Here is a 72,089-nt window from a genome sequence, read left to right as displayed (position 1 = left end):
AATTTCGGTAATCCAACATAATCATATCCTAGTGATGTAAAATAAACTTATGAAGCAGGACAATCAACTGGTAAAAAATTAAAACGATAAATAAACAAGTAAAATGCAAAAAGGAAAATCATTATATATGTGTGTGTGTGTGTGTATGCATATATATATATATATATATATATATATATATATATATATATATATATCTATATCACTTTATATATATATATATATATATATATATATATCACTTTATATATATATAAAGTATCTTCATTAGAGATATCAAAAAAATTCTAGACTGTGTCTGCAATGATAGTGTACAGGAATAAATCTCTAACTAAGGCCCAGACAATCTAAGTCTGGCAAGCAGCCGAAATGCTTGACATTGCTGGCAGGAAGGATGTGCATTCCCATCCTAGAAGGGGAGGGACAGTAGTTCCCACCCACTTCTCCCTGATGTTCTGATTACAGGACCTTGGCTGGAGAGTGGAAGCCCACTATCATGCAAAGAGCCTGTAATAGGAAAATGTGGGCATGGCTGCCCAAGTCACTTATAGTAACCCTTTTCAGCACATGTAGGAAAGCCTGCATATACAGACTAGGGGGCACTGGCAGCCTTTACCATGACACAAGTGGTTGTCTCACCACTAGGGGTAGGGTTAAGCCATATAAATAGAAAAGCTCTTGTAGCTATGATGCTGGTGACAGCACAAAGCATTCACATGGCTACTTGGATGATGCCCTGCCCTCAGACTGTGTACGTCTGATTGAGGGGAGTTATAGTGGTTGACAGGCATGGGGTAAAATATAACCCAGAAAAATGCCAGATCATCCAATTGTTTTGGTGTACCTTGAAGGAGGCAAAGTTAGTACCCTGCTTGACATGTAGTGGAAGTTTGTTCCAGGGCTGAGGGATACAGTGGGATATGAATCTATCATATCAATGTGTCTTATTTATCTGCTTATTAAGGCATTTCATTAAAAAAGTGTCCAGTATTAAAGCTTGCACCTTTGCTTTCATCTACTGAAGGTGGATAATCTCATGACTGTACTGAAGTGGTAGAAAAATGTCCATCCCAGGGTCATATAAAATATATGGCTCTCTGCCTGGCATTTAAAAAATAAATGCAGTTTTTTCAGCATTAGTAATAGACGGTTTTGTAAATTATTTCTTTCAACAGGTATTGGAAAAATGTACTAAGTCAAATAAAAATTCCTTACAATTTATGGCATCTTAGATATCATTATTAGTGAAATGTTTGTAAATATTCTTACTAAGGATAATGCTATTTAACCAAAGATGTTGACATTTTAGAAATTGAAGAACAAATTAAAAATGCAAGAACAATAAAGTTACTGCACTAGATGGTCTACTAACAGAAATCTACTATTTCCACATTAGACTCTCTTAATTTTACATGAAATATTTAGTATTATTCAAAAGCAAACAACTCCTTCTTCAGGGAGATATTCAACTGTGTTTCTGACTTTTTTAAAGCAAGATTAACAGCCCAGAAATTGCAGTTAATGTGGACCTATTTTTATTAAATTTAGACTGTGGGCCAGGATCGTCGCATATAAAGTACATAGATGTGAACAAGCATCTTGCGCTCTGTGAGGCCAATTCAGAAAGGTTGATGTGGGGCATCCATTTCATATTCAGAGGCAGCTCTACCACGGTGCTTTAGCATGAAGATGTACTGTTCAGCAGTGGTCTGTCTCTTTACCCATACTAAATGCTAATAAGACTATCCAAGGAATTGGCATTTGCTGAATCGTAAAGCATTTATGTAGCCAAGTATGTCAGAGAATTCCTTGGCTTTGTAAAGAATATGGCTGGCCACAACTGCTTGTGTTAACATGGCCTAAAGCTCATGTGCACCCATCTCAGTAGTGGTAAGTTCCAGAGAGTTTAACAAACAGGCAGTGTTGGGTGTGCATGTGAGTATATATGGGCTTGCATGTGTGAGTGTATGTTTGGCTGCTAGGTCACAGTAGGGGAGTAGATAGGGGATAGGGTAGATTTCTGTGTGTGTATTTGTGTTCGTTTGTGTTTGTGCATACATGAATCTCTGACTATGTATGTGTGTGTGGGTTGGGTAGGCTTTCATAACTCTACATTCCCTTAGACTAATAAGAAAATTCTGCAACATTGGTGGTAGGGCCTAACTGTAGGCATCATGCCTTAATGGCATTTAGGGTTGGGGGAAGACTAAACACCAAATACACATTGGATATCATAACTTAAAGGCATTTAGAAAAAAAGAAAGAAAAAAGACAATATGAGCTGGGGGGAGCACAAGATACCAATGATATTGTCTATAGCATGTTCTAAAGGCAGTAAAACAAATGAAAATCCTGTACCTACCCATCAGTTGTTTGTTAATGGAGTGAATGACTTTGAAATGCATTCATGTGTCCCAGCCATTGAAATATTAAGATTTCAGGTGATTGGAACATTGACTGTGTGCTGGTATGGCTGTGTTTGAGAAATGTTTCAGCATTAGGGGGTAGAAGATTTCGTGTAAGTGTAGCTGGTTAGGGTTAAAGTAAGGTTAAGCGACGGCATAGATGTAGTGTGTGTGCGTGTGTTTGTATTTGTGTGTGTGTGTGTGTGTGTGTGTATTTTTGAATGTGTGTATGTATGTGGGACAGTGAATGAGGAGCGGTGCCTGCACCAACATAATGCATGGGCTACCATTGTTAACTACTGCAGGAAAGTGATGATTTACATTTGCTGTAGTTAAGGGGTGATCCAGAGACATGCAAATTAGCTAATAATGATGTTTTTCCTCATTGTGGCTAATGTGTCACTGATCACAAATTACTGTGTTCTAGTCACAGGCCCTTTTTATCGCAGCTCTTACTACCATTGCTGGTAGTTCTTTCTGAATGCCCAGGTATGTCTTATATACCTGGCCCACTGTCCTGATTCAGAAGTATCCATTGGGATTGTGGATGCCAGTGTGAAATGGTCGCCCCATCTTCCTGAGTGGTGCACAAGAGCACCTAGTACACCATGGCATGGTAGGTATTCATGTGTTTGGGACACAAACTGAGCTGTGTAGCAGGATGGTGCTGCACAGCAACACAATAACAGGCAGGTTAGTAAGGTACTGAGCTGCTCATACTGCTTTGTTGTATAGTGTTGCCTTGTCTAGGAGCGATTCATAAAACATTCACATTCAGAGAACGCAGCAGGCAAAGGGTGATTGCCATATTATGATAATGACAGGATCTACTACTGGTTTACTCCCACCCACAATTACCTCCGTACCATCATGCACCAACTTCAAAACTTTATTAAAAGCTCACCTAAATTACATTGCAAGAATTTGTGTAATAGAAGCAACGGTGCCAGAAAAAAAGAAAAATACAATCATTGACATATAGAAATAATGACAGAGATATTTCAGAGAGATGTTAGTGAATATTTGCATTAGTGCATGGGGTGTATTGAAGTACACAAGAAAGTAATATATCTATAGTGGTTTAGCTATAAGGAGATTAAGTACAGAGTGAATATAGAAGGGGATACAAGTGCGGAGGATGGAGTAGGACTGGTGAAAATGAGAGGGAAGCATTAAGTAGGCAGGGAGGAGGAAATGAAGTGATAGAGGTATACCACAGGGAGGAGAAGTCAGGAGTTGTGGTTGTCTGTCTGAGAACAGGAGCAATAAGATGCCCCAAGTATTGAACCTGTTATTTCTAGAACTGTCATTTGTCTTTGTTAGTATTAAATCCTAACTCTGATTCTGATGAAGTCTTGTGTTAAGACGAAAGTGCTTAATTGGTTTGGTCATAAATAAATATATTCTATTTTATAGAAGAATCCTGGTTGTGGCTTACTAGTTTTTCTAAATCCTAAGTCTGCTAACTTTGTTAAAAGAAAAATAGTATTTTGTTTGCAGTCATTTGGAGGTTTTGAAGCTAAACGTAAATAATCAATAAATTGAATTAGAGTAGAGCCTCAAGGAAATCTAATCTTATCCACCTATTTTTTTCCATTTCTCTAGAGAAAAGAGTGGGTGATTCTACATATCCCTGAGGTAATCTAGTCCAAGTGTACTGTTGCCCTCTGTATGTAAATGCAAACAGATAATGACTATCTTGATGTATAGGAATAGAAAAGAAGGCAGATGAAATGTTTATCACTGATAAAGTGGTGGCATCTGATGGAATAGAACTTATAATTATTGCAAGATTAGGGACCAACGGAAATGTTGATACTATTACTTCATTCACTGCTCATAAATCTTGTACAAATCTATATGTAATTTTCTCCTGTTTTTTAACTGTAAAAAAATAGGAGTTTTACAGGGACTTCAAGATGGGACAATAACACCTTGTTGTAACAAGGCAGAAATAATAGGTTCATTTCCTTTTTCTGCTTCTACCAACAATGAATACTGAGCTATCATAAGCAGGCACTCTCAAGGCTTTGTTATGTGTGCAGGTTCTGCATCTTTAATGAGTCCTACCTCATTTTCAAGGGTAGTCCAGAGATGTGGAGGAATTACTTTTAATTCCTCCCAGCCAGCATTTTCTAAATCTTGTTCTGAAGTTAGAATAGCAAAAAGGACATTTTCTTATGCAGAGATGTTATTGAATATAATCCTGAGGGTTCATTAGGAATATCTAAAAATACACCATCTGGTGTCCAATAAACAGTGCATTGTAATTTACATAACAAATCTCTATTTAACAGATTTAGAGGGGTGGAATTTCCAAGAATAATAACTTGCCATTCTTTTAGTGTATCGATTTGAATGGGAACAGGTTTCATTTCTGGATAGTCTAAAGGGACTCCAGACACTCACACATCTCAAACTTTGTATTGGGAAAGTGGAAGGTGTTCAGCATTTGCTGAGGTAATCATCGACTTGGTAACTCCTGTATCAATGTGAAATGGGATAGATGAATTTTGCACTGTAATATGCACAAAAGGACCATCCTGGTCAATCGGTACCAAGGAAAATGATTGCTTCCTGTTCATGGGTGTCATAATGGTTTTGTTGCCATGCTGGTGTCTGCCAAGCAGTATTTCATGCAGGAGGATTTCTTTTAGCTTGCTGTTGTGTCTGAAACTTTGGTGAAGTTGTTTGTTGTACAGACATCAGACATTCATTTCGCCAATGTCCAGACTGACCACAATTAAAACAGATATTTAAATGTGGTACACCTGGTGGTGTCTGTGGTAATGCAAGGGGATAATAATTTATCTGACATTGTTCTGGGAGTTGTGTTTGGCAGAATCAGAATCTGCCTCTTCCGCTAAGATTTCTTCTCTTCACCTTTCCCCTGTCCCTGTGAGTCAGTATCAAATTACTGGAGCTGAATATCAACTAACCTTTTTCTTTTGTTCTTTTTCTTCCCTAAATAAATTGTCAGCTAAGGTATTGTGCTTGATTCATGATTTCACAAATTTCCTAACTTGACAAGTTGAAACAAACCTTTTTAATTTGCTATTGTATGGGAGGTAATAAACCCTCTACACAAGCTGCTGGTGGCCACACCTTCTGTAAGTTCTGGATGTCCAGAGATGACTTCAAATGCATCTTTCATGCATTGCAGATATGCATTAATAGATTCATTTTCTTTTTGCACAATAGCTTTGATTCTTGCCTGTATAGGAGTTGAGGGGCATGCTGTGGCAATGGCTTTTAACAAGTTATTCCTAACAGTTAAAAATCCATCATCTTTGTGTTTTTGGATATGATCACCAACATTTGCCTTCTCCCATATTTTTCTGAAGATGTCAGGAGGTGTAGACAATTTTAATACAGCTCTCATGTCTTCAGTAGTCAGGTTTTGTAGCTGTGCATATCTTTCTAAGATCTTTGTATATTTAGCTGTATGTGTCCAAATAGGAGAGAGAGAGAGAATTTACAGTGGTTTGAAAATCCACTGCAGTCCAGGGTGCACTACTCTTATGGTGGATTCAGCCTCACTATAACTAGTTGCCACTGGCTTCAATATTTCTCACAGGTATATCAAAATCAGTGTTAGAATTAGAATATGTTTCTTTGTCTGTATTTTGTTTGGTAAATGGTGTCCAGCGATACTCCTCCCCATCTATGGCAATTGGGAACTGGGTAATAATTTGCTTAATCTTTTTCAAAGTGTTAGTTTTTGGTGGAGAACTTTTATTGGTATTTTGGGTGAGGGTTTAGTTTAAATAAATATGGAAATGAGTTTTAATCTATTGGCTCATTTGTGTGGAATCTCCTTCAAAGTGCTTTTCTTTTGAACTTTTATTAGGAATTATTTTTAATTTTCCCACAGGCTTAGCACTAATTCTGTATTTATGTTTGTGATACATTATATATTATGTTTGTGATACATTTGTTTCCCTTTATTAGCTATTCATATTCACCTGATTGGATGGTGTTATGGTAGGTACTGAATGTCATTGTTGATGGAATCTAGTGTAATAAACCAACCCAGTGGAACAATTAGTAGTGCTGGGAATAATCTGGGCTGTATCTGGGTAAGTGGTACTTGTTTCTGACAATATTTACCTCTACCCGCTATCTTGGAGAGGGAGAACTATCAGCTTCATGAGGCATAGGTGGGTCATAGGGTGGAGGGGCGGGCATAAGGCAATGGGGGCCAGTCATCATCTGATGATTATGGCTGTGTAACTGCTAATTTTTCTGTCTTAACGGATACATACCCCAGGAATGGGATTTTTCAGTTGTGCATTTTTGTATTGAGCTTACTTTTGTATTAGTTGCAAGCATCTGTGACTTTAATCTATCTGAGTTCTATTTTAGACTTTTAACTACAGATTTTCTTTACCTACTTTTTAGCTTCTTCTTGCCAGTCATTAAAAGCTGTCCAACAAGAATCTGATATCATAGTACTTTTTTGCCAATGTATTGTTTAGATTTTCTAAAATTTCTTATCAAAAATACCTTTTTCCTGGAAAATGTAAAAGGCTATCATTTTAGTGTGCTCAGACCATTTTACCAAATAGCATAGTTTCATAGTTTAGTACTAGGCTATCTGCCCTGGGGCATTTGCAAGCCTAGCCCTAGAGATGTGGCTTTTGCCACCCCATGTAGTGGTACTAAGGTGTATAAATTTAGAATACTGTGCCTTTGTCTAGTAGTGACACATTAAAGACCCCCTTACTTATTAGTTTACTGTGCCTCTGTTAAGTAGCGACCCAGGGATGACCCCCGGGGTAAACCTACGATCTCCCATCCACTCGTCAAGATTTCTCTTGAAGAGAGTCAGTGAGGGGCTCTGCCTAACATGGACTGGGATTTTGTTCCAGAGTATGGGAAGCCTCTGAGTTATGAATCTGTCCCTCCAGCATGTTCTATTCATGTTTGTACTGAGGTTTAAATCTTTGGCTCTCGTGGTTCTTATGGATTTTGATTTTTTGAGGTGGAGCATGTCCATCAATTCCTGGTTGGACATGGCCTTGTACATCAGGCACAGATCACCTCTGAGCAGGCGGTATGCTACTGAATAGAGCTGGAGTTTCTTTAGCCTGGCAGTATATGACATATGTTGGAGACCCTTGATCCTCTTGGTGAGGTACTTCTGGGGTCTCTCCAGCTGTTGTAAGTGCCGGGTGAGGTACATACCAAATGGGGCATTGTACTCAATCATAGGCCTGATAAGGGAGGAGTACAGGGGCACGATGACCTCCTTTGATCTGGATGTGAACCCCTTCATGATAAGGTGGGCAAGGTAGAAAGTCTTTCTAACCACTTTGGCAACGTGGGTGTCAAATGAGAGGTCACTATCAACTTGGGTCCCCAGGTCTCTGATTACTTTTTCGGTACTCAGTGGGTTACTGTCTATGTGATAATTTGTGAATATTTTGTTTTTCCCAAAGGGGATGACTATACATTTCTTGGCATTCAGTTTAAGGCCGTGATTCCGGCACCAGTTGTCCATTTCGGTGAGGCCTTTCTGTAGGATGTATGTGTCAGCTGGTGTATCGACTATGGCACCTAGTTTGCAGTCATCTGCGAACTTTGTTAGCCACAATCCTCCCATGTTTGCTTTCACATCTGAGAAGTAAATGCCGAACAAGAGGGGTCCCAGGACAGAGCCCTGTGGGACACCACTTGTGACTGGCTTTGAGTCTAACATAGCTCCCGCAATCTTGACTTTATGGGTTCTGTTCTTTAGCCAGTTTGCAACCCATCTTGTGACATATGGATTTACATTTAAGCTGTTTAGCTTATCTATGATCCCAGAGTGGGGAATTGTGTCGAAAGCTTTAGCCAAGTCCAGGTAGGCTGTATGGACTGCCTTGCCCTCATCAATGGCTCTAGTGACTGTTTTGAAAAAGTCAACCAGGTTCAAAAGGCAGGATCTGCCCTTTACAAAGCCGAACTGGCTGGGATCAAGTGTCTGTAGGTCCCCAATGTCATTGTCTATGAGTTCCATAATAATTCTTTCCATAGCTGACCAGGCTGGTCAAGCTTATGGGGCGGTAGTTCCAAAGGTCTGTAGTGGAGCCTCCCTTGTGGAGTGGGACCACTGTTGCTGTATGCCAGTGTTCAGGTACATATCCTGTAGTAAAGCTAAGGTTAAATAACATTTTTATATGCGGGTTTCGCTCCTCTTTGAGTTCATGTATCACGCAGCTGGGGATACCATCAGGTCCCATAGATGCTGTGTTTTTTGCTTTGTTGAGGGCGGTTCTCACCTGGACATCAGAGATGACAGGGAGGTTACATTCAGCTGGGATGAGTATTTCTTCTTTTGGAGGTGAGGGAGGGGAGAAATTTGCACTGAACCTGTCTGCCAGAATGTTGGCAATATCTGTGGGTTCGGTAAATTTTTTGTCGTTGTGTACTAACTCTGAGCATATCTGAGTGTTTCTGCCCAGGTTTCTAACATAACTGAAGAATGCCTTGTGGTTATCTTTAGTGTCCTTGGTGATTTTTCTCTCAAAGTTGGCCTTGGATATTTTTATGAGAGAACGTAGCTTTCTACTAGTGCTGATCAGAGATGTCTTCCCTTTATGGGATTTTGCCATCAGCTGTCTCTTTCATATTCATTAAACATATACCTGCCTGCAATTCCAAACTCCAGCTCTTTTTATAACAATTGTATTGGTACACATTACAAAAGCCCTCTCTTATACCAAAGGGATAGATATGTGACTATAATTGAATTCATTTGCATTCTTTATGAAAGGATTTGCTTTGTTCCTTTTTTATATTTTTGATTAGACCACACTTTCACACCTGACAAGGATACACTGTCCTTGTATTAATTGGATAGACCCTGCTAGCAGACAATGAAATAAACTTTATGCTATTATCATAGTTAATTGCACATGCATACAATTTCATAGACCCTTACAATTTACCCACTCACATATAGTAAAATCTAATGGACAAGTTATTAGTAAAGCTTACTTGATAACAGAGAAAGAAATTATAGATTGGTATGCTAGAAACTTGCCTGACAGAAAACCTGTCACAATGGGGCCAGAGGCAGTTTCTAATGTAACAACACACAGAGGTCTTGGAAACCCGAATATACAGCATCAAAATGCTAAGGTACTAAATAATTTTCATATGGCACACTTTAGCAGTGAATAACAAACTCCTTTATTGTGAAGAAAGGCATGTATACAGGGGGGTAGGAAATCAGGGGTCTGTCTCCTCAAAAAGAAGAATCGTACATTCTTTACACCTTTTCTGATTAAAAGCAACATTATTGTAACAATTTTAGAACAACCACTGACCAATTAGAAATGAACACTACAGCATTAATGCTGCTAACTAAGATTTTCTGTTTATAATGTTCTGTATTAAGCATGAGTTCTAAATTCCATAAAAAACATTGTCTACAGAGGATAGAACTTTCTACACTTTTGCCATGCTAGCATTTTTTTATATATTTGGTAGGAAGTGAATCATCACATACTGAAAAATACTCAGGAATTCATCTTGTAATTAATGAAACCATATAAGAAATGATATATGCACTCTAAAATGTTTCCTTCTCTGTACACCTCACCTTTCATAATACAAATACACAGTTACTCCAGTGTGTGTTTGTGTGTGTGTGTGTGTGTGTGTGTGTGTGTGTATGTACATATAAATGTGTTGTGTGTGTGTGTGTAGTTCTTTAGGTTGGCATGCACTTTTCTTTTTAAGGATTGGTGTTGTTTCATTTCCTCACTGTTAATCGACCTTGTATTTATGGTTTCAGAAGGGTATATGTAGTACGCTCTTTTATTCTAACAGCTTACTGCACTGTGGTCATAACATCAAGCCAGGTTTAACAGCTGCAAAAAAACGTTTGACACCATGTCTGCAAATAATAAGTAGTTGTCTAGAAACCGTTTAACACCTTACTGCAGCATTTCAGGTACCCTGTTTACAGATACCTCTCCTAACCGTGGTTTGACACTTATATTATTGTTCTGCAGCTTGAACAGTCAAGACATCCAAAATGTTAACCAAAACATTCAACTATTTAAGAAAAGTGCATTTAAATTTCAGTTTTTGCATTTTCATTTGTAGCAATATTTTTATACCTGATAGTTTGAAAATTGATTATTTTTTTCTTGTTTCCACTTTTGGTGACATCTGTGACAAACAGAATGAGGAATATTTGAACAATCAGTGCATGAGTCTGTCATTCTTACTTTAGTATGTGAAATTTGTTCATGCGTAATCTGAGCCAAAATAGTAGAAGGCTGCAGGTGATGCCATGTTCTCTGTGCTGGAATTCTAGCAGGTATAATGTTTTCAAATTAATTATCTATCAAGCTTACTTTTCCTATTTTCTGAATATTGCATTTTCTCTCCTCACTCAGTAATATAGGTCAAAATGTTAAGTATTGCTGGCTAAAAATGGTAATCCAGAATAAACTTCACATAGCTAGCATGTCCGTTTGTTTTGCTACATTTAATATTTTTACAGACTCTTACATTATATACATTAACAGTACAGATCTGTAAATAAGTGTTTCACTTCCCCTTTCTCTTTCAAATATTTTTGAAGACATTATTCATGGTTTATTTTCACTAACCCTGGCCTGAGTTAACTAAAGCATAATAGTGGCAGTATAAAATGCATAAAAAGAGAAAAGTACAATTAGTCATTAGGAAGAATATAAAATTGTTTTAAGACAAAAATTAGTTCATTTTGACAAATAAAATAAGCTTTTTCATATAAATGGATTTACAAATACGTACATTTCACTGTATATACATGTTTTAGTTTTGCATCTAGACTGTGTGTGTGTGTGTGTGTGTACACACACACACACACACACACACACACACACACACACACACACGTGGAATATATATATATATATATATATATATATATATATATATATATATATATAGAGAGAGAGAGAGATCTGTGTGTATATATACATTATATATGGTTCCCCTTCACAAGATCGGATTACTGAAAGCTCGAAACTCATAAGATCGAGTTCAAAATCTCGAGTTTCAGTAACTCGAAATTGTGAACTGGAAGATTAAGGGTTTTACTTACCTTTTTGTAGGGGGCTGGGTCCCCCTGTACTGTTCCTTCCTTAATGTGCAGGTTTCATGACCGCACTTCAGCGGAGGAATGGAAGGTGTCCTGTTGTGTGCTTATGCATATAGCGTGTAATAGTACATTTCCATCTCCTTTGCTGTAGTGCGATCTCGGAGTTGGTATATTTAAGTAGGGGGGTGTGGGGGGTGCAGGGGGCACAGTGTTTTTTTCTTTCCTTTTGTGCCCCTTCACAATTTTGAGTATATGAATACTCGAGATTTTGGGCTCGGGCTTCTGCATTTTGAATATTCATATATTCGATCATGTGAAAACCTTATATATATATATATATATATATATATATATATATATATATATATATATATATATATATATATAAAACATTTATATGCTACATGTACCTGTCATACATTTTAGTCTGTGTGTGTGTGTGTGTGTGTGTGTTTGTGTATGTACATTATGGCTTCCACTGTAATTTTGGGGACTGTAATTTTATACAGATATATGTATGTATGTACTTATATCACAAGTATACATTAGTGATTTAGTTTCAGAAAACATTTTTCATTTGCAAAACATTGGCTGCATTTCCTTTAAGTGACACAAAGTTTGGGGTACAAAATCTTGTGTCGTAGGATTAAGCTTGTGGAACTGTATCTGTTTTGTAATGTCTGGTCTTCGGTGATGTTAAAATAGAGTGTGCTAGAAAAATTTGTGAGCAAAACGGGAATATTAATGAAATGAGTGAGAATATTTTCCACTCCCTGTGCAACCAAAAGTAAAACTGAACACCGTTAAGTGCAGTTTCATCTTACATAAATTTATTTCAGACAGATTACCATAAAAGTTCATATTAGCATAGTTAATGCATTAAACACTATGGCTTTTTGTGTCAAAAATCATGTGTGTTGTTAACAGTCAGCTTCAGATGTACAGCTGTGCGGCTGTTCTTAAAATTGTTTTGGCCAACATGGATTTTTTTCAGTTTAGTAAGATAAACAAGTACAGACTATTTGTATGTAAGATAGTCTCTGAAATAACTATCGTCTGTGTGCCAGGAGGCAGACTGCATAGTTGTTTAAAAAGAGTTTAGTTAACAGAGTAGTATCACATTTCTGTATTCCACATCAAGAATGTTTGAATAGTGGCAAGTAGCAGTGTGATAATCTACAGATGTGGACAGTATTTGTGGCCTCTGAGTGAGACAAGGTTGAAAGGGGGAGTCAGAGGAGAAAGGAACTGCTAGCTTACATTTTAGTGCTTTACCTGCTCTGTCTTGTTCTTTCTGAGCAACAGGTTGAGGCAGTTAACTGGTTTGTCCATGGAAATCCACAGAAGTAAGATGCAGTGAAGTCAGTACAGCATCTGAGATGTTATGCTGCAGCACAGAGTAGCACAATCATTTTTAAATGTCTTATGGTGATCAGTATAGCATCAATATATTGCACTGTGTTTTCTTTTTACTTTGAGCCCTTTAGCAACTCTTTTTTTTTTACCAAAATACTTTGGGAGCAGGGAATAATGAGGCAGTAACCTTAAATTTTCCAGCATTGTGTTCAGTTTTATACTTAAATGATGAATTCTAACTCTAAAAGACCTGATACCCCCCATATGAAGTTCATCAACTTGAACAAGCAAAGTTTCAAAAGACAGACAAGCAGATAAGGTGTCCGTATGTCCTATGTTCTGAATGCACTAAGGAAGTCTTCTTGAACCTTGAATTTCATCAAGCATGCAAATAACATCTTAAAGTATTCAAATAACCAGATGGAGAGTGTCCGTCAGTCTTATCACTTTTTTTGTAAATTTTGGAGGGGAAACAATAACCAGGACTGAAATCCCTTTATTTTTGCAAATGTTGGTAATAACCTCTAAGGTTTAGCAGCAAAGTCCTATCATATGTCTGTGAAGGCCTGACAGTAAGTTGGGACAAACATTATGATTATTATAAATCTTAGTTATATCATGTGATAGTTAAATTCTGTTAGCCTAATATGAGTCTTTTTCCACAATGCAATAATGACCTAGAAAGGGGTTTTGGCTGAGAATTTTGCTCCTCCATCAATATTCAGAGATAGCTAAAAATGCTTAAGGAGTTAGTGGGTTTGAGAAAAGCACTAAAGTTTTGGCAATTGATTTTTGACATAGATTAGTGTCTAAGTTTCGCCGGCAGTGGTGGTGCTGCGGTAGCATTGTCGCCTCACAGTAAGACACTGTCCGGTTCGATTCTTAGCTAGAGCGTCTTCTGCCTGGAGACAAGTGTGAATGGGCGTACCTTCGTTGAAGGTTGTGCATCAGGGCTGGTAACTCGGCATGTAAAAATCAACTACCAATCATTAGTGGACCGGAGTTCTGCTGTGGCAACCCCTAACTGGGAAAAGCCGAAAGATACAACCAACATTAGTGTCTAAGTTTCCTGGATGACATGTTTCTAATTTGGTCCTGGTCCTTTGAGTTGTTTAATGAATTTATTTTGATTACATTAACAATGTGGTTGTTTTTTTCCCCTTTTACTTGTTCATAGGTTCATAGGTATATACTAATGACCACCAGGGCCTTTATAAGACTAGCTGGGCAACCCAAACCAGTTGTGCCCCTGGGTATCATAGGTGTTTATTAGGAGGCAGTATGTTAGGACGTTTCTAGAGGTTATTTGGTGGGGTATGTTAGTTTGGGCATCACTGTATGCCTCAGTGTATCAGAGGCATGGGGGCCAGAACAGGAGTTAATTGCTGCTATCCTGACCATTGGTCAAAGTTATGCTTAAATAGGGTTAGGGATGGACTCTGCTTCATATAAACTGGCAGCCTGCTACAGAGCATGGGGATACTCTGAGACACATCTGTCTTGCTAACATGTCTTATTTATGTCACAAGCAAAATGTAAATCCTTGGATTTAGTGGTTCTGGGGCTATTCATTTTGCAGATGTGCAAAAGGTCCATCACAGTTGGATCTGAGTATACCTTGCATGCCAAGCATAGATCGCCTCTCAGTAACCTGTAGGAGACCAAGTATAGATATAGGGCTTTAAGGCAATCTGTATAGGGCAATGTGTTTATACCCTGGATTCTCCTGGTAAGGAACCTTGGCAGGCATTCCAATTGGTGCATATGTCTGGTCAGATACATGCTGTAGAGGGCATTATATTCAAAGATGGGTCTGATAAGGGTCAAATAAAGTAGCACTATAACTTCCTTGGACCTGAATGCCATGCGCTTACTTATAAGTTGGGAAACAGAATTATTTTTTTTTACTACCTTGGCCACATGTTGGTCAATGGCCAGCTCTTGGGGTGTGTTATTGATGGAGTAATTAGTCTGAGTGGCAGTTCCCTCAAAAGTTACTATAATGCATTTCTTAGCACTGAGTTTTATTCCGTGACTTTGGCACTAGTTATTTGTCTCTGTTAGAGACCCTCTTATAAGATGTTTGTGTCATGGGGGAATCTATCATAGCTCCTAATTTGCAGTCATCTGCAAACTTGGTCAGCCAAAGGCCCTTGACATTAGCCTTTACTTCAGAGAAGTAGTTACCAAATAGGAGCTATCCCAGCATGGAAGCCTGAGATTCCCCACTGGTGACCAGTCTCCTAATGGAGCTGGTATCGCCAGTGCTGACTTTCTGGGTCCTGTCTGTGAGCCAGCTGGCAATCCGGTGAGTTATGTAGGGGTTTATGCCAAGTTCAATGAATTTGTCAATTATACCTAAGTGGGGTATTGTACTGAATGCCTTAGCCAGGTCCAGGTAGGTGGTATACACTGTTTTCCCTTCATCCATTGCCTTGGTGATCTTCTCAAAGATGCCCATCAGGTTTAACAGACATGACCTTCCCTTGAAAAAGCAAAACTGGGCTGGGCCCAGTGTCTGACGCTTGCCTATGTCTTTATTTATAATTTCCACCATAATTAGTTCCATTGCTTTGCATATTAGACTAGGCAGAATAATAGGTCTGCAGTTTCTGGGATCAGTTGATGGTTCATCCTTGTGAATTGGGATAACCATTGCAGCCCTCCATTTTCATGGTACAAGCTTGTTTTGAAGATATAGTTGAAAATTGACTCAAGTGGTTCTTATAAGTCATGTTTCATGCTATTTAGGAAGCATCCTGGGATATTGCCAAGGGTCATTGAGGCTGTGTTTTTGGCCTTAGTGAGTGACACCATGAGCTGCTCCTGTTAATAGCTGCGGGGTATGTGAGTAGATATTTCATGGAAGAGGCAGGGGATGGTAATGTTTGAGTTGAATTTTGATAAACTATTACCTAATAAGATGTAGTTTGCTTTGGAATAGTTCTTAACTGTTATAGGGTTTGCTGTTGTTACTGAGTTGATATTTATTTTGAAGAAGACAGCTTTGTCATCTGACCCGACCAGTGAGGATATGACACTGGGGGTTGCAACATTCTTCTATATTGGTGAGTACCAGGTCTGATGGGTGTGTGCACTATCTAGTCAAGGCTATTTGTGTTAATAAAGTCCAGGAATCATTGTTCCTGCTATTATGAGGCAGTGTATGTTTCCCAGTGTATAGAGGGGTTGTTAATGTCTCCCACAAATAGGTTATTTGGTTAATGATGAGTGTCTTCATTCCAGTGTGTCACTGATGAAGGGTTGATCCCAAAAGCTTTGTGATTTTTTTCCTGTTTGGAATAAACACTGTATTTTGCCTTAACATTTCCAGGCTTTGGATTTTTTTATTACTATACATGAAAACTAACCATATTGACATCATTTTAGTTGCAAACATTATACATCACTTATAATCTATCCAATCACTGCCAGTAAAGCATTACACAGCTCATTCAAATCCTGCCTTATTTTAAACTTCATTCCTGCTCTGCATGTATTGTTCTCACAATTCCCATTTTTTCCTATGCAGTTTGCTCCTACCCATTTCTAGAGATCCAATTTACAGTTGTTTTATCACTGTGACAATATTTACTACTTCTAGTACAATTGGTTTAGACTTTGATTTCCCTTTTTTAGTAATTGCGTTTTTTGGTAGCCACCATAATTAGACTCACCAAGGCCTTACTATGTCTAGACAATTTGATTCTGTGTCATAGCTCAAAAATCATTTCCTTCCTTATATCAGTTTGCTCATCCAGCATTTCTGATAGAGTATTATGCAGGGAATTTTTAAAATCTGCTAACTCATTACACTAAACAACCAAACTGGACCAGCATTAAGGTTAACCACTCTTGGAAGAAAAAGCCAAGCCAAAAGTATCATACAAAATGATGAAAACAAACTAATTTCATGTTTCAGTATCCTCCCCTGAGACCCATAGTTGCAGGCAGGGGGTGGTCCACTGAACCCCTATCACTCTTTGTTGAAGCGCAACTTAGACCTTTGGTTGATGACAATTGTTTCATTCTTAGAGACACCAAACAGTTCTTGCTTGACTTGTATCAATATGTCAATTTTTGCTCCGATGTTGAAGATCTGCTCTGGGTGACAATGGATGTTCAGTCCTTGTTTACCGTCATACCCAATGTGGAGGGTAAGGAGATGGTTGGTGCTTACATGAGGAGATCCACGTTACCTCTGGACCATGATGTTGATTTAATCCTTCTGTTACTGGGGATTATCCTTGATTCCAACATATTCTGCTTTCAAGAGAAGACCTTTTTACAGCGAGATGGCGTAGCTATGGGCACTTCATGTGCCAACAGCTACGCCAACTTGGTCATGGCAGAATGGGAGTATCGTCACTTGTTCCAGAATGATTTGTACAGGGAGTTTGTGCCTTTCTACAGGCGTTTTGTAGATTATCTCTTTTTTGTCTGGAGGGGCACACCTACACAACTAGAGAGTTTTTTCACTCAGGTGAATAATTCTATTACGTTCCTTAATTTCACCATGGAATGGTCACACACCACCATTCCCTTCCTGGATGTCTATATAGACAAATTACCTGGTGGGATCATTAACACAGGAGTGTATCGCAAGACCTGTTATAGGAACACACTGTTACACCGCTCCAGTATGCACCCGGGTTTTGTCTACAACAACATTGTGAAAGGACAGTCCATGCGTGTGTCCAGATATACACCTGAAGATTCTCATCTGGAAATGGAACTGGAAGATCTAGGAATGAAATTTACAGAGCGTGGATATAGTAACTTGGACATTATCAGAGGGATGGACAATATTCCCAGCCTCAGGGAGAATAGAGCGAAGCCCTATTTTTCTGAAGGGGCCATGGAAATGTATACAGCTGACATGAGTCACAATCACATTCAGAATGGTTTTCTCACGAACAATAATATTACTTTTCCCATTTATTATACTAGAGACATTGGTGCAGTCAAAGACATCTTTTCTAGGCACTGGCATGTTTTGTCAGTTGATCCCATTATCAAGGGATTAACAGGAGAACGACCCAAGTTCGTTTATCGCAATAAGAAGAACCTCAAGAGTCTACTCTGTTATCCTAGAGTACATCACCCCCAATTAACCACACAAGGACCTTACATGGTACCTTGCAATAGGTGCAATTTTTGCTCATACATACTTTCTGATCCTGTGTTTGTTTACCCCTATGGATCTGGCACACACTACATCCGGACGAGGGGTAGTTGCATGGCCAAAGATGTGGTTTACCTTGCATCCTGTACATCATATCCAGCCTACTACGTAGGCAAGACGAACCGAATATTGAGAGACAGGATACGAGAGCATGTGTACCATACGAGGAAGGGCAACCTACATAATGCATTAGCTAGACACACCAGTGAGAGAGGTGTAGAGCATCAGTTTAAATTCAGGATTTTAGAACAGATTTCCAAAACACACAGGAGAGGAGACACCTGTAACTACACTGAAACTAGAGAAATTCATTGGATTATTAAATTCAGGGCTGATCTATCACCAGGATTAAATGGGAAAGTCCCTTTACGTCCACTACTGAAATCCAGGAGATTAGGGAACAGGAGATGTTAGTATAGTGTCAGTATTGTTTTATATTCATTTTACTTTTCTCTATATCTTTATTTTTATGTGTTTTTTGATTGTATAGCATTATGAAGACTTATATGGTTTTAACACAATATTTTATTTGTATGCATTATGAATATTATTTTAATGGATTCTTAAAATAAGTCTTGTATCTTTAAAGAATTTCTGTGACTTTGGCGCCTTTTTGTATATTTAAATTAACAGCTTTCAATGTTTGTTACAAGGTCTGAAGAAGCTATGTTTGCGAAAGCGCTTACCTGTTTATACTAAAATAAACCTGTTTTTTACTACGTTCTGCTTATTTTTGGATTATCAGTCATTGGGCTTGGAACGTTATTGAGCTTGGAGTTATTAGAACCCTTCATTGCTTTGCTCAGCGGTTACTAATTTTATTTTAATTTCATGTTCTGTCAACATAAGATTAGAGAGATAAATAATAGAAGAGTCAGTTAATTTACTTGTTCCTTGGTGCTGCTGCGAGTCTGAGGTCCTCGGCTGCGCCAGCTCTATTTTTGTCAGCATTAAACCCATTTTGAGAAAGTAGCAAATGCTTTTGAAATTAAATATATAAAATAACTTTTTATGTGATGCTATGTGTAAATGTGCAAAAATATAGAGCTGTATATTTCTTTATATATACAAATATGTATAATGTGCATCTTTTTTACTGCTATAGATTTGTTGCTATTTGAATCCCACTTTTAGCTGATTTTATTAGATAGTTTACCTTAAATGTTTGATTGGCTGTGTCACACGATTTTGTTTTTTAATTACTTAAATGTTGTTACAGATGTTTGAATGTACACACTGAAGAAAGGATTTTTCTTCTGAAAGCTTTGTGGATTTTTTGAATTAAAATTGTATACTCAGCGTATCCATTACCTGGTTTTGTTTAACTCATTACACTCCCAGAAAATATGTTCCTAATTACCTCTTTCTTCCCTATCATGCCTCTTACATTTGCAATCTAAAAATTCTTTGGAGTCTATTTGGGGTATAAAAATATCTATGTAAACACTTCGAAGCACAGATCTTAAATCTTAAACTAGACTTTATTCCATATTTGAGAGACATGCATATATCCCCCTGTTGTTTCTTTGAGAATTGCGTATCCATTCTCTCTTCCCAATCCTTCTAAGCTCCTCTGATTGATTCTTAAATTTTTCATGCAATATTTTATGTGCACTACTAATTGTTCCTTTTTTAACAGCAGTTTCTGTTCTAGATTCCACTAAAAACTCTACCAGTGCTGATCTTTCATTTAGGATCCCCCTATTTCTCTGTCTTTGCCTATAGTCTGACACAGTATCAGTCCTTGATGGGGAAGGCAATCTCTAGCCTGCAGTTCAAATACATTTTTGGCTCTTCCCATTTTATCACCTTTCCCTTTTTAATTATTTGCTCCCAATATCTTGTTTTTTTTTTGCCAGTTTTCTGCAATAAATTACAGACCCCTTTTACCTATTGTTTGTATCCCTAATTGCAGACATCCCTATCGGCAGAATCTCTTTTCTCCATGCCCATGTTGGCTAAGTTCTTAGAATATTTTCTGCTACTTTATGAATATAATATTGTGCATGATTATTGTTATTCTCCTTAAGGATCTGCATCCAAAATTCCAGTATCTCCTTGGTTTTTGAGCTTACCCATGTTTTGTCATCATCCATTTCTACTTTGAATTATAACTTTCTGCTTATGCTATGTATACGAGCCTTAACTGTGTAGCTCTGAAATTACCCCTTCAAATTGGGTAATCCCAAGCCACCTTGTTTTATTGGAAGATTCAGTTTATCCCTCTTGACTCTTGCCATCTTCCCCTGCCAGATAAAATCCTTCATCACTTTATTAATTGCTATCCATAACTTCTCCTCTGGTTGATAAAAATATGACTGACCGACCTGTATATAAAACTAAATGGACTAAAACCACTTTACCTGCTTGCATTTTGATATCCATATTCATAAAACAGAGCTTCCAATTTCTCAGTTTTTGTATTGTCTTTAGTTTAGTCTCTTCCCACATATCATTAGCTGCCACACCAGAATCCTTTTTAATCCATACTCCCAAGTACTTCGTTTTATCATGTCCCCATAAATGTGGATACTGTTGAACCAATTTGTGTATGGATACATAAAAATTGTAAAAATTCTTGTAAATAAAGACAGCAGATTGCTCTAAAATACCTAGTGAAAGTGTAAAGCAAACTAACTCCAGAATATCAACACATAGCCCAAGACAGCAACATTAAAGGTGACTGGCCTTTTTAAGTTAACTGTATCTAGATAAGCTTATTTATGAGTGAAAAAAAACAGTACTGCAGTAACAAAGAAGAAATTCATACAGAATAGAAGTAAAACAAAACTCTTATGAATTTATTTTGTCATTGCTCTCTACATTTATGCTACATATGTTGTTTTATTAATAGGCGATCCCTTATAAACAAAGCAGTGGAAAATGTTATTTCAAAATTCAGCTGAACATTTTCAGGCCGTTTTATGAGTGAGAGTCTTTACTTAAAATATGCATTCATAGTTTGAGTAAATACATCCCTTAACTATTTTCTTCCCAAAAAGATTCCTACTGGAAATAAATGATGCTGCCAGATTTAGTTACCTGTGCTTCATCATGTGGTACAATGCAGAGAGAGAATCAAGTGCTTAACCATTTTCTGATCATCTAAATCAGCTGGGTCTAACAAGTACTGCTAGCAAGTTACACGACAGTAGTTAGTAACACAAATGAACATACATGTGTAAGCGTGAAAGAAGATGTGCTTTAATCTTCCACAAAACTAACTTTTTGATTAAAGAAAATGTTTTGTGTACTACAGTCAGATCCAAATAAAATGCATCAGAGGGATCACTGCTTAATACAGCAATGTTCATAAATTAAACAATCACTCAGAGGGCACTAGAAGCAAATATAGCCTTCAAATGACTTAAAAGTCTTTGTGCAAAACCTGCTCAGGTATTCGCTGATTTCTCTAAACGTTTTACAGTTAATACTGTTTTGTACTGTTTTTGGGAACAAAATGGGTTGTGGATGGATGGATGGATGGATGGATGGATGGATGGATGGACTGTGTTGTTTTATTTTAATAGATAAATAAATAAAATTAATTATTTGCTGACTGGGTTAGTCTCACTAGCCTAGTGGTCTTTTTTCAGGAGAGACCTGAGGTGGTATTTCTACTACTAGAGGAAATTTGGCCAGGGCATCACCGAACTTCCCCTACTGTTTGGAGCTGGTAGATGGTACTGGAGGGATTCCACTAAGTAAGGGGCTTAAGGGAAGCAACAGCATGGAGGAGCAGAGAAAAGTTACAGGGACGTTAGAGGCAGAAAATGAGAATTTGGAGAAGAAAATTGTTTGATGTGGAACATCAAAAGGCAGATAAAAATTCCTGTGTGGTGGATGATACAGATGAGCAGCATTTAACGTGTCAATGGAGAATGAAGTAAGCAAATCTGTTGCAGTAACAGAACTAGTGTTGGGAGGCCTTGTAGATGATGTTTTGTTGAAAGTAATTGAGCAAGATGATTCAGGTGACAGTTCTGTTCTTTCTTGGGGTAAGTTGGCAGAGAACATTTTAGGAAGTGCTGTGGATGTTAACGTGGAGTAGCAGAGAATACATCAGAACCTTTTTGTAGCAGGGACAGAATCTAGAAGAGACAAGCAGCAACAAATTGAGGAGTCTGGATTTGTGGCAGCACAGAATGCATTAATTAAAACATTTGCAGTTGTGACAGCAGAGAAAAAAGGGATGGCAGCAACAAATTGCAGTAAAACTGTTTTTAAAAAGAAAAGACCGCCTGTAAGAATAACAGCAACAACTGAAGCTGTAATAGATAAAAATTATGTATGGTAACTGTTCTGTGTTTTAAAACTCAGGTAATTTGATCTTTTATACATATAGCGACAAATACTTTTTGTGACTTAACATTTGAAATTGATGGACTAATGATAACATTTCTGGAACTGTGTAACAAAAAGGACATTTATCCATGGAACAATTATTTGTTTTATGGTAGGAGTGTAAATGTTTAAAAAATGTTACTTTGCAGTTTAGAATTGATGAACTGGAAAAAGTGGATGTTAAAAAAAGCATGCAGGGTTTGTGTGAAACTGTTAATAACATTGTAAAGATGAGATAAATTTGTGGAATGGATAGTAAAGATTGGAAGCGGTTTTGAAATGTGAAACAACAAAAAAAAAAAAATGGTGAAACACTTGGCTAGTGTTATTTTTGTGGCTGGTCATATGGGGACATTAAGATATGCTGGCCAGCCTAAATTAAGTTTCTTTTCTGGAAACATTTCTTTTTTAATTAATGACTGTGACAAGATACAATGTAACCAATGTGGGGAGAAATGACACACTACAAGAAGATGTGTGCCTGAATATAGTTTGTGCAAAATGGGACAATTTTGAAAGGATTGTCAAGAGCAAACAGTAAATAATGAAAAAAGAATGGGAACGGGAAGAAAACGTATATGAGGAAAGACAAGTCAAGGCTGGGGGAGGGGATGAACTAGGTGAAAAAGAAATTGTAGAATAAGAAAATAATATGAGCGGGAAAAGGAGAGAGACTGCATGCAGGAAGAGAGGTCAGGGGACTGGATTGACACTAATAATTTTTTTGACTTCCTCGCCAGTGAAACATCTGATTCTGAAGATGAAGGATTATTTTTAACAGTCTGTATCTGCTTTAACTACCGTATTTAAACCTATATTAGTATTTCCAGTACATAGTTGCACTGCATTTTGCTGTTGGATTTAAACCTTAATTTCATTCTTATGTATGTCAGGCTAGTTCAGGGCTTGTCTTTGTATTAAAGCAGGTCCAGAGCAGTCAGCTAGGAGACTGAGACACCACCATTTGCCCCATTGCATCTGCAACAATTAGTAGAGGTGTACTCTGGAATTTGTTATATCCATTGTGGATATTTAAACCATATTTTAGTATTTGAATAGATATCAGTATTCACCAAGCACCGAAATACTTCTACATCATTGCATTGTTTGGCTACTGACAGCAGAGCCACGGTCTTTTTTAAATATTATCTATTTTTCATTTATTTTTGTCTTGGAAGCATTTGGGGGCAGTTAGTGGAGCACAGCAAGGCTTTCTTCAACAGCATGACCTGTTGTAAGTATCTGACAGAACTAAAAAAAAAGTGTCAATATAGTTACAGATTATATAAAAACTGAGACAATGGAAAATGGTGAAGACTGTAATCTGAAATCATATGTGGACATTTTGATGATTTTACTGGACAGATGAATACAGACACTTAATGGAAAAAGCTCAGACTAATAACATTTTGGCAGGAAAAGTATTAAACTGCAAATTTAACTCATTCTTACTAGAAAGTAAAGTCCAAGAGCAAGCTGTTCTGTTATAAATTATTCCACAAAGTATGAGCTGGCTGATGTTTTGGGTTATGTAGCCCAAGATGTGGGTTTCAGGAGCATGTGAAATACTACTGCACAGGACACAGCAGAAGATGTAGTCTGAATAATGTGTTCATTTATAGAGACCTTATGGCAGGGCATTATAGTTATGGATCAAGCAGGGAATGAAGAAGCTAGTAAAAGACATGGAGATATTGTTAGAGGAGTGTCTGAAAAACTGTCTTTGATTTAATTTATTAAATCAAAAGCTAATGGTTCCACTGAGACATGTGCAGTTACTACTGCTACATAGTGTTGTACAGTGTTTTTATCACACAGTAAACTCTTACAGTTAGCAAGTTGATAGAAGTGGTCATCCTTCAGCATCTTAGATTTGTTTCAGGTATAAGTCGTTACCATTACTGGTGCTCAGTATCTAATACATTTGCTCTATTTTCCTATTACTTTGAGAAAATATGTAAGTATGCAGAACATGTGTAGGTAATCTCACCTACATGTTAGAAGGCTTAGTCCTTTGTCACTTAAATGTAAGTACTGCTTCAATACCACTTAGGGATTTATTTACCTTTAACTTGGGTTATGGCTGAAAATGGTAAGAAGAATCAGCCAACTCATTATTAAATAAACATTAGGTCTTGCTCTGTAGTGCAGCATTTTCCTTGCCTGATTCCTGTTGGTGGATTTAAATGTGTGGGCCATAAGCCGACAGTAAGGCACAAGGGATACACGTAGCACAGATTTACCTCACACCCATGGGTGTTATGAGCAATGAGCCTGAAGGCAGAATGACTTACAAATCCCAGACATGTAATAACATCTGCACCATGCATACTCCCTAGTTTGTTATTGGATGTATAAAGTGGGCATTGGGATTTATAGTTTGAATTTTTCATTTAATGATTTGTGTATGACATATGTGTTTTGTATTGTATTAGCACATTGGTTCCTTCACTGATTTTAATGCTATGCACAGACATAACTTTTTAACTGTGTGGAATTCTCGGATTCCTAATTGTGCTTTCTGCTCTATGTAGTGAGACTTGTTCTGTAATGAAAGGAAGAAAAACACTTTGCTCAAGACTGTTGCTAGTGTTTTGAAGATTTTGTCCTGTTCCCCAGTTTTTTTTTTTGTGACCATGGAGTTGGAACATATATGTTTGGAAGGTAAAGGTGTTCGATCTCCATGTGAGAGGTACAGGGAGATTTGTATCCCTGAAAAGAAATTGTTTCAAAGTGTTCCATTGACTGAAATGTTACATGTAGCTTTTCAACATGTGCAACTGAACATTTATGGTCTGGCATTTCTTTTTATAAGATTTAATGGCAGAATCAGAATTCTGGTATGAAATTTCCATGTGGGTGTTATTATGGACTCTTCTGTCAAACTGGTGTGTACCATTGTACATTTCCATTTATAATTGCCACTTTTAGCCATTTTTGTAAATTACATTTTGGATATGATTTGCCTAAATTCAGTGTCATAGTTTATGTGGTGGTTTATAAAAGATACTTTGAAAATGTGGGCTCAAAATATTATATTTTGGCAGAGTTATGGTCATTACTCATTTGTTGAAATCATATTAAAAATATGCTGCTCTTTTAACATTTGTTTACCAGGAAAGTCTGACTAGATAAACCCCCCTTTTTAATGGGGGCCTGGGGAGAAAAGTTCCAAATGAAATCAATTCTACAGACAGATAAAGAAATTATAATATATATATATAAATATCTATATATCTATATATATATATATATATATATATATATATATATATATATATATATATATTATATATATATAAACTGTAAATATACATTCCTGCTGCTCCTTCAGTGTTGCTGTAGGTCTCTTGGCAGCCTCCCTGACCAGTTTTCATCTTGTCTTTTCATCAATTTTGGAGGGACGTCCAGTTCTTTGCAACATCACTGTTGTCTCATATTTTCTCCACTTTTTGATTACTGTCTTCACTGTGTTCCATGGCATATCCAGTGCTGTGGAAATTTTTTTGTGCCCTTCTCCTGACTGATACCTTTCAACAATGAGATCCCTTTGATGGTTTGTAAGCTCTCTGCGAACCATGGCTTTTACTGTAGCAGGCAACTGAGTAAATGTCAGGAAAATCCTACTAGGACAGCTGAACTTTATTTGGGGTTAATCAGAATCTCTTTAATTGATGGCAGGTGTGTACCCAAGAAGAATGAATGCTGTAATTAAATCAAAAGGTGCGTCAACAAAGTATTAGGTTAAGGGTGTGCACACCTATGCAACCAGCTTATTGTGTGTTATTTTTATTTTTTATATTTTTCCCCTAACAGACTTGTTTTTCAATTGAATTGTACAGGTTAGAGGTCACATTAAAGGTGAGAAAAGTTTTGAAATGATTTATTGTGGTCTAATTTCTGTATATCACAAAAACCTGGCATTTTAACAGGGGTATGTGCACTTTTTATATCCACTGTGTGTGTGTGTGTGTGTGTGTGTGTGTGTGTGTGTGTGTGTGTGTGTGTGTGTGTGTATATATATATATATATATATATATACATATACATATATTAAGAACATGACATTTACAATGGTTATATACATACTGTGTACATAAGATATGAGTACAATAAATTAAAATGCTACATATTCTGTAGGTGGGTTAGAACAGACCCCATATATTGGAAGAGAAATGGAATAATTAATAATCTTTCAAGTATAATTTTTATTAAATTTTCTAATATGCAATACAGGAATCACATACAGTCAAACGCAGGAATTTTTGAATTTTGAAAACCTCAAGGCGTAAGTATTACAGGACATTTATATCACATAGAGCTAGTCATATGATCATGTAAAGTAGAGCTTGAAATTACACCATAAAGGAACCTAGTTCTTAGGTTTATAAATTCAGAGTTGGTCATAAAACCACTGCTCATATGATATTGCTAGGATACCAATACACAAAGTTGAGTTATAACACACAAGGGATTAAAAAAAAAACATGAGGCTATTCCTTTTAATACAACTATATGCACTATATATATACTCGATTGTCACTTATAGGAGATAACATAAAGAAGGATGCATGACTTTTACTATAGAGGAAAAATCAGAAATTATACTCATAAGTAACTTGTATATCTCTTAGAGGCTTGGTTAGATCTTTATAATCCTCATCTGATAGAGTTAAGACAATACTTTTAAAATATTGAGTAGGAGATTTTAAAATTAAGATAGAAAGCTAAGAAAGATAGATAAGGGCCTAACCAATTGCTTCTATGAGGCTTTTCCAATATTTCTGGAAATATTTTATTTTTTACTTACTTATTGTACTTAATTTGCTTGCCAGAACATATTTAGTAGCTATAATTTTAAACTCTGACCAAGAGGTTTTAGATCTGTCCAGCCACTTGAGTGCTATATAGGATTTGAGCATGGTACACAATGACACAATGATATGTTTGGACTCAAAGTTGTAGGAGTTGGAAAATATATTTACAATTGCCATTTCCACAAAAGTGTGAATTTCATGTAGCCCATTTTCTCGAGTTGTGCTCTCAGGGAGCACCACAATTTGTAGATGTTTTTGCAAGACCAGAATATATGTAAAATATCGGCTACTGAGTTAGAGTATGTGGGACAAAGAGGTGAAATATTGGGATTCATTTTACTCAAAAAGAAGGGTGTACAGTAGGCATTATTATTTATCATGAATTGAGTATAGATCATTTTTTAAAAGGAGTTAGTTTTAGGGATATGTCAATTGCTGCAAGTATTTGGTCAACAGTTATCTCCTTGTTTTGGGACTCCCGGTACTTGGAGTACAGAATTAAGTCTTGGTGTTTTATTTTTGTTATTAATTTATAAGTATTTGATAGCATTTTAGTCCTTAACACAAGTGAAGCTGAGGTTTGTTGATAGTTGGAAATCTTGTGGTGTTATTTTGACCTCTGCAGTAAAATATAGTATTTGTATAATAATTATACGATATTTTTTATTGGCTGCTAATAATAGTATAATAGATTCAATTGGAAGGTCTTTGATTTTATAAAAATCCCAGACTATGCAGTTCTTGATGAGTGGGAATTTGTCTAGGTTTAACATATTGTTGTTTAATTTGAAATTTGGTTTTAAGTGAATTGGTTGAGCCATAGTTAGAGTTCTTTAAATTTAGAGATATTATAAGAGTTTGAAAAGATAAAGTATTTTTCACTAATAATGCCATGGTGGTACGGCGGTAGTATTGTTACCTCACAGCAAGAGGTTCTCCCGTTCAATTCTCGGCTGGGCTTGGGAGTGCCTTCTGTGTGGAGTCTGCATGTCCTCCCCGCGGTTGGGTAGCATTTGAAAGACATGCGTGCATAAATGGGCGTGCCTTTGTTGAAGGTTGGGTGTCGAGCTGGCACCTCTGCATTTCATAAAAACTACTGCCAATCATTAGCGGACCAGAGTTCTGCTGTGGCGACACCTTACCAGGAAAAGCCAAAAAACAAACAACAACAACAGCAGGATGAATCTTAAATTCTTTAAGAGTTTTAGAATTAAGGAAAGGGATGGCTTTTGGGTTTAGATTGGATGCAATGAGGTGATAATACATTTTTACCCAAAGATGTGCCAGGATTTATTAGCAGGTTCATAGTTGATTATGCGTATGATACGACTGGCATTAATTACATTATAATATGTTTGAAAATCAGGAAGATTTAGGCCACCTTTCTCTTTGGGGAGGGTTAATCTGGAATAACTGATTCTAGTGTTCTTGGGGTGCCAAATGAAATTGCCAAGTGTAGTTTCCATTTTCAAGAAGAAATTGTTAGGTATATTCTGGTTGATGGCATAGAAATGAAAAAATAATTTTAGGCAGGATATTCATTTTTATAATTGCTGTCTTGGAGAGAAGGGAGAGTTTGATTTTTCCATCTAGTAAGATCTTCCATGACTTTGGACCAGGTTTTATAAAGGTTATTTTTAATTATTTCCTGTTGGGGGTGTAAAAAAGTAATACCTAGATATTTGAACAAATAATTTACTTTAATCTTTGTTTTTAGTATAGAAAATTCTTTGTGACTTATGGGATTTAATGGATAAATTATTGATTTGGTAGGATTTATGGCATAATTAAAGATTTTTGAAAATTTATCAATGGAGCTTAAAATCTTTTCCAAGTCCGTAGAGGGAAATTCAAAGTAAATATTTAAATCATCAGCAAAAGCTGTATATTTCACTAGAACTTTAGAAATGAAGACAGAATGATGGAATGTTTTTTGACTCAGTTTCAGGAGAAGGACTTCTAAATACAGATTGAACAAATACGGTGAAAGCGGACATCCCTGTCTAGTGCCATTGATTATGTGAATTGGATTTGATTTCTTTTTATTTATGTTTATTGTGGTAAAAGCCTTGTTGTAAAGAGTTTTGACCATAACTATATATTCATCAGGAGGTGCAAAGCGTTTCATAATCTTGAAAAGGAAGTTTAAGTTGACTCTATCGAAAGCTTTTTGAGTGTCTACAGAGAGAGCATATCTGGGGGATTTGTCTTTCGCTATCATGTTGGTTATAGCTTCTATAGTCAACGTGTTATCCCATACATTTCTATTATTCATGAACCCTAATTGTTCATGAGATATGATGTGAGGAAGTACTTTATTTAGTCTATATGCAAGTATTGATGATAGAATTTTTATGTTTAGATTAATTGCAGCAATTGGTCAATAATCATTGGGGCTAAAGTTATTGGCAGTGGGTTTTTGTATAAGGATAGTTTTAGAATTATTTATGTATAGATCAGAGATGCCAAATTTTATTATATAATTATAAACTTTAAGTAAAAGTGGGGCTAATTGTTGCTTAAAGGATTTGTAAAATTCCGCTACATATCTGTTTGGGCCAGGTGCTTTTCCTGATTTTAGTTTATTTATGGCTAAAAGGATTTCTTCTTTAGTTAGTGGTGTCTTAAGGGAATTTCTTTGAGTGTCATTTAATATTGGGAATTGTAGGTCATCTAAGAAATTATTAGTGGACAAATTACCAGCATATTCTTGGGGACTGTAAACTTCTTGATAAACCTCTTCAAAGACCTGTATAATTTCCTTATCGGAGAAAAAGGATTTATTATTATAGTTGATTTGTTTTATCCTAGTGGGTGGAGGTTTGATATTAATTATCCTGGCCAGCACTTTAGAGGGGGTTTGGGCCCATTCTGCATATCTGTGGAAGAGCCTGAGTTCCAAAAAGTGAGTATTGTTTTAGGTGGATTGCATGTAATTCTTTTTGTAGGGAGGTCATCTGTTTTTCTAACTCTATGGAATACTTAGTTTGCAGTTCTAACTCCAGTCTTTTTATTTTAAATTCTAATGTAAAAAATTGCAACTTGACTTGTTTTTTGATTAGGGAAGCTTTCTGAATTAAGATTCCTCGAAGTGTTGCTTTAGCTGCGGCCCATTGGATGTCATAAGGAATGATTGACACTACTAAGGTATCATTTGTATGGATAAGAAACTCCCAAACCTCCTGTGAAAGATTCTTATTATTAAGAAGGTTTGGATTAAGGGTCCAGTTAGATAGGGATTGGTCAAATGAGTTAGACCTAGTTGTGCTTATTCTCAGATTAATTTTTGCATGATCAAATATGGTTCTAGGGTCACTGCTATAACTTGTTTCATAGTTTAAAAAGAATGCTGAGATTAGGAAAAAGTCTATCCTAGACCACGACTTATGGTTGGCTGAGAAGAATGTAAATTTACTAATTGAGGGATCATCTATGACGGATTCAAAAGGATCACATAGATTAAAATCATCTATTAATTTGTTTATAAGCATAGTAAGGCTTGTAGATTGTATGTTTTCCTTGCAAGTCCTATCTAATTCAGGTCTCTGGTCTCCACCCAATATCAATAGACAATTTGGAAAATTTTCAAGAAGTGTATAAATTTCATATAAGAATATAGATTGATACATGCAGGGACTGTATATATTTAGAATTAAAATATCTTTATTGTAGTAGGGGATGGAGCACTTTAGGAAGCACCATCTGCCATTAGAATCATAATCACTTGCAATTACTTTACCTTTAAAAGAGCTTTTAACAATTATAGCTACCCCTTTTGAAGCCATGGAGTCCCCAGCAGCTATTATTTATTTTATCCATTTCTTTTCTGAATCCTTTTCCCATTGATCTTTTGTCATATGAGTCTCTTGAATATGAATTATCTCAGCTTTAGATTTGTATGTTAAATGTAACACTAGGTTTTTTTTTCTTATTGTTTTGTAGGCCCTTAACATTCCACGATTCCAATGATACCATTAAGAAATGATTTTTTTAATTTAATAACTGTTAAGAGGGTTAATGAGATGAATAAAGAAGACATTTTCAGATCATGGAGGATTATAATGACATAACTAACAACTTTTATGAAGGTTCTTAGAAAACCAAATACAGAGAAATATTGAAAATAAGTGACAATCCACCCTTTCAGACCCCCCTGTGTAGGCCCATGACTTACTACTATCTGAAAGAGGTATTATAATAATATTTACAGTTTTAACTGTTTTACAAAACACTTTTATTGTTTTAAGATCCATCAAGCAACAAGCACATGTAGAACTTCCCGCTCTATGTTAACCTTAAGATAATTATGTAAGAACATAAACATTTCCTTATATATCTAGATAAATTGGGTAGTATAAACCTAATAGTGCTGGAAGAAATGACAACTACAAGTGAAAAGTAGATCTGTGTTGTAAATTAATGGAAGACTGCTTATACAGTTGTACACATTTTTCTATCTCTTATAGAGTAATTATTAGACAATTGTACGATTATTAGTACTGTCCGAGCTTTCAGGCTTATAGAAACATGTTCATTTTAAAGCTATTAAATAAACTCTGACATCCACTGACCAAAAGTGAAGAGGATGCAATCAACACATTTGGAAGAACTAGCCAAGTATAGTAAATCTAAACAAAGTTGTTGTTGTTTGTCTTTCGGCTTTTCCCAGCGGAACTCCGGTCCGCTAATGATTGGCAGTAGATTTTCAAGAATGCTGACGTGCCAGCTCGACGTCCAACCTTCAACGAATGCATGCCCATTTATGTATGTCTTTCGAACACCCAGCCAACCACGGGGAGGACATGCAGACTCCACACAGAAGGCACTCCCCACACTCCAGCCGAGAAATGAACGGGAGAACCTTTTGCTGTGAGGCAACAATGCTACCGCTGCACCACCGTGGATAGTAAATCTAAACAAAGTACTGTACACATATTCAACTGATATAAGTAACTCCATTTGCATAATGCAGTTTTGTTTAGGATGTATCTAAATTGTCTTGCATATATCAGAAATAACTCAGTATTTTGAAATCAGAAAGTGTACATCGGAACAAATCCAATAAAATGGACATTCTGCAAAAATAAGGATGGCTGAGAGGTATATAACCTCCAGCCCCAGTCAGTTTCTGAGAGAGATTCAGAAAATAGTTTCAGACTTCATTCCCCTCAGAAAGTTCATGTCAATGAGAACCTGCCAATTCCATTAACTTTCCAAGTCTGCAAGTGCATCATTCAAAAATGTACCCTGTTTTTGTGCTTTTGTCCCAACCTCATTTATGGCTTTGTTCAGATTTTCTGCTGTAAGAGGCTGAGAGGTATGGCGAGGAACAATTGAGATGTGTGCAGAAATGTAGTTATAAACACGTTAAATTGCACTATAATGATATTTTATTGCTTAATTATGTACCAACGAAAGTTAATTTCTGGATGTCATAGTAACTATCATAAACATGAAGGACAGCTGAAAAGAATAATCAATTTACTTTTGTCCTGTAGAAAGAGCGTAAGACCTATATTCAACAAAGCCATTATTCCTTCATAGCAGTGAAATAAAAGACAAAATGAGTCAAGTGTGAAATCCTGAATGCGGTCAATGGCAAACATCAATCCACACCTTCCAGATACCTCCCGCAAAAAGAACACTTTTTTTTTTTTTTTTTTACAGTTACCTTGGTTCAAAAGCTGCTGACAGTATAATTTGCAATCTTCTACAATAGAATCATCGGCTACACTTCTTCTCATATTCCTTCTCCTTTATTTCCCTTTCTTCCTTCCCTTGTCTTTACATATTCTTCCCGTTGCCAAGCCGATTGAGCTGACATTGTTTTGACGTATGGCGCATGATGCTTCTATGAACTTTGCCCTTTTCAACCTTTCTCTTCCTAATTTTAGACTGGAATTTAACTGTAAGGTCGAGGGGCACTAGGCAACCGCATGGCATTACAACTCTGCCTATAAATAGAACGCTGAGATGGAGATGAGGAAGAAGTGAGTTTACCTGAGGTATTTAACTTAAAGTTGAGTTTTAGGTTTCAGTACATGCAATAATGGGTTTGGCTTCAGTTTTGGCTTTGAAAACATTGCTGAAAAGTAGGGTACAAGTCTGCTTATAAACCAGGTTGCTTGGGAGTTCTCCAAACGCTTTTACGAAGGAAAATTTAGCTTCATGAAGATTCTTGACAGAATAACTGATGCTGTTTTGTTGAAAGGAGAGAGTCGCCGGATATTTCATTTGGAATTTAATGTTTTTATTTAGTAGGTAGTTGCAGAAAGGTGAGCGGACTTGTCTGGCTTGTTTTGTGGGAAATGGTAGATCTTGAGCAATTGTAATTTTATTACCTTTCCAAGTGATGAACTTCTTTTTTTTTGCAAACATCATAATAGATTGAGCATGTGAAGCATTTAAAATTCTGGCATAGACTTGCCTAGGAGTATCGGAAGATTGTGACTTCCTTAGGGCTCGATGTATTCTCTCGATTGTGTTCGACTGAGAAAGTTCTTTGTTTTCAATGACGTGCTCAAATATTTCTTTTGCAATATTAGTGAGTTGTGGCTGCTCATACTTCTCTGGTATACCTCTTATTAAGACATTGTTGCTTCAAGATCTGTTATTTTCTGTTGCAAGTCCTTGATGGTAGATTTTTGCAGGGGTGGCTTTTTGTAGCTCCTGTATTTTTATTTCATTGTTAATAATTTTTGCTTTGTTTTGATCCATTCTCACTATGATTTGATCCAGTTTGTTAACAAATGAAGTTAGCTTTGTAGAGAATGTTTGTATTTCAGACTGGAGTGGGAATAGGGCAGCTTTAAGCTCCTCCATGGAAAAGGGTTGATCTGATTTAGTTTTCTGAGGTTGTTTCGTAGTTTCTGTCAGTGCTTCAGATGTTTTTTGTCTTTTCGTAGAGATTTCTTTCTCTGGAGATAAAATTAAAGAAAGTCTGGTTTTCGAAGATTGCAAGTCCATTTGTTCCATTTTTGTGAGATATTTTGTTTATTTTCTTTTGTAGAATTTAGTTTTTACACTGCTGGTAGGCTTGAGCACATGTGGCTGGATTCACCACTGTACCACTGCAAGAGAGAAGGAAAATCTAACCTTTCGTTGCTTCAGATCCAAGAAATAAAGAGGAGGTAGGTGATAATCATTTTATCTTAGCTTTGAGTTCGTCTTTTAGTATGATTTGGTGCAGTGGTATCAAGTGATTTGACTGGATTAGCAGATGAATTTTAGAGTTTACTGAAGTATGTGCTTTCTAGCTTGCGGCCATCTTGAACTCTTAATAATCTTTTAAGTGTGAAATTTTTGGTATGATATATTTGGGACCGTCCAGTATGATGATGTGGAATTCCATTTGTAAATATTGCATTTTAGGGTCTGTGTTGTATAAGCTCAGTATTATAACTCTGATGGTGGTGGTCCATAAAATATTATATTTTAGAAGAGTTATATTATTTGTTGAAAATAACAGTTTAAAGTATTTTTTATGTCTTATCAGCTCTCTAGTGAAGCTTTTGAGTTTATTTTTTTCACTAAAGGTGTATGTAGAAGCTGACTGTGCAGTTTTCCATTATGGATCAAAATTGCTAGTGAGAGAAGTAATAACAGCCAGTGAGATTTTTTTCGGCTGTGAACGAGAAGGTCTCATTGCTTAAAATGTGAGGTCCAGGTGTCCTGTACTAACTTGCATGGAACATACCTGATCAACAGATGATTAGCAATCAGATTATTTAATTTTCTTTGCTTATTTTATATGTCAACTTTTCAAGCATACCAACATAGTAGTACAGAAGACATAATGTATTAGGGTAACCATTCAGTTACCTGGGATCAAGGATTATGTAACACAAGGGAGCTTTCCTCTTCAGACAAGGAAGGGCATCTATATGGCAGGTTTTATATTATTTTCAAAGATAATTTCCTAATCCCACAGTGAGTGAACCATGTAACTGCCTGACTCATCCAAGGGTACAACTAGTAGAATTGAGGCCAGCAGGTTATTACATTATTAAAATAAACAAAATCTGCATGGCAAAAACAGCTATATTTGGGAGAAAAGTGCAAACTCCAGAGAAAGAGAAGGTATTTTATTAAAATAAAGTTATGAGCAAGGGAGCTTACAGTAAAAAAAGATGGCTTACAACTATAAGGAGTCATAGAAGCATGCCAAAGAACTATACTGGTTAAACAAGAAGGAGACTTGGCTAGTAGTTAAAATACCAAAGACACAAACTGATAGCATGATCTTAACTTTTAAGGTGTGTCTGTGATGTACTTCATCAATGCATAAAAAATTCTAGAAAAGACTAAATGAAATTTAGGTCAAGTGGGTGTCGGTCAAGTGGGTGTCAGTCAAATGAGTTTTAGGTCAAGTGAAGTAGACCCGATGGAAGACATAGCAGAAACTGGCAGATTACATTAAAAGAAGCATCTGTAAATGCCAAATATTGTCTTGCACTGGAGTTGTACTGCATTAATAATAAAGATGCATAGTCAATAAAATCCAAATGTATGAGACAGCTGGAAAGTAGAAATTAAGGTAGTAAACCTTTAGCATATTCAAAATGTTATGCTACATAAAGTCTGTTGGTAATATCATTTTCTTATCTTGCTCAAGTTGTTCACAGGTAGAAGGGAAGATAGTGGAACAGGTGAAATAGAGATAAAAGGGAAGATAGTGGAACAGGTAAACAGCTTCAAGTATCTGGGAGAGGTGGTTGAGAAGAAGGGAAGTCTGAATGAAGAGGTCAAAGGTAGAATCAGAGGGGCTGCAGCCAACTGGCATAGAGGGTCAGGTATAGTGTATGACAGAAGAATGCCAAAGAAGCTGAAAAGTAAGGTGTACAAGACAGTGGTGTGACCAGTACTACTGTATGGTAGATAAACCTGGGCAGTAAAGGCAGAACAGTTGAAGAAGCTACAGGTGATGGAAATGAAGTGCTTGAGAAGGGTGGTAGAATGCACACTGTGGGACAGACAAAGAAATGAAGACCTAAGAGCAGAAGCCAAAGTTCTCCTATTGCAGAAAAGATCAAAGAGAATGGATTGAGGTGGTTTGAACACGTGCAGAAAAGCAAAAGACAACCTGGTGAGGAAGATTTGGGACAGGAAGCGGGGACGTCTAGCAAAGAGGTGGATCAACCATGTGAAAGAAGATCTGTGACAGTCAGGCATGAGTCTTGAAGAAGGCAGGAGTGTGGCACTGAATCAAGAGAGTTGGTGACAGTTCAGGAACGGCCTTAGGTCAACTGGTGCCCTAGGCAAAAAGGCTCCATGGTGCCCTCATCCTGGTCTACCTACACCAAATAAATACTGGAAAAGCACCCCCGCTAGAGCGGAGCCCTAGGCGGCCACCTAGTTGGCCTATGCCTAAGGCCGGCTATGTGACAATTAACACAATACCCCAACACCATGCAGAAAAAATGGGGAAAGGGGGCTGATGATGTTTACACTTTTCTGTATTTGTTAATTTTAGTTGTGCTGCTTAGTAAAGCTAGACCTTGAGCAGTTTATAATAAAGGTTGCTACTGCTCCATTAACATGTTACCATGAAAAAAAATGACCGCAATAGGCATAACAAAATCTTCAAGAGCAGTTAATTTACTGACTGGTGAGCATGGCTACAGTCTACCCATTTTTTTCATGGCTATGGTGTTATCATTATTGATATTAGAAAGTTGAACTTGAAAGAAAACCATGAATGTTAGATGACAGTGACATAATGAATATGCTGCTACAGAAGAAAGAAATTATTTAAGGATTTAAACCCTCAAATGTCTAGGATGCCCTTCACAAGTGCCTAAAGGTACATGTTTCAACACATGAAATAGGAGCTTTTTAAAATGTATTCTGCCATGTCCATTGGTATAGAGAGACAAAGCCTTGACTAACACCTAGGTGACTTAATTTTTTGGCTAGGGTGCTGGTGTGGCAGAGAACAGGAGTGACATGGCTTTGTTGGATTGTCTCTTGTAAAAGGGAGAAGGTGTGCATGTTGCCATGGTTGAATACTCAGTGGAGACAAGTGACCCCAGAGAGTATTGGTTTCAAGAAGGGTGAAGCTGTGCTGAATGGTTATATTACCCCAAAAATAAATGATGCACTCTTGCTGATTCCTATTGCATGCTAAATCCTAGGCATGTTACTATTTGTGTTTAGTAGGGCTAGGGCTGCAAAAAAAAAAATAAAAAATCCAGGTTGTCTGCCTGAATGATGACTCCTCTCAATGGGGCATTGTGCTAATGTATGGGTAATGAGTAGACCAGGTGACTGAGGGAGGATCTGATGGTCTGCACTCACTGGGGACAAAAGTATAAACAAAATTCATACAGTTAACAATGTGTGTATGCAATACATTAACATTTTCTTTCTAATGGCATACATATGTTCTGGAAGTTCTTATATAAAATAAACCACTCGGTATATAAACAGTATTATAGTAGTATAGTTATCATAACCTGTAGAACCAGAAGGCCTGCTCAGCATAAACTGAAATAATGTTGCAATGTCTTATAAATCTGTATTGCATACAAAAATAATATATAGGGCTATGTATCCAATTGTTTTTTGTTTATTGTTCACACAGAGGGCCAGAATCAGGCTCAAATTCTGAAAGTTTTTCAAGTTGATATTCCTCTTATTAGTGAGCATAGACAAGTCCAACACAGCCTGATCAAACTTACCATTAATATGCATCAGTTATTGAAGATTATCTGTTTAATAGCTTCTGAATCAACACTACAATTTAGGATCATCATCTTCACCAGGCTTCTACTGGCATCTTCGCTATCTGGGTGATTATGACTTGAAGCATGTGACTTCTCTAGCATGAGAGGGGGTATAGATCTTCTCTGTGTTCACAGGCTTCCTGATTAAAATCATCCATCATACCTGTGATGTATCTACTGTTAGTAGACTTGGATTACAGAATACCTGTTTTTGTTAGACAGTCTTGTTGGTTAGTAGTTATTCTTGGATTTTTAATAGTCCTTGCCTATTATTTTTATGTCTCTTAGATATATACTGGAATAGTGCAGAAAACTGTTGTTGCAGGTATCCTTATGGACAATTTTGTTACTCAGTCTCTTATTATCCAAGTCCTAAAAGGAATATATTTCAAGAAACTTAATAGAGTAGACCTGTTGGTAGCAAGACATCATAAGGAAAGCTTAAGAAAATTTGTAGTAGCACTCAAAACAGAAAGTCCCAAAACTTGTCAAACCATGATATATTATAAAAATGCAGTCCATAAAGTGTGTGTATAATTTAACATTATTCCAACACTGAAAAGATGTACAGTTTCCTTTTTCCATTTAGCTAAAACTAAACTGGCAGTGATGGAAGTCACTCTAGTCATCATAGCTGTTGTACTGCATACAATGAATGAGTGAATGTTTACTGTGACTAATATAGCCCATTCTTCTGTCTTTTCAAATAAAACCTGCTGAGTCAAGAATGAAGGCAGATAGACGCATGGGTACGTATTAGGCTAGCTGCCCTTGCTGGCCATTTTAAAACAAGCCATTTTCTTTTTCCCTTGCAAAGGTGTGAATCAAACTCTGTACCTTGTGTTTGGGAGGTAAACACTTTAACAATTATGCTAATCCCCAACAATGAGTTTGTAACGATGCTTTTTAGCTTGTGCCCTGCAAGAATGACCAGTGGCTCAGTTTACGACTCATTGGCATCTACAAATTGTCTTAATCATGGATAGTCCTTGTGTATCTTTTAGAATTATGAAAATGGATCCCATTTTTTGATTTGACACTTTTATTCACTTAAAACCAGTTATGTAACTATTATTAACCATGCCATCAATGTTAATGGCAACATTTTTGATATAAAGTGTGTTCATAGTTATTTACTAGGCCATTGAACTGCAAGGATCTTAAGAATCCTAGCCTTACATTCCTATGGTAGTTTTTAGCCCTTATATTATGCATACTAACCCGGAAATAGGCAAGGATAAGCTGGGTTTCTCCTATCTATAAAGGACAGAGTGGCTAAACTTGAGGTGCTGAATCTGTGGTTACCCATCCATTTGCTCAATTTGTTTTATGTGTTTGGAAGATGGTTCCGTAGAAGCAGTATTCTCTGTGATTCAAACCTATCCCTCCAATATGTTCTATTTATTTTGTAAAATAAATTGAAATCCCTTGAGTGGGTGTTTGAAACCATTGGACTTGCAAATGTGTAATAGGTCTGACAGAATAGGGTCTACTGAAGCTTTAAATGTAAGCAGATGTTGCCTCTCAGTAAGCTGTATGATACTGAGAAGAGGGGCAAGGCTTTGAGACAGTTTGCACAGTTTTTATGATTTAGGCCCTTGATTTGTTTTTTAGTAAGAAAGCACTGTGGCCATTCCAGTTGTGACAGGTGTTTGGACAGTTACATACCAAAAGGGGCATAATACTCAATGATCAGCCTAATGAGTGCTAAGAACAGTGGGATAATTACATCCTTGGACATGACTGCAGTTCTTTTAAATACAAGTTGTACGATGAAGAAAGACTCCTTACAATAATAGATGAAAGGTGATCAAATGATAGTTCATTGTCAACACTGGCTCCCAGATCTTTAACTAAAGTAACAGTTTTCAGGGGTATGTTGTTAGTGAGTTATATAGGGATTAACATTTCACTGGGAGAGGTGATGTACAATACTGGGGTGTTAGATTGTGTTCGTCACCTTTACAAAGTCTAGATATAAGGGGTTCATTGTTTTTAAGCTTGGTGGGTAACCAGTATTTTGACAAACTGTTGCAGTTTATACACAAAAGCATTTATCATAAGGCATAATTTCCAAATTGGTTTTGTTGTCAGTATAGCTCATAATTGCCATTGCTCACCACCCTTGTTGGTCTTCATAATTGTAATGTTTTTATTATTCTGTAATTTCAAAGACACAGCACATTCTTTCCTACCTAAATTTTACAAACAGTTCTGTTGGAGTTGTTTTAACAATTTCCAAATTTCAGACTCCAATATGATTTCAAGCACTGTAATGGTAGGATGAGATATGGGTCTAGAAGAACTCTACTTTTTAAATACAACAAAACTGTCATTCAAATCCAGCTCACATGTTGGAGCTAGCAGTTTTATGCTTTACTTTCTTTTGTAACTTTTGAGAGAGGGGATTGTAGGCATAACACCAGGCCACCGTGCAGGCGCACACAGACTTTTTTTTAGATCATTTGACTCTATATTCAACAAGCCACATTATATATATTAAATACTGTATTACATGTTACCTTGGGTAGTCCTTGCCCACTCAGTTTATCTCTAGTTGTGTGGGTGCTGTTCAGAGCTTGTTGCCTGTTGTGTGTCTGGGAAGTGCTCTTAGAAGTCAGCAGGGAACACCAGCAATCACGATTGTCTACTCTGCTTGCAAAAAAGTAAGGTTACTCATTCATGTCTCCTTTGTTCAAATTAGCTACCACATTTCAACAAATGTATACAACGCAAGCACAAGAACATCTTTAAATGTCTGGCAACTTACATGTATCTCCAGGAGACATCATAATTTTTTTACGAGTGAGCTATGGTAGCAACTAACTCTGTGGGGCATGCATTCATGTAGCCCAGCATTTAAACATTGCTTGTTTTTAAATGAGTAGCAATTCTTTCAGAAAATATTGCTATCATATTTTATTTTTACAGTCAGGTCTCTAAATGCTCCATATGATTTGAGGGGTCTATATTACAAGACCGAAAGAGCAGAACCGCGAACACCTAAAGAGCGAAAAAAAACAGAACCTCAAAGTGTTGTTTGTCAGATTACGGTACAGTGAAGATTGGAATATTTGCCCTTTCCTCACTGTAGTGCGATATCGGAGTTGGGATATATATTTAGCGGGGGTGGGGGGGCACAGCCCCACACAATAGCAAGTTCGAGGTTCCGTTTCTTTCGCTCTTTAGGTCTTCGTGGTTTTGATTTTTCGGTCTTTTAATATAGACCTGATTTAAGTCATCTACCCTGTAAATAAATAATAAACAAAAATAAATGGTTTGGTATGGCCATCCATTTGTAATGGATTGTACTGAGTTATAACCCAGTAACTACTACAAAAATCAGGTTATAATAACATGAGGGTCTTTCAACCTGAAACTGAATTTCTTAACTTCAGATGTATTCATACTTGATTTTATTTTACTAGACTTATGGCTGATTCAAAGTTCCTCGCTCCATTGTAGAGATACTCAGGTTAGTCATTACAGAGTGTGTCATGACAATTAGGCCCGCACATAAGAGGTTAGCACACCTTCTCTTTGTCAGTGAGAGAAGCTATTTTACTTTCCTATAAAGGTTTAGCTTCCAGCATCACCCATATACAATAGTTTTCAGCATATTTGTTGAACAACTTGCTGTGGCAGAACCATATGCACAAACTATGGTGAAGAATGAGATATGAGTGCAATCAGACAGCACAGACCTGTTCTTATCTCTACTGCCTCCCAATGAATTTACAATAATGAATAAGTCCTCATCCAGAATTGGATGCATACCCACTCATTTATATTTACTTGATGGTTGGCTGTGTTGCTGAAGTGATGGATATGCCGTCACTATCTGGTATCCATATACCATAGATGTCTTTGCTTTTCATACAAAATGAACTCTTGAAGTAGATGGCCAAATTGTTATGTTTAACTTTTCATGGAGGTACCTATATTGCTCTGATTAAACTGATTAGACTATCAGGGTCAGAACATTAAATTAAGTTTTTCCTTTGCTTGTCTACTGCTCTATAACGTTCTTTCTTTTTCTGATATGCTTCATACCCTGTTTACTTTTGTCATCATTCTTTATTAATTATATCATGGAAGACTCCCCCCCCCCCACATGTTCATATCACTCTGTTGAGCCACTGATCTCTAATTTCTCCTACCAGTGCCTTTGCTATTGTAATATGTCACCACAGTGACAGTAAAATCATCTATTGAAGACTGTAATTTTCTTATGAATTAGATGCAGGTAACTACCAGTGTGTAGAACCTTATATTCTCAGAGTTGTCCTTAGCTTGTAGAACAAGCAAGCATTCACTCTGTATTATTTCTTTAACCATCAGCTTGTCTGGCATATGGCTTTTCCTGCTGTCCTCATTTAAGGCCTGTCAGAATCTCAGCACAAAATGTTGAATGGTCCTCACTTATTTTGGGAGCCCATCACTACCCGGAGTGTTGTTCTTTTCCTGTTTCATCAGAGTATCTCTGTCTGTTCTTTATACATTTCCTTCATTAGACTGTCTCATACATCCTTTTCTACCCTAGAGAGATCAATATTTTCCTGGGAATTCTCTATTTTCAATTATTTCATTCTTCCTGTTCACTAGTGTACAATTTTTGATAGTACTTTTTGAAAGATTGAAAAATGTAATCATCCCCTGCCACTATTTCCAATCTTCTGTCTTTCTTTATTCTAATCATCACCCTTTCTACACCAAATAAAAGTGTGGTTAATAAGGAAAAAGAAGTTGGTGGGAATATGGAAAAAGTTGCTTAATGAGATTTGGAGGGATTGGGCCATGCCTGGGTTGCTGGAAGCTTGGAATAATAGTAGTTATAAAGAAAGAAGGAAATAATTCACTTGAAACAGCATTATACAGACCCATCACAATATTAAATCATGACTACAAAATATTTGTGGCCATAATATGGCTAATAGACTAGCAGAGATTATGACCTAACTGACAAACCCAGACTGATGTGGATTTGTGTAGGGTAGGCATACACAAGACAACATTATCTGGACACTAATGTTGATATATGATGCTCAAACAAAAGGAGTAAAGTTGGCCGTGTTATCACTCTGATGTAGAGGAAGCCTTTGATGGGGCTGAATGTCATTTCTATTCTCTATATTGCAGATATTTGTATTCCCAGACCAGTGAAAGGACTGAGAAAGATATATGGTGGAGGAGGCTACAGCACAGGTTAAAATTTCAGAATGGCAGTCAGAAGACCTAAGTATATCAGTGGGGAAAAGACATGGCTTTCCACTGTCCCCTCTGTTATCTGCTATTTGTCATGTGTCATTAGCTGCCAAGACCAGACAACTGAGGACTATATGAAGAGAGACATCATGGGGCTCTTGGAATATGTGTATTTGGCTGGTATGAGCCTAGCAGTCGGCAGCATTTTACATTCTCTAAGGATGATGCCACAACATGAACAAAAGATGACTGACTTTAATTATGTGCTTAGTTTTTGGTGTCATTCTAAGGGAGTGCAATATTATGATCATGGAAGGAGATGGTCTACACCTCTCCCTCTAGGCTTTTTTAGGCAATGCCAAACTGAAAGTACTTGTGACATAGCAAATAAAAAAACAAGAAAACCTAAAGGTGTTACTGCTCATTGCTATTAGTCTAAATAAAAAAAAAATCCATTCCCTAGAAGTTCTATTCACCATAGATAATTCTGATGTCTGTGCAGTCATTGAGACATGGTTTAAAGCCATGGAGAGCTCAATAGCAGTGTAAGGTATAATGCCTTCCACACATTTAGACCAGCTATTAAACAGAGAGGGACTAAATGTGGAGGTGTCTTGATTTACATCAGAAATACATGTACCTCAGGGCTGGTCAAACAGGACAATGCACTTGAGCTTCTCCACATTCAGATCACCATAGACAAAATCTCATACAACTTTCTTGCAATCTACAAGTCTCCATCTATGACTCAGGAAACCCATAACGTGTTTAAATTTAATGGAAACACATCATCCAACCCAGTACCATGTTCATGGGCAACTTTAATTACCCCACTATTAACTGGGAATAATAGATTATGCCAGATGTATAGGCACAGTGATTCCTGGATTTTGGAAACACAAACTCCATGGACAAAATTATCAATGCACCAACCAGGGGTGCAACCATACTGGATTTGGTCATCACTAATATGGGAGAGTGCCACACACCCCCAATTGCAATGTCTTCTCTGGTAAGGTCAGACTACAAAATGCTCCCCTTTGAAGTAAAAGTAAAACTTGCAACTGCAGCCAACCATGGAATATTTAGGAACTACTCTAAGGCTAACTTCCTACTATTAAGTGATAACCTGGAAACATTTCAAGTCCTCATAAACCCTGAAAACACTGCTGCCTACATGCAACTGTTCACAGGAATCCTATACAAGTATGTTAATAGCTGCATAGAGTCAACTATACCCACCAGGAAGAAATACAGAACTAACTCAAAAAGCAAGCCACCCTGGTGGAATCACAGCATCAACAGGCTGTATAACGGAAGGAAGAAAATCATGGCAAAAATTGGGAGGTGCAGATTCCAGCAGGATAAATGCACTCTCAGCAAACTAAACAAATGACTCAGAGAACAAATAAAGTCTACCAGAGCCTAATGTGAAGTAAATTTGGCCTTCCAAGCTAAGGACAACTGCAAGGCAACCTCAAAGGCAATATAAAATTGTATGCAGATCTCATTGTTAATGGAACCACCTATACTGAGCCAGAAGATATACCAAACCTATTGGCTGACAAACTCAGTTCCATTTACCCCTCTCTCCCCCTCAACCTTCCCTCAGGAAATACCATCAAATATAACACCCCTGCTGTCATTGGGGAACAGGTCCTTAATGCTCTCTCTAAGGCCAAGAACACTGCATCAATGGGCCTAGACAATTTCTCAGGTTGCCTTCTAAATAGCATGAAACATGACCTATCAAGGCGTCTGGAATTGCATTTTTAACTGTAGCCTCTAAACAAGCTTCATACCTCATGAATGGAGAACAGCAACGGTCTTCCCTCAGTACAAAGGTGGGCCATCTACAGACCCTGGAAACTACAGACCCATAAGTCTCATTGGTCTCCTATGCAAAGCCATGGAAATAATCAATAATGACATAGGAAATCTCCAAACACTGGACCCAATCCAATTTCATGTCATCAAGGGCAGGTCATGCCTACTCAACCTTGTGGACCTCTTTGAAAAGGTTATCAAAGCAATAGATGAGAACAAAATGGTTCATAATGCCTACTTTGATCTGGCCAAGGCATTTGACACAATACTCCACTCCAGCATTTATGACAGTCTCAAGAGGTTAGGTATAAACCTTTATGCCACCTGGTAGATAGCCATCTGGCTGACAGACAGGACCCAGGAAGTTAAAATTTGGCAGTTCACCTCTAGAAAGAGGCCAGTCACAAGCAAAGTCTCTCAGGGTTTGGTCCTAGGACCACTCTTTTTTGGAATTTACCTCTATGAAGTCAAGGCCAACGTGAATGGCCTCTGGGTGACTAAATTTGCAGATGATTGCAAATTAGGAGCTGCCATTGAATCCCCTACCAACACAAATGTTCTCCAGGAAGGGCTGACACAAACAAATAACTGGTGTCAGAGCCATGAATTAAAACTAAATGTTACGAAATACATAATAGTGTTCTTTAAGTTATCCATCCCTGGTAACTATCATATTGACAACACACTACTAAAAGATGACCCAGTAGTCAGGGACTTGGGGACACACATAGACAGTAATCTAGCCTTTAACCATCATGTGTCTACAGTAGTGGGGAAATCATTCTATGTTGTGCAACTTATAAACAAAGATATGGCATCCAGGTCCAAGGAAGTCCACTGCATTCAGCATTCATCAGACCTATCATTGAGTACACTGTCCCCTTGATATGCACCTAACCAGGCATATTCAATAACTGGAACATCCGCAGAGGTTCCTCATTAAAAGAATACAGACCATAAGGAACATGTCCTGTGCAGACTACCTCAAGGCCCTATCCCTGTATTTTGTCTTCTACAGGCTGAAGAGGGAAGATCTATGCCTGAAATGTGAGGCATTTACAGAACACAGCTTGATGGACCTCCTGTATATCGACAAAACAGCACCGGAATTACCCATTCTAAAGACTTAAAACTTGCCTGTGATATAAATAGGACCTGATGGAGAGACATGTATGTATCCCTGAAACTACCACTTCTCTGGAACAGGCTCCCCATCCATGTGAAGCAGCGTTTGTCCCTAACCAAGTTCAAGTGTAACAATTGGATGGGGAACAGGAAGTTCATCCCTGGTTTGGCACCAATGTCTTTAATGGACACAGGCAGCTTGTAAATGGTTCATCTCCCGGGCCCCTGCTTGGAAATGTTTCACCACCCAAGCCCCTGCTTACGCTTATCAAGGGTATGAGAACTTGTCAGAGATTTGGGATGCATGTCTAGGCTTAAAAAAGGCACTTGTGGTCATAAGCCTAGTAAACACGTATGAACCTATATATGGGGAAGTATGTGCTGAAAAGAGTACCCAGTATGTATGATGCGATAGGTATCACTGAATAACCTAGAGGAGAACATGGGAAAAATGTCTAACAGTCTAGAAAAGATGAGTATGTTTCAGGATGTACTATAAAAGAGAATAAAACTCAAATGATGAATGGACCACCTGTCACTGTTCTGCACCTGACTAGGTGCTAACTGAACTGTTACAGCTCATTGTATAACAAGAAGTGGTACATGACTGCTTTTCTTCTTATATTTCATTCTTACTTTGCCTTTCTCTGGAAATATTGCTGGGTTTTGTTTTCTTCTTCATAATTATGTCTCCAGCCAGAAACGGATTCCTTCTTCTGTAGCCTCTCTCTCATTTATTAAGCTCTCCACTTTGAAGGTCCCACACTGCCCCTTTATTTATCACTTTTGGAAAACATTTTGAGACAGTTATGGGTCCTCATCCTTAGAGTATAGCAGGAGTTCTCTTGAGAGGAAGTTGTCAATGTTGCCTGCTGTGAATGTGTATCTATCCCTTCACTTCTATCCATCAAGTGCCTAACTTGGTTTTATTGCTGACCATTACTGAGGTCTATGTTATAGAAAGGAGTCTTTGTAGCTTGAAAATTAAATGACAGGTTTACTCAAATGAAAACAGACTTAACCTGGAATCTACTAGTACATTTCTTTAGCCAGGGAGACATAACCAGATAGGAGTGTGCCTTTAATACATATCAGAACAATACTGCTCATGGCCAGAACGTTCTGTTTGTTACTCAGAGGTAATTTTGTCAGCTTTAGTATGCATTCTTCTTTTTATAAGATTCCCTTTTCCCACACTACCAAGACAGGGAGTGGCTACTGTTTTCATTGTTCATTGCACTAAGCCTTCTATCATTTACAGTTGTTAGATGTGTATGGTAGTGAGCTCTGTGGAGCTTCCCCCTCCATCTGCAAGCCTTTCCCAATGGTTCCTCTACCTCCCCCAATCATCCCATACATTCCCCTGCTGAGGGTGAGACAGATGCATTTATTCCCCAGACAGAGTAAAAGCCCTAGAGGCCCTTTGTTCCCTGTTGGGGTGATAGCCTCATCAGATTAACCCATCAGAGTGAAGGAGTATAAGGAGAAGGACACACTGTAGTTGTGCAGATGAACCTAACACCCTCCCATCCTAGTGCAAAGATTTTGGCTAGGTGCTTGCCAAAAATGAGTAGAGCAGAATTTATTTCCACCAAGGTACATCTGGAAAGTGGAACTGATCCCTAGTAAGGGGCAGTCATCCAGTTTACCAGTAATAACCTGCATTGATCCATTCACCAGAAAGGAATCCCCTGCATTTTCCATGCCACATCCTACAGACACTTGAACTGCTAACTGAACCTTGTTCACCTGGTTAACAGTTAGGGCTTTGGTTCACCTGGATAGCAGTCAGTGCTTTGTCCCTCTTTAACAGTGGTGCTGGCCACTCTGCAAAGCTTATTATCCATCTCACTCTTCTGCCAACATCTGCTGATGCCTGGATTGCATGGTGTGATTCTTTTAATTCATTTTCATTGTCTTAATGACATCTGCGTTGATTGTAACATTAATTTCCCAATGTACAAAATAATTCTATGGCACTGTTACAAAATGTGCTATTTTTTTGCATTCTGCCCACATTATCAGCCAGCTAGTCATCAAGCAAACAACTCCACCTATCAGCACCCTATCATCTATTAAATAAAATGTAAGAAAAAACTAGAGGGTATAGGTGTTGCTGATGTCATGCAGTAGGATTTTCTTTTCATTTTAAAATGACCAATAGTTATTCATCTTTCTATTCATGAGTGATGAATCAAGAGTTTAGATGAACCTATGCATATGTGTTGCCACATGTCAGGGCAAGTATGGACAGGCATGTTCCTGTTGTGCAATATACTGAATTGTATAGTCATCACATGCACCTTCAGAGGGCATCAAAGGGTTAGAAAGGTGTGCTATTTAACAGACACTCACCCCTTTCCCCCAGCCAGATCTCAGATAACAAAACCATTACTCAGACCAGTATCATCTGTGATATGGGCAGGGGCTTGTCTTCATGCCAATGGATCGCCTTCAGTTATCGAATCTCAACTTGCTTTGGTAATACTGAAACACAAAATTATTTTTTAAAATTGACCAAAAACTTGCTTATGAATTATTCCCTTCTTTCTACAAATGCTTCACATCTACTATTCATCATGGTAAAATCAGTTTTTGCTGCCCTATAATATTGAAATGTTAAAAAAAGCAGCAGCTACTTGCGTAAAGGAAGACGGATGTCCTTAGAAGATTCATTTATTATTTCATTCTCCAGTTATTTGCCTAATCATTTCTGGATTTTGGGGCACCAGGGCCTTTACTGGCACTCACTCAGCACAATACAGTGAAGCAAATTCTGAAACTGGTACCAACCAGCCCATTACATACATTATAAGAATGACAACTTAAATAAATTAAATAAATAAATAAGAAACGTTTACTACATAGTGCAGAAAACATCAACAAAATGTAAGCAAACTGATCTGTTAGAATTCTTCATGATAATGGCAATTATTTTGGTAACATAGCACAGAAATTTGATGAGATGAAGTGCTATTGAACCTCTTTCTGCTGCCCTGGGTTCATTTCCCTCATTCTCCAGTTTCATAGGGAACAGGCCTAGCATCCTACTCCTGGATCATCCATGAAAATAAATGATTGTGCTTAGTGGGTTTTGCCAGGTTAAAAAAAAAATAAAACGTAATTTATTTAGGCTACTTTTTTACCAAAAGTACTCTGTTGAGACATGTCTTGCTAAAGTTTTATTACTCAGGATGTACTATGTAAACCATCCAAAATATAGTAAGAAATGTTTGTGAACATTGCATTTGTATTTATTTTCATGTAGACCCTGCTTTAAAAATCATTTTAATGGGAAACAGATAAATACTACATCCAAAATATAGTTTTCAAATGACATTGACATATTATTTTATCTTTTTTATTTTTTTTTTTTGCCAGCTTGTTTATTTTAAGTATAATCTCTTGTATCCTATGTATTCTTGTACCAGATATCTCAAATTGTACATTTTCATAAGTCTTCCTTTAAACTCAGCATATTGTGACATCTTACATCAGACAGAAAACATGATAACATATTTTTAGTAACTTATAACCCACACAATTAAGAATGCATATGTGTAAATGCATATGTGGGCGATAAACATTTTCTCCTAGCGATAAAATATTTATAGTTATGGTATGTTTTTAAACCTCTTTAGAAACTGCTTTATGCAAGTACAATCACATTTACAATCTACAAAGCATTTGAGTTTGAAATCTTGCAGTGTACTGGGCCCCTTTTCTATTTAAAGTGTAGCAGACAGAACATGTCAATTGTGTAGGCACAAAATATGTATGAATTAAAAAAAAATATGTTTACCTTACAGTTATTTTTAAAAGCCATACCCATACAATGATAAACTTTATAACTGTAGGTTACCTGACTTGCAATGACAGTCTGAGTGAAGACTGCTTGCGGCCACTCAAACCATATGATACTTTAAAACATAGAACAGGGTAAAACAGACTAAGCTGTGGCCAGCTATGTGCAGTAAGACAGATTTACTGACAAAGTAGAAGGTATTTCTGTGGAACAGTGAAACAGTTTAATAGGTTTTGGTGTTGGTGTTGGAACCATGTTTTCTGCAATTATCTTGGAAGTATAGTAACAAAGCTTGTCTGACAAGGACATGCCTAAACAGATTAATGTGTTCAGTCTAATCTTTTATAATGTGTCTAAGTAAATCTATGTAATATAACCAAGATCTACCTAATCTATTAGAAATCTGTCTTATATAGATAACTAAAATCTATGTAACTGGCCAAAAATCTAGCTTATCTATTAGAAATTGTCTGTCTCTTCATAGAAGGCAAGTAAATCGTGTATCTTTTCAGACACTATAAAGTGTGGCAACATCCACTCCTACTGTTGTCCTTCTGTTACTAATGCTGTCTTATCAGGTGCTAAAGACTTTAGTGGGATATTGAACATGCCTTAAAATTGGGCATGCAAATTCTCAGTCTTTGCAAAAAGTTTACTTTGCTCTAGGTCTGGTACAGCAGTGGACCATGTTATTCTGTTTACCCAAACAAAATGCAGCTGCACTCACACAGATCTCTTACATGAACATGCAACTTTCTCACAACCTTTTATCCATATTTCAACCTTTCTCATTTTATCATCTCCTCACTTACTGCCTCTCATTTATCCTACCTCCCTCTTCTCTTTGGTTCTCTCAAACTTCTCTCCTTTTTAGTCCTCTTCCCTATGCATGCCTCTCTTTCCATTTCTCTGTCTTCTACTTGTGGTATTCTTTCCTGTGACTATTCTCACTTGTTCCTTCTAATGTCTTCACACTTCTCTGTATATATGCTGCTATCTCTGTAGCATAAGCCAGCTTAGTCATTATGGCTACATCATATCCAAAAACTTTTGCTAAGTATAATTCAGTTTTCCATCCATATTTTGACTTTATAAACTGCTTCTTGATCTAAATGCTGTAGCTTATTTCTGCATCTGTAAATATGTATGTTTTATAGCATATCACTGTATCTGTAAATATATTTTTTAATTAAGCTGCTTCCTATTTAGCAGGCTATGACTGCAAATGGTCCATTGCTATTGATGCACTACCCCAGTAATCAAATATAAATAAATAAATAAGCAAATGAACAAATAAATAAAGTTTCCAAAACGTCATCATTCCCATATCAAAATTTCAGAAATACTTCTCCAGGACTACAACATACATCAACATTACAACTGTCTGTGTAGAGTCTTTCACTAGTAGCTTCTACTGTACATACCTCTTTCATTCCAGACAGTTTTCAGTATTAACATAAATCCATGACCATTCCTTGCCTGCATATTCCTCCTGTTTCTTCTCAAGGCATAGCAGATACAACATTATCCTTGCTTACTACAAACAAATAGGACAAACTACTGGATTTAGATGGTTTAATCCTTGGCTGGAGTATAAACTTTGGGCTATATTTACATTCCTTTAACTCAGCTAACATTTTCCCACTAGAATTGACAAATGTCTAAGATGATGTTGGTCCAAGATGACTTCTCCTTTTACTTCAATACCATATTATAAAAATAGCATCAACAAATCTTTTTCAAAAAAGAACATGATGCAGGAATTAATTATTAGTGGTTGTGTGGTGGATGTGACAGAACCATTGGCTATATTTTTTCTTCTGAGTTTCAAAATACAGAAGACAAAGATGGTCACATGAAGAATGCAGTATACAAAGGTAATATTGAACCATAGTAACAATAATATTATCCACCGAAGACTATTCCTATGAAACTTTTTCAGTGCTGTTAAGACATTTCCTTTTAAGGTTTACCAAAGTAATTCACTTAGTATAATTACACATTTAAAAGTCCTGATTAAAAAGTACTTGCTTTATTTTTTTAGTTAAGACATGTTCATAAATAATGATTATTGCTACAAAGTTTTGGTTTATAGTTTACCATTATGGTTAAATGTTACTATTGTAAATTGAGGAGAAAATATTTTGTAGTTTGAGAATCATTTTCCTGCTGTGAGAGGTCTCTTTAGCTCATGCAACTGTTTATACCATTGGTGTTTAGATTTAATATCAATGGTTTGCAAAGCTATCTTACAGGGGAAAAATTTGAAAGGAAATGGATGGGCTCTAACAGAAAAATATCTTCTTTATTAAACAAATATTTTGTAAAATGAAGAACAGAGTGTGTTGTTCTGTTACAGTCGCACAGGCCTATTAATTTGCAGAGTTGGAGGGAGTAGACAGTTTGGTATATGATCAAAATAAACCTGACTGGTATTGATTTTAGATTGCAGGGTCTTTCTTGGCTTCAGTGATTTTGCATTACTTGTTTTTATATGGCTGCTCATGCTGTGTTCTGAGAAATGCTTTGATGACTCCTGTGCCTTGAGCCCTTCTTAGACTTTGGTGCTGTGGGTGTCTTGGATATTTAATAGCCAACAGCATCAGTTTCCTGGTTATAGATTCCATCCCACATACGAAACAACAAAAACTAAAGTAAAGAACCAGGTCCAGAATCAACACAGCTGCAAAATATACGTCCAGTACTTGATACAACTAATATAGTGTTGAGAGATACCGAGTCTTTTTTGCATGAGTTGCATAATAATGCAGTGGTGTCTGGACATAGTGCTTATTATCATTTTATAGCTATGGACATCAAATCTCTCTTTACTGTGATCCCCAATATATGGGGCATATAAAATATTAGAGAATTCTTGGTGAAAGGAAGTTTTTTTTTGTATTTTCAGAAGATTAATTTGATATGTACATTATTAGACATTATTTTAGAGAATAATGTTTTTGTTTTTACAGAAGGATGGCGTGGCTCTGGGTTCTGCATGTGCCAATAGCTACACCAACATTGCATTGATACAATGGGAGGAAAGTGTTGTGATGCATGGTAATGTATTTAGTAGCTATCTGCTCTGGTACACTCGTTTTGTGGATGATATATTCTTTTTGTGGGGTGGTTCCAATGAATTACTATGTTAGTTTGTAGATTGCTTACATGCCACAATAACATTTCTGAAATTTACTTACAAGTGCTCCAAAGAAGAAAGAGATTTTCTTGATGTTACAGTGAAGAAGACTGAATTGGGAAGCTTGAATACAGGTTGTATAGGAAACCTAGTAGTAAAAATTCATTACTACATAAAAGTAGTATGCATCCTAGGCATATTTCTAGGAATGCTTTGAAGGAACAGTTCCTCAGGGTTTTGAGGTTGTACAATGATGATACACAACTGAAAACAGCTGTAGTGAACCTGAAGAAGAATTTTTTAAATAGAGGCTATTTGGAAAAAGAAGTAGAAGAGTGTATTCATCAATTGTCTACAGAGAGAGGGACAAGAGGTTAACTCTATTTTTCTGAACATCCTCCGGAGAGTAGGAGAGAACAGGTTCAAGTCCATGATAGACAAGTAATTGTTCCATTGACTTTCACCTGTGACATTAATGTTTTCTGTGACATTATCACAAGAAATTGGAACATTCAGAAAGCCTCAGAAAAACTTGGATATTGTTAGTGAGAAACCCTTCTTATCATTTAAAAATAATTTGTCTCTTAACAAATGTTATAGATCACAAGGCGAGAGATCTGTAGTAATGTCACAATGACAGGGGATGTACCCCTGTAGGAATTGTACTGCTTGTTGCTATATTCATACAGGATTGAGTTTTACTCACTCACAACTAGGGTATACTATAGAGCGTAAGTTTTATGCTGACTGTAGGTCTAGGAATGTAGTTTATTATAGTTATTGGATGGCATGTAGTGCATTCTATATTGGCATAACTAATTGCTCCCTTAGATAGCGTATTTTAGAATGTTTTAGGGATATTAGGAATGTTAGAGAGAGCAATAGGCTAGCACATGTTAAGTCCAGTGGGCCACAACATAAATGTAGATTTTTTGTGCTAGAAGTTGTAAAAGAGAATATTAGAGGTGGTGATTTAAAAAACAGAACTGAGTTAGCAGAGCAGAGATGGATATTGTTTTTTAACGCAGGAAAACCACCAGGTATTAATGACGCTGTGTCTTTAAAACCAGTCCAGCATGCACACACACACACTCCCCCATTGATATAACAGTGTTAATAGTGTTATCTCATAAGTGTAAATGCATTGATATGAATGTTTTTATAACAAATCCCTATGCTATAGATATTTCTAATGTTGGTTAAGAGATATTTGTTTTTTTGTACATGGGATTTGCATAATTAATTGGATGTGATTTTAATTTAATTTGTTGTTTCTTATTTAAATAGTGTGTTGGTTTTAGTATGGCAGTCTGATGAAGCAACTGTTAAGTCGTGAAAGTGCTTACTCGGTTTAATGTGCTGTTATATTTTGCATATTATTTGTATATTTTGCAGCTGTGTTGATTCTGGACCTGGTTCTTTACTTTAGTCTTGGATATTTGGCATCTTGTGTTTCACTGTTTTTTGTGCTGGGAGTTATCTTCTGTGGAATTTCAGGGAATGATTTTCATGAAGTGGATGATAACCTTTTTTGAGCGTTTTTGTTGTTTGGGGATTCCCATCAGCACATTGCCCTGCTTATGCTACATGATCGGTAGTCACCAACTTAGTTTGTGTTGAAGTGAACAGATTCAGATTTCTTAGTATTTATGTCAATGCACAGATATTTTATTTTGCAGCAGTGAGAAATTCATGCCTTGATCAATGTAAAAACTGGTACAGGGGACACATACTTTTGTTACTTATTAGAGTGACAGTGTGACCGCTTCATGTAATTATAAATGGTAGTTTTTATACTCTCTGTGTAAAAAATTTTTGGTTATGAATGATTATGTTATCATTTATTTTTGGGACTTCTTGAGATTTATTGGCATTTTGGTCTGTGAACTTTGTTGTAATAATAGGTATTTGGGTTTTCTGGTATTGCACATTGGTAAGATATGCATAATCTATAAAACATTGTGTTGCATGACTACATTTTGTGTGCAATGCGGATTGTAGCTTTTTTACCTTGTTTGTAGGAATTAATCTAAAAGACTAGTATGTGGCCATGTATATTATTGGCTATGGATGTGGTTCAACTTTTTTTTTTTTTTGCATATCTATGGAGACTATATTCTGGATGCCTTTCTATTAATTGTGTTCATGAGAAAACATTTGGGACTGTTTTTTGTTGATTTTGTGATGTAGCTGTTGCTGATGAAATGGTGTTATAGTAGCACAATGAAATGTAGAAGGGTTGTATGAACATACTTATATGTTAGTCCAAAATAACATTTTTGAAAGCAATCCATACATCCACAACCCCCTTTTCCCACTTTTACACATGGGGTCGGGGTGTCACTTCACCAGTGACAGTCTAGAGCCAATATTCACACAGCTTATATAAATTAAACAGGAAATAAGAGAGGCCCACTGACAGTAAACATTTAATTTGCTATTTATCTTGCTGATTTGAAAAAAAAATGAAATACTTAATATTTGCAAATCATTAAAATGGCTATTAATTAACAAAGTTACATGGCTAGGGTTAGATATTAATATCTGATGATTGTTATTAGGAGCACCAATAAGTTGATATATTTTAGTTGTTTATTTGTAACAGTTTTCAGATTTACGAAGAGTTAACGCTCAGCAACACAGGACCCAGAAGCAAAATCAAAGCTAGGCAATTCACCTCTTAAAAACACATAAACTGCTCGGTCTTGTTTAAGACTTTTATTGTAGCAGTGAAAACAAAAAAACAAACAATTTCTCCAAGCGCTTTCACTCGGATAAGTCCGAACTTTATCAAGGAAATAATGAATCAGTGGTTTAAACCCTTAAATACCATTCTCTTGTAAATCACATGACTCCTTTAAGTAATTGTTCTTTCATTACTTAACATAGGAGGAGGTGTGAACACAATTTACTTTATAAATATGTATAAAAATAAATAAAAATAAAAATAAAAAATATATTTATAAACTCTTGTTCAACTTCTTTCAAATGTGTGCAAAAACTAATGTGCCATCCTTATATAAAAAAGTAGTAACTTCTTCAAAAAACCTATAAGGTTTTTTGAAGAAGTTACTACTTTTTTATATATACACATACTTTTTGATTCCACATTTCATAGATTGAAAATTATGTTTGCATAATTACACATTATTACATTGAGTTGACTGTTACATAAAATAAAATCCATGATAAATAGTAACACAGATATTTCCGAATTATTACATCTGAGAACTTTTTGCTTTAATGATTAGTTTACCTTACAATGAATGTATTATGTATTTTATAATTATAACAATAATATAGCAGTAAAATAGATGGGATATAACTTATATAAATGTTGAAAGTAGTATGATTGTTAATTTAGATAAAATGTTTTTGAATATTTGATAAAAATTTGTTTAATTGAATGTCATAAACAGAACAGGTAAACTGAACAGGAGAGGAAAAGGAAAGGAAAGAATGGAATTGAGATCTAAAAATGAACAATGTGTAGCAATAGAAAGACAGAAAGAATCCACAGAATGAAAAGAAAAAAAAATGATTACTTTTAAGTTAAAATAGAATAAAAAAATCTACAAGTTTGAAAACTGTCCCCTTCATCATCTTTTTCCCTCACAGTTTATGCTGCATTCCTAATTCCCTTTATCTTAGTTACAGCAGTACTCTATGTTCCATTTATCTTAACTTAATAGACTATTCTCATGATTCGGAAAGATTATTGTTGCCCTCTCTTATATCATAGTCATACTGCTCAGTAGTGTAAGAGTGATGCTCTGTGATTCAGAGACACGATAAAAACCACACTGAGCAATGTCGTCTTAGTAGCTCATTACCACATCTCTGAACTGAACATTTGCACTTAGTCATAACCGCAGTGCTACCCCTACCAGCCTATGCAATATGGTGGCTCAGGCACCTTCTTCTCAACTTTCCAGATTTATCCAGAATGTCTAAATTTTTGTCTCATGTTTTTGATCTGTTCTTCATAAAATGTGTGGATTTCTGGCAACTCATTGAGATATGAAGTCAATAAATAACGACATATGTTTGAGTTTCAAACTTCCTGTGCTTTAGAACATGCATATTAATGTAAAGCTAGTTATTTATCAACTTTTAAATTTTTAAATCTATCTTTGATTTTGAGCCTTGACGCTCCTCCACCATTATTTTGGCTTTGTCCAGATTTCTTGCACTAGGGGTTCAAGAGATATGCAGTTAGGCACTTTCTAACACACTCACAGATATATACACATGCGCACACACTGAGCCCCCATACACATTCTCACATGCCAATAGACAGCTTTGCAGTATTTACCCACAGTCACACTAAAAACCAAATCCTTCCACTGAACTAAATGGCCATATACAGTTAAAGAACAGACACACTTTCTGGTTTGGGCCCCAAGTATCATGGTAAGCTTTTCTCTGTATTGCTCTACTATGCTGTTCAGCTGCTGGTAATATTTTCATGGGAGGGCAGATACTAATTACCAATAGTCATGCTCCTGGACTGCTACTTTTGTATGCAGTTTCACCAGCAGGACTGCGGTCTGTGCTAAAGGCACTGCTGCTGCAGTGCAAAAACTTAGAGTGCAGGTTTTCACAGTTCATTATGCCTTTATAAATTCCAGGATATGTCTTTATATGTTTAAAGTATGATTAATATATTGCAAACAATACGTCTGATGTCACAGAGTTTTATGATGGCATTTGTAAACAATAATCCTTTATGGACATTAGACACAGTTCATACAAGAAGTATATAAGAGGCAGTAAACTACTTAAATTATACTATGATCCTTATTTTATGGTCATAGCATTTTACTGTGCTATGACAGTGGCATTCCATGAGGGAATAATATACTGATTAATATTGGATACATTACTGTACAATACTGAGAAAGAAAGAGAATAAAAATATTAGCATTAGTTTTACTCCAGTTTTAATGACTTTGGTTTCTACCCTCTCCTTTTAAGAATGCCTTATTTAATTACAGCTATAAATATTTGATTTAGAGAAGTAGAGATTATTTAAAATTTCAAAATGATTGATCCAACTTGTTTCTTTCCTGTAGAAACATCTAGGGTTAGTGGGAGGTTAGGTGGTAGTTTAAGTGTACCTAACCAGTGTGGGATGTTACTGTTTCCCTAGTAGAGACAATGTATTTTTTTTCACATGTAGAACTATATATTTTTATTAATGTTTGGTGTCTTTATTAGTCTGTGAAACTAATTTCTTAATATAGGTTTATGACTGTAAAATCTGTCACATTTATCCCATAGCTGGATAAATTATTAATGTACAAATGCTAAACTCAGTGCTATATTTAAGCATTAATTGTCTAAATAGTTATTGTAAAGGTTAGGGCTAACTGAAAAGTGTATGTGTAATAAATCGGAGACAGTGCTTTAGAGAGACCAACCATATCCAGAAATTTGTATTTAAAGATAATGTAATCATGTAAATGCTTCTTCTAAGGGAAAAAAGGGTTCCGCTCTTGTATGGAAAAATAAATAAGCCTTCCAGCTTATCAGTGGGAGTGGTAAGCACTAGGTAGCCTATCTACCACAAGAGGAGTGGTTCCTGGCTCTGAAATTGTAGTTTATTGGCTGTTTGGGCTGTTTTTCTATCCCTTTCAACTTGCTGGTTTAAAAGCCCATATTTGTGTGGGTTTGTGCTTGTTTAAGCTCCGCAGATTCTGGCATCTTACAGACTACAAGAGCAACAGAAAAGAGAAAGAGAGACTTTAAGTGCCTCCATTTTGATTTTTTCTGATTATACTGCTTTCTGCACTTGATTTAAGAAATTTTTTTCATTTAACTGCATTTATTTAACTGTATTTGCTTTAATATTCTTGCACTGCATTTAAAGTATATTACAGGTGCCAGAAAGTCTGCTCTTCAATTTTTTCTGTTAGATCTTGCTAGATCTCTTCTGTCTTGCACTTTAATTAGCTTATTTACCTAGCACTTCATCAGGCTTTTTGTAGCAATTATTGCAACACACATAACTGCTATCAGCACTAGATGTCCTATAAGGAAACAGCTCCAGTACTTAGTAATGATGACCATCCCTCCTGGCATATCTAAAGGTATGTTTCCTGTGCTTTCTCTTATTAACCTGGTGAACTTGGGCATTCTGAGGCAGTGTAGCAACTGCCTCATATAGACAGACGACCCTCTGCTCTTACCTCCCAACACTCAGACTTGTGAAAGATGTGCTTATATCTCCAAATTGGAAGCCATGCACTCTCCAGCCAAGACCGGAATAGCTGGTCAAGAGGAGAAGGTCAACATCTACACCACACCACATGGAACACATAGCCCTCCAGAACACCCACCATCACAGCCCTCACATAAAAAAAAAACAAACCACACACCCACCTTCGCAGAGGCTGTCAATAAAAATCTACCCAAACAGCAGAGACCTCTAAGGCAGAAATGCACTCGACCACCACAACACAACACAAACCACAAGACACATAGCTCACCTACACAGTGTACCCCTCAACCTAAGCCCCAAGGCAAAACAGCTTGCCCAATACAATAATCATAGATGACTCAATAGTGAGGCACACCAATGTCCCACTCACTAGGATGAATAAGGAGAAGGTAACAGTCAGCTATCAGGTGCCAGAATCCGACGCACAACACAGGCACTCAGGTCTCTCCACAACAAGTACAAGTATGACTCTGTCATTGTCCATGTGGGTGTGAATGACCTGGGTTGCACTTCCCTGGAATACATGAAAAGAGACATGGAGGAGCTCTCTGATTATGTGACCCAGGCAAGTATGACCCTAGCCCTGAGAAGAATCCTACCATCGCCCAGAATGATCCTGCAGTACCCAGGCAGGTATGACCTTAGCCCTGAGAAGCATCCTACTGTCGCCCAAAATGATCCTGCAGTACAAACAGAAGATGATTGACTTCAACAATTGGCTAAGTTTCTGGTGTCATTCTAAGGGGATCCAGTATCTGTCTGCTTGGGACGACATGATTGACAGACCTCGATGCTTAGCCAGAGATGGTCTGCATCTGTCATTCCTGGGTTTCCGGGTACTGACTAAGGCTCTTGCCACCCCTATAGTGCCTTTTTAGGCAGTGTTGCAAAGACTAAATTACCACCATAACAGCTACAAATAAATGCAATCTGAAGGTCATGCTGTTCAACATTAAAAGTCTAAATCTCAAGATGCACTCGCTCGAAGCACTCCTCCAAATGGAGAACATCGACATTTGTGCTGTAACAGAGACCTGGTTTAAAGTAGCAGAAAGCACCCCTGTGCTACCAGGCTATAACTCATTCCACACATTTGGTCCCAGAACATGGACCAAAGCTCCAAAGGTGGTGGTGTCTCCATATTCGTAAAGGATATGCACACCTCCAGACTAGTAGTCCAGCATAACACATCTGAGATACTTCAGGTGTAACTAACATTGGGTAAGACAGTGATTCAGGTCATAGCCTGCTCTAGGTCCCCAACTATGTCCCAAGACTCACTCCACATTTCTAAGCACCCTGGAAACTATTAAGATCCAACCCAATACTCTTATACAAGTCACTTCAGCTACCTCTCCATCAACTGGGAAAACTACTCATGCACCAATGCACTGTCCCAATGCTTTCTGGAATTCCTCATTTCCAATGTCATGGACAATCTCATTCTTACCCCCACTAGGGGAAACAACATCCTTGACCCGGTTATTACTAACATGGGCAACTGTTTCTCTACACCAATAGTCATCTCCTCCTTGGTTAGATCCAACCACAAACTAATTACCATGGAAATCCACACCTCATCTACACCCTTTGCAAAGGTATCCACAATGAAAAACTTCTCCAAAGCTGACTTTGGACTCCTAAAAACAGAGGTGGCTAACTTCATGTCATCCATGCCAATGGAAACATGCCAATGGAAAATAGTTGTATGACTGCCAAATCATACACCAATGCACTGTACAAACACGTATATAAATCCATGGAACTAGCCTTACCCAACAGAACCAAGATGCTCTCCTCCAAAAAAAGGAAGCCAATCTAGTGGTCCTCTGCCATTAATAAAGTCTACAACAGAAGGAAAAAACTGTTGCAGAAAAAGGTAAAGTCCCAAGACTGGAAAAATTCTCTTATCAGCCTCAACAAAAAGTTGAGATCCCTCAACAGAACCTCCCTAAGCCAGCTATGAAGGCAGAATTGTGACAGACACTAAAAACAACCACAAAACCTTCTATAGTTATATCAAGAATCTCCACAGCAATGCCCAGATTTGCTCTGAGTTACTGCACAATGGTACCTTCTATACTGAGTCAACAGCTATTGCCAACATACTGGCTGACAGATTCAGTGCCAATTTTACCCATCTCTCCCTCCCTCCCTAAAGGACCAATTTCAATACTGGAAGAATGCCAGGCACCCAGCATTAATGCAGCACAGGTTAAATCTGCATTGTCCAAGGCCAAGAATACAGCTTCCATGGGGCGCGACAATATCCCTGACTGTGTTCTACATGAATTACAAAGTGAACTGGAACCACATCTGTCTGCTCTGTCCACTCACAATCTCACCTCAGGCTTTGTCCCTACTGAATGGTGCACTGCTACAGTCATCCCTCTCCATAAAGGAGGAGTGACTACAGACCCTGGAAATTATCGCCCCATTAGCCTGACGAGTCTGATATGTAAGGCTATGGAGCACATCATCATGGACCTAATTAACAAGGATATAGGGAATCTCCAAAATCTAGATCCCACACAATTTGGTTTTGTGAAAGGTAGATCATGCCTGCTCAACCTGGTTGACTTCTTTGAGTCCGTCATCAGAGCTGTGGATGAAGGTAAGGCAGTTCATACAGCCTACCTCGATCTGGCCAAGGCCTTCTTATACCATTCCTCACTCAAGAATTATTGATAAACTCACCAAACTAGGCATCAACCTCTATATCATTAGGTGGGTTGCAAAATGTCCCAAAGATAGAATCCACAGTGTGAAAGTAGAAGACTCCAAGTCAGACTGCCGACCAATCACTAGTGGAGTCCCACAGGGATCGGTCCTGGGTCCTCTCCTGTTTGGCATCTACTTCTCAGAAGTCAAGGCCAACAAGGAGGGACTCTGGCTGACCAAGTTCACAGAAGACTGCAAGCTGGGAGCCATTATAAACTCCCCAAGTGATGCAGACATCCTACAGAAAGCCCTCACTAAGACCAATGACTGATGTCGAAACTGTGGCCTTAAGTTTAATGCCAAAAAATGCTTCATCATCCCCTTTGGGAAAAACTCAATTCTCACTAATTACCACATTGATGAGAGCCCCCTGAACATGGAAGGCGTTATAAGAGAGCTGGGGACAAAGGTTGACAGCAACCTTTCCTTTGACCACCACATTGACACTGTGGTCCGAAAGTCCTTCTATGTGGTACATCTCATTACCAAGGGTTTTGCATCCAGGAAGAAAGAGGTCATCATTTCTCTCTACTCTTCCCTTGTTAGACCAATCATAGAGTATAATGCCCCATTTGGCATTATACACCTGCAACAGCTGTAGAGGACACAAAAGTACCTCACGAAGAGGATCCTAGGCCTTAAACACATGTCCTATATGGACAGACTCAAAAGACTCCAGCCATTCTCTGTCTCATATCATCTACTAAGAGGCTATCTCTGTTTGACTTACAAAGCTATGTGTGACCCAGTTCTGTTAGAAATGCTACATCTAAGGAAATCCCAATTCCTCCACACCACATGCTCCAGAGACAGAACATGCTGAAGGGACAGGTTCATAACCCAGAGATTGCACATGCTCTGGAATAGACTTCCCATACATGTCAAGCAGAGCACCTCACTGGGCACTCTTCAAGAGAATTCTTGATGAGTTGATGGGGAATAGAAAATTCACCCCAGGGATCCCTCCAGTGCCTCTACTTGATAGAGGCACTGGGAACTAACGTTCCGCGGAGCAATGCCACAACACTTCTGTGGGCTAGGCTTGTAAAGGCTCCAGGGCTGTTAGCCTAGTACACACCTATGAACCTATGTGTAGAATTGTTGTCTCATCTGTTTATACCAAATGACTGTTTACAATGGTAATAGCTGAATTATAAAATAGACTCATAACATTTTCAAACATATTCCTATTACTGGTAACTAAATCTGAATTTGTAAGTAAATATTTAGATGTACTGTTAGATAATCTAAAAGACATTTTTGTGAGGCGATTTTAATTGCATTTTAAGCAATGTTTTTGCTAAAATATTGTATCAGAAATACTGGATTTGTGCTTACAAATATGCGAGAATGCTGCACAGCCCATTGTCTCATCCTTCCTGGTAAGGGCTGACCAAAAGCTGCCTCCTTCAAAATCAGTATCAACTTCATAATCCTATTAAAACTAGTAACAGCTAGGAACTATTCCAATGCAAATTACCTTTTATTAAGTGATGGACTATTAAAATTCTCAGTGCCCCTCCAAGCCCAGGGAACTCAGCAGCCTATGCTGAATCGCTCTCAGAAACTTGTATAACCATGTCAATGGCTTCGCTGAGTCTGCTGTGCCTACTGGAAGTAAGCCCAGGACTAGCCTTAGAAACAAACTGCCCTGGTGGCATCCCAAATTAAACAGGATATACAACAAAAGGAAAAAAGTATGGCAAAAATCAGGAATGGTAATTCCTGTAAAGATAGAAACTCTCTCATCATAGTAAATAGGCAACTAAGAGGCCTAATTAGGTTAAGAAAGCCTTCCAGGTGAAAGATAACTATAAGGCCTTCCACAGCTATGTCAGAAACCTCAAGGGCAGCTGGTGGTTAATGATGCCACTTTCACTGAGCCTTTCAATATAGCAAACCTATTAACAGACAAATTCAGTTTGAACTTTACCCCCCACTCCCAACTGTCCCTCAGAAATACCCGAGACATAACTCTTCCAACTATAACAAGGCAACATGTACTGAATGTACTCACTAAAGCCAAGAACATGGCCTCAGTGGGCCAGGATAACAGCCCAGGATGCTTCCTGAATAGTGTAAAATATGACTTATCAGAACCCCTGGAGTCATTATTTAACTATAGTCTTAAAACAGGCTTTGTATCAGATGAACGGAAGAATGCAGTGGTCACTCCCCTTCATATGCAAGGACCTTCAACAGATCCTGGAAACTAAAGACCCATTAGTCTGACTACTCTTATTTGCAAAGCCATGGAAAGAATTATAATGGAGAGAAAAATAGCTAAAGACTCAAAAGACAATCATAAGGCCTTCTTTAGCTATGTTAGAAACCTGGGAGGAAACTCCCAGATATGCTCAGAACTAGTTCAAAATGATGTGAAGATTACTGATCCTACAGACATTGCCAACATACTGGCTGACAGGTTCAGTGCAAACTCCCCCCCCTCCCCCCAAAAGGAGAGATATCTATACCAAACGATTGCAGCCCCCCAAATATCTCTAACGCCCAAGTGAGAACTGCTCTCCCCAAAGCAAAAAACACAGCATCCATGGGACCTGATGGTGTCCCCGGCTGTGTGCTCCACGAACTCAACGAGGAATTAAACCCACAGCTAGGACAGCTGTTTAATCATAGTCTCACCTCTGGATACGTACCCAGGGAGTGGCGCACTGCAACTGTGGTCCCACTTCACAAAGGCGGTGCCTCCACCGACCCTGGAAATTACCGGCCCATTAGCTTGACAAGCCTTATCTGCAAAGCTATGGAGAGGATCATAATGGACCTCATAAATAAAGACATAGGGAATTTGCAGACTTTGGATCCAACCCAGTTTGGCTTTGTCAAAGGCAGATTATGCCTTTTAAACTTGGTTGACTTTTTCGAAACAGTCACCAAAGCCATTGATGAGGGAAAGGCAGTCCATACAGCCTACCTCGATCTGGCGAAGGCCTTCAATACAATACCCCACTCGGGTATCATTGAAAAACTCATCAGCTTAAATGTAAACCCATACATCACAAGATGGGTTGCAAACTGGCTGAGTGACAGAACCCACAGGGTCAGAGTTGCTGGCGCCATGTCAGACTCAAAGCCTGTCACAAGTGGTGTCCCACAGGGCTCAGTCCTGGGCCCACTCTTGTTTGGCATCTACTTTTCCGAAGTACAAGCAAACACAGGAGGGTTATGGCTGACAAAGTTTGCAGATGACTGCAAACTGGGCGCCATAGTCGAAAACACATCTGACACAGATATCCTTCAGAAGGGTCTCACTGAAACGGATAACTGGTGCCAGAGCCATGGCCTAAAGTTAAATGCCAAAAAATGCATAGTCATACCCTTCGGGAAAAACAAGGTTACCCCTAGCTACCATATAGGTGGCAATCCACTGAGCACAGAAGAAGTTATCAGGGACCTGGGGACCCAGGTTGACAGTAGCCTGTCATTCGACACCCATGTAGCTAAAGTAGTTAGGAAGACCTTCTACATTGCCCACCTTATCATGAAGGGATTCACATCTAGATCAAGGAGGTCATAGTCTCCCTATACTCATCACTCATCAGACCAATGATTGAGTACAATGCCCCATTCGAATGTATCTGACCCGACACTTGCAGCAGCTGGAGAGGCCACAAAAGTTCCTCACCAAAAGGATAAAGGGTCTCAAAATCTGTCCTATGCTGCCCGACTGAAAGAACTCCAGCTCTATTCAGTCGCCACCGCTTGCTCAGAGGTGACGTTTGCCTGACATACAAGGCCATGTCAAACCCAGATTTGATGAATATGCTTCACCTCAAAAATCTAGATCCGTCAGAGCCACAAGGGCGGAGACTTAAACCTCGACACGGCTATTAATAGGACGTGCTGGAGGGATAGATTCATCACCCAAAGACTCCCTATGCTGTGGAACAAAATCCCGGTATATGTGAGGCAGAGCACCTCGCTGGCCTTGTTCAAGAGAAATCTTGACCAATGGATGGGAGATCGCAGATATACCCCAGGGATTACATCAGTGTCACTGCTCGACAGAGGCACAGCAAAATAATGGGTATAGTTCCCCATACTAAAGGGGTGGCGTAAGCCACAAAACTATGGGCTAGGCTTGTAAATGCCCTCGGGCAGATAGCCTAGTATGAACCTATGAACCTATGAGACTTTTAACACTGGATCTATCCCAGTTTGGCTTTGTCAAAGGAAGATTGTACTTACTGAATTTACTGGACTTCTTTGAAAAGTTCACTAAGCCAATGAATAAGGAGAGGGCGGTGTATACTGCCTACCTAGATTTGGCTGAAGCATTTGATGCAATAATCCATTTAGGAATTGTCAACAAACTTATGGAACCAAGTATAAACCCCTTTATAACATGATGGGTGGCTAGCTAGCTCACTGATAGGACTTCGGAGGTTAGAATCTGTGAGTCCACCTCCAGAAAGAAGATGGTCTTCAGTGGAGTCCTGCAGGGCTCTGTGCTGGGACCACTCCTCTTTGGCATTTACTTCTCAGATGCAAATGTGTTTGGCTGACCAAGTTCACAGATGACTGCAAATTAGGAGCAGTCATTAAATCCCCCAAGATGAGAATGCCCTACAGGTTCATAGGTGTGTGCTGGGCTAATGGCCCTGGAGCCTTTACAAGCTTAGCTCATAGAAGTGCCCTGGCATCATGCCACCCAACATTAGTTCCCAATGCCTCTATCAAGTAGAGCCAATGGAGTGATCCCTGGGGTGAACTTTCTATTTCCCATCCACTCATCAGGAGGTACGTCTAATACAGACAAATACTTTGTGCCAAAGCCATGGCTTAAAACTCTGTACCAGGAAATGCAGTATAGTACCTTTTGGGAAGTCTACCACCCTGGATAACTATGTCATCAATAGAACACCCCTGAAAGTTGATTCACTAGTCAGAGATCTTGGATCTCATGTTCATAGGTTGGTACTAGGCTATCAGCCCTAGGGCCTATACAAGCCTAGCCATAACAATTCCCTGGCTATTTCTTCCCACAGTATTTACTTCCCTGGACCCCTGTCTAGCAGGGCAACTGAAGTGATCCCCGGGATGAAGTTCCTATCTCCCATCCAACCATCAAGGTTCCTTTTGAAGAGGGCCAAAGAGGCACTCTGCTTGACATGTATGGGCTGTCTATTCCAGAGTCTGGGGAGTCTCTGGATCAGGAACCTATCCCTCCAGCATGTTTTATTCATTGTGATGACAAGGTTAGATCTCTGGAGCATGTGTCTCTGAGGGATTGGGATTTCTTTAAGTGTAGCATGTCCAACAGCTCTGGGTTTGACATGGCCTTGTAGGTTAAGCAGCGATCGCATCTGAGTAGACGATATGCGACAAGAGTATAGGTGGAGTTTTTTTTAGACAGTCAGCATAGGGCATCTGCTTTAGGCCTGTGATTCTTTTATTGAGGTATTTCTGCAGCCTTTCCAGTTGTTGCAGATGTCTACAGAGGTACATCCCAAATGGGGCATTGTTTTCTATAATGGGTCTAATGAGGGATGAGTACAGTGGGACAATGACCTCCTTTTTTTTTGGATGAAAAGCCCTTAGTGATGAGGTGTGCCACATAGAAGGATTTCCTGACTGTTGTTGCAGTATGGTTATCGAAGGTGAGACCACTGTCCACCTGTGTCCCTAAGTCTCTTATCACACTTTTAGTGTTTAGTGTACTGCCACCTATGTGGTAATTCACGGGTACATGTTTTTTCCTGAAGGAGATAACTGTACATTTCTTGACATTGAGCTTGAGCCCATGGCTCTGGCACCAAGCATCCGTTTCTGTAAGGCCCTTTTGTAGAATAGCCACATCATTTGGGGATTCAGTAATGGCTCCCAGTTTGTAGTCATCTGTGAACTTTGTTAGCCAGAGTCCCATAGTGTTGGCCTGTATTTCAGAGAAGTAGATGCTAAACAAGTATGGTCCCAGGACTGAACCCTGAGGTACTCTACTTGTCACTTGTCTGGTGCTGGATTTGGAGTCGGCTACTTTTACAGTGTGGGTTCTGTCAGTAAACCAAATGGCAACCCATCGAGTGACGTAGGGATTAATGCCCAGCTTAGTAAGTTTATCTATGATTCCAGAGTGGGGGATGGTGTTGAAGGCCTTGGCAAGGTCCAGATAGGCTGTGTGGACCACCTTACCTTGTCCATGGCTCTGGAGACTGATTCAAAGAAGTCAATCAGTTTCAGGAGACAAGATTGGCCCTTCACGAATCCAAACTGCATGAGGTCCAGTGTTTGAAGGTTGACAATGTCTTTGTTTATAAGTTCCATGATAATACATTCCATGGCCTTGCAGATCAGGCTCATCAGATTGATGGGGCAGTAGTTCCCGGGATCCAAGGTGGATCCCCCCTTGTGGAGTGGGATAACTGTAGCTGTGCGCCACTCAGTGGGCACGAAGCCTGAGGTGCGGCTATGATTAAGCATGACACTTAGGTGAGGTGCCAGTTCATTTTGTAGTTCATGTAGTACACAGCCTAGGATGTCATCTGGTCCCATGGATGCTGTATTCTTAGCTTTGGAGAGTGCGTTTTTTACCTGTGTGGCCGTTACCATAATTAGGCAATCTTTCGGTATTGAGATGGGCCCTTTAGGGGGTGAGAGGGGGGGCGAAGTTTGCACTGAATCAATCTGCCAGGATACTGGCAATATCTATGTAAATAGAACCTAGTGTAAAACTGACATGTATCCCAAAGGTAGTAAGAAAATCCTTCTGTTTTGCTCACCTTACAAGCAAGGGCATGGCATCTAGGTCCAGAGAGGTCATCATACCATTGTACTTGCCATTCATCAGACCTATCATAGAGTATAATGCCCCATTCAGTATGTATCTGACCAGACATGTGCAGCAACTAGAATGTCCACAAAGGTTCCTTAAAAAAATATATAGGGAGTAAACAGAAGTACTATGCCAATTGCTTCAAAGCCCAATCTCTTTACTGTGTATCATACCGACTGTGAGAAGTGATCTCTGCCTAGCATATAAGGCACCCTTGGAGCCTAATTTGATTAACCTTTTGCACACCCATAAAACCAATAACATCAGAACTACTAGATTAAAAGAGCTAAGTTTTGTTTGTGACATACATAGGACATGTTGGAGAGACAAATATGTTTTTCAGAGCATTTCCAGTCTCTGGAAAAGGCTCCCCATCCATGTGAAGCAGAGTTCCTCCTTATTCCTATTTAAGCACAACTTGGACGAATGGATGGCTAATTGGAAATTCATCCTGGTCTGATTTATGTGTCTATCATGGACAAATGCATTCAGAATATCACCATCTATATAAATCAAATTTGTGGATCACATTTGAGTTGTACAGCTTGGCTTATGAGGGCCCTAGTGGTTGTTAGACCAAACCAAATTCCACGCACGAAAGACTGAGTGCACAGTTCAAACCAAAGTAATCATAGAACCAAAAAATGAACCAGCACAATGGGGAAAAGTGCTAAAATATTATTTATTCATGGCAAAGTTCAATCCATGTAATCCATGTATTACAATACATGGATTACATGGATTGAACTTTGCCACGAATAAATAATATTTTAGCACTTTTCCCCATTGTGCTGGTTCGTTTTTTGGTTTATGATTACCCTAGTGTATACCTATGAACCTATGAAATGATGAATATACTAAATACAAAAGATATTAATGAATTTGTAGAACCTGATTCTCCTGGTCTATATTACATTATCAAGAGTTACTTACATTGAACGCAAAGTGATCAACACAAAATCAGTGAAATGTGTACAACACGAAGTACCTATACAGCAAAAATATCCTCATCAAAATGTCATAGTTGGCCAAACCAGACCAACTGCAGCATCTGACATCATGTCATTTTAAACATATGATCACAGTATTATTGACAATTATGTATCTTTCAGATAATATTAAAATAAATCAGGAAATATATTGTGCACAAAATAATATCGGACAATTTGTTCAAAAATAATGACATTTTGTTCTATACAGGATTACTATCTCGCATTGTTCTGTGTACGTTTTCAAAGGTGTAGTATAAAAGGCAGACATTGTAGTAATGTAGTTGTGCATATGGCAGTTTAATAAATAAAATGAAAGCTCCATTGAACGTATAAGATAAACCACAAAATTTATTCCAAGTAGTTGTGAAGAGCTTTTCGTCTACCTTGACAAATGGGTAGACTTCATCAGACAAAACAGCTATTAAATGCAGGTGAATTAAATACCTTTAAAACAAGATTGACATTAAAATTGACCAATAGTAACATCAAGATACAATAAATAAATAAATAAATAAATAAATAAATAAACAGACCAATACTAACGCCACAGGTAATCAAAGTACGCCCCTTCCATAAATTTAACCCTAAAACTTTTTTCTTAGATTATCATTCTAAACAACTTACAATTTAATAGAGGAAATATGAGAAAATGGAATTGAAATAAAATAAAATAATTCATCTATGACACTCAAGTGAAATAATACAAAAGTATTATACATAACTTAGCATAAACAAATTCAATGCAGGAGGCTTTTCAATTTTAAAATACATGACAATGAAGTTATTTCATTCAAACCTGGAACTGTATAAGAATTTAGCCTCAGCTGCCAAATTAACTCACACTTCTCTAATAAAAGTTGATAAGGGACTCCTTTTAAAATAGGGGTAACCTGATCTATTACCCTAAACAAAAAACTTTGGGTTGGGTTTTCATTACAGTGCCTTGCCAAAGTATTTGAACTATTCTTCTTCCTAATGTTATATACATGCTCATAAATCCTATCTTTAAGCCTCCTGTCAGTCTTCCCTACGTAAAACACAGGGCACACTTGGCAGGAGGCCAGGTTTCCTAGGAACTACAAGGGCTACCACATCACTGACTATTCCTGAAATTGTAAGCACTTGTTACAAAACAGTAAGATTGCAGAGAAATAAAGACATGCTAACCATAGATGGTTATTTGTATAACTTAGAAAAAGTGATGAAAGACAGGAAATACTGATGCTGTCGGTTAAAATATACACAAAAATGTAGAGGTAGAGCTATAATTACTCATAGTGCAGATGGAGAAATTCTGCTGAAGTCTGAATTACATGATCATCCATCTAATGCAACATAGGTAGAAAAATATATAGCATGTCGTACTTTAAAATAATCTGTGTGTTTATGTAAAGACACCCCTGCATTAGTTGTTGATGTTGTTGCAAGCACTTCTGTAGAGTCTACATTTACATTGCCAAGTAGGCATTCTATGTTACAACTTAATCGTATTAGTCGTAAGAAATTATTAACACACAGCAAGGTTTGTACACCTCTTAGTACAGTAAGTCTCAGCAGCTACGAATTAAAGCAGGGGACGTTTATCGAAAAACATACGGTGGATGCGCATAATCTGCATGTTTTAGTATTTTCTACTAAAGAAAATTTACAAGATTTACGCAATTTGGATATATGGTTTATAGATGGAGTTTTCTTAACAAAAGGATTATTGTGTCGACAGTTATACAGCATACATGCTCTAGTATCTAATGGAATAATAGAAAATGCTTGCCACTAGTTTACTGTCTGATGACTTAAGAAATTGTACAAGTCTTATAACTTTATGTGGGAGTGTGTATTTAACTTATTATCCAGTTTAGACTTGCAAGATAAAGTGAAATACCTTTTGTACAACTTTGAGTTAGCTGCATTTAAAAGTATAGCAGCTAACGTTTCTGATGTTGCTTTCAAAGGTTGCTTATTCCATTTTGTTTAACGTGTATGGTGAAAACTGAAATCATTAGAGTTATCTTCTCTTTATGGGACTTCTGTGACATTTCAGCATTCTGGAAAAAAGTTAATAGCTTTGTCTTTTGTAAAGGAGAATAGGGTCATAGGTAGGTACTAGGCTATCTGCCCGAAGGCATTTATAAGCCTAGCCAGAATGTATTGGCTTTCGCCACCCCCTTAGATTAGTTCCCTGTGCCTCTGTCCAGAAGAACCACTGAAGTGATTCCAGGGGTAAACTTTCTGTTTCCCATCCACTCATCAAGGTTTCTTTTGAAGAGTGTTAGTGAGGAGCTCTGCCTAATGTAGATTGGAATCTAGTTCCAAAGCATGGGAAGTCTCTAGGACAAGAATCTA

This window comes from Protopterus annectens, chromosome 13.part0, assembly GCF_019279795.1.
Source record: "Protopterus annectens isolate FY-2018-M chromosome 13.part0, PAN1.0, whole genome shotgun sequence".
Taxonomy (NCBI): domain Eukaryota; kingdom Metazoa; phylum Chordata; order Ceratodontiformes; family Protopteridae; genus Protopterus; species Protopterus annectens.
This window is presented reverse-complemented; position numbering follows the sequence as displayed.